Below are 72089 nucleotides of genomic sequence, written 5' to 3' on the forward strand. Positions count from 1 at the left end.
TCCATCTGGCAGGGAATGACACCAAAGAAGCTTCATGCAGTCTGCATTAGCTTCCTGTTGCAATTGTAGTGAATTACCATATATCTAGTGGCTTAAAACAATATATATTTACTATCTTACAGTTCTTTTTCAGAGATTTTTTGAAGGTCTTTACAGAGTGAAATCCAAACTCTAGATCCAGCTGCCGAGGAGACCCTGTTATGCTGTGGGTACTGGCTGTGGCTTGGCAGGTGGCTCTGGCTTCCCACCCTTCTGTTCCATGATGTGGGTGGTGGGCAGTACCTCAATTTGGGTTCCACATGCTCATATGATCAGGGAGGGGCTTCTTAGGGCCAATCTTACATCTTGAGTCCCAGGGAAGCATGATTTTCACTTTGACACCCAGCATACGAAGAGGCTGCCACAGTTAGAATCTGGCTGTGGTTGTACCGCTTTCACAATAGGATAGAGCGGAAGGAAGAGAATAGTAGGTTTCTCAATACTACCTCACAGTTCTGAAGATCAGAGGTCTTAAATGGGTTTTCTTGAGCTAAAATCAAGGTGTCAGCAGGCTCTGCTCCCTCTGGAGGCTCTAGAGGAGATTGCTCCCTTGCCTTTTCCAGTTTATGGAGGCTGACTGCATTTTTTGGCTCGTGGCCCCTTCCTCCTTCTTCAAAGCCAGGAGGGTAACATCTTTGAATTTCTCTCTGATGCTAACTTTTCAGACTTATAAGAACTCTTGTGATTATATTGGTTTGTACCCAGATCATCTAGGAAAATCTCCCTCTCTCAAGACTTTTAACATAATCATAACTTCAAAGTCCATTTTGCCTTGCAAGGTGATATATTTATGGTTTTCAAGGATTAGAAAACAGGCCTCTTTGAGAGGGCTTGTCCCACCACTCACAACTGAGCAAAGTGATCCTTAATCTGGGGGGACTAATGCCTTAGTTCTCTCTGTTCATATGATATAAATGGAAATCTGACTGTGAATTCATAAGAATCATGATCTTTGAGATAAACAGGATCTATGCATCAGTAGAAGAAACTCAGTCAAGTTGCCTATGCCGATATCATAGCTCATCATTCACATATGATTAACCTCAAAGCAGAAACAGTAAATTTAAATTTAAATTTAAATTTAAGATTAATTTATTAATATATTGGAGTCCTATTGTATGCCAGGAATGGGAGATAAATGGGGAGAAATATAAATATCAGGTCTCAGTATCATGTAAGTTATAGAAGAGGAAATTGATTTATTCATTTGCTCCTTTGACAAAAGTTCTCTGTGGCAAGGACTGCCATAGCCACTAATATTTAACAGTGAGCTAAACAGAAAAGCTCCTGCCTTCATAAGTTCACATTCTAGTATGAGGAGATAGACATGTATCTTAATATATAGGCATATATTATATATAATGTAGTAAATATATTTCTGTATTTGTATGGACACAAACTCTACTGTAGCAGGTGATGATCAGTGATGGGAAGGAAAATAGAGCAACATAAGAGGTGTTTTAAACATTAAGATATAATTACCTGTCCAATCTAGACAATTTTGAGAAGACTAGAAGATATTATTAATCATTATGCCATGACAAGGGGCATAATCTGAGACTAGCCCAGGCAAATTGGAAAATAGGATCATTGTAGATGTGTGTACATATGTATGTGTGTGTGTGTTTGTGTGTGTGTGTGTGTAGGAAGATAACAGAGTGTGTTATATACACAGAAGATCTTATTGACTCAGTCACTTAACTTCAGAGATTTGAAGAAAGAGTAAGGAAAACATAGGCTGTGGATAGTGCTATGCATGGTCTTAAAATAGAATTGTTTTGTTTTGTTTTGTTTTGTTTTAGAGAGAAAGAGTGTGCTACACGCACTCAGTGTAGAGCCCAATGCGGGGCTCGATCTCATGCCCTGAGAACGTGACCTGAGCTGAAATCAAGACTCGGTGCCTAACCAACTGAGCCACCCAAGTGCCCCCAAATAGGCTGCTTTTTTTATACAAAGAGGTTAAAAGCTACTTTAAATTACAGTCAGAGAAAAACCTTAAAGAGATGACATTTAGGCTGAATCTGAGCAACAAAAGGAAGCAGCCATACTTCCATCAAGGAAAAAAACTTCTATGAGTTTCTACTTCCAGTTTTGATCGATAAGCTTTTATTGGACTAAGTGTCCTAGAGATAACAACTAAAAGCTCTGGACAAAATACAGAAACAATTACCCAAAGATGCTGGAGAATAACTGCAACGTGGCAGAAATTAGTTGGGGATTGACGCTTGAAAGAAGGAAATGGGATTGAAAGTTTTCTAGTCATTGGTTCCAGACTGAGGACATGTACCATTCTGGGTCTCAAGTGGAAGCTGTGGGGGCAGCAGGGAGGGCTAACACTTCTATAGAAAACCCATAGTGATTCTGGTTTGAAGAACCAAATGATGAAGTTGGTGTGTTTTCTAAGATACACAGAATTCCAAGCGTAAATTAAACGTGCCGTGACTTAGAGTGACAGGTGGAAGGCAAAGAAAGAGAACTTGCTCTTAGCATTTGGGACGTGGTTGCTTCCTTCCCTCCTCCTTCTTGGGAATGGAAACTACAGGTCATCCAGATAAAGATCGCCATTCCAGATTCCCTGCAATCATACGTGGTCATGTAATTTATTTCTGATTAATGGGGTGTAAATAGCAGCAGTATGACAATGCCAAAAAGGGCCCTGAAAGGGTAAGAGCCATATATCTCTCCTAACACCTGTCCCATCTTGCTGGGTGAAAAGTGAGTAGGATAATCAGTTGGATTTGAACATGAACTGACCTATCTCTGGATTTTGTTTATATAAGAAATACATTTCCGTTTGTAATGACACTATTATCAGGGGTTCTCTACTACTCACACAACCTCCGATAACCTTCATTTTTTAAAGATTTTATTTATTTATTCATGAGAGACACAGAGAGAGAGACAGAGAGAGAGGCAGAGACACAGGCAGAGGGAGAAACAGGCTCCATGCAGGGAGCCTGACGTGGGGCTCGATCCCGGGTCTCAAGGATCACACCCTGGGCTGAAGGCAGGTGCTAAACCACTGAGCAACCCGGGCTGCCCCGATAACCTTCATTCTTAAATTTTTCCCACGTGTGCTTTTATTAAATCAATTCTAAATGCCAAGGACAAAATTATTATTCATATTATGGTAACTATTAATATTTTTCTCCAATGACCATTGTGGTTTTGAAAATGCTGGGTTCCAGAGAACCTTCCGGTTCTACACAAGTTGTTGTAGTGATTCTGCACACATGGCATTCCGCATTTTTGATATGCATGATTTATATGCTTTCTTTGACACCGTTACAAACACAATATTTATCTGCAAAGTGTTTGCATTTTAGGAACATGTTCCTTTGTGCTGTAAATTGAACAGATCATGGTGAAAATTTCACAATGAGATATCGCTATTATGATACTTTTCCTGAAACTTGAGGGTAGAGCTTTAAATCGGTCACCATGTATTATTTGGTTTAACAAATCAAGGTTTTCTGAGTATTGTGCAACCAAATAAAAATACAGGAGCAAATAGTAATTGAAATGTAAGTAAAATTGCCATTAACACTTCGAAGCTATTATTTCAAGGATGTCCGTGTTGAACAAGGTGATCTTGTGGTTTCTGTACAATGCCTCAGCCATCATTGGAAGTTAATCATTTAATAAACATTAAATTTATAAAATAAATATAGTAATAAGATAATTATTTACCTGTTTTCACATATTAGGATTTCAAGTAAGATTACATGGAAAATCTGCTTACTTATGAAGAATTTGAAAATCATGGAGCTAGCATAGATAGAAAAATAAATATCTTTAAATATTTAATGGTTGCTTGCTTGCTAAAAAAAATTCTAATGTGGAATGACTCTAACAGATTACTTTTTAAAATAAAATGTTTTTTTCTCTAATGCGCAGTACTCACGTGTTTATATATTAAACTTCAAAATTTAGCTTCCTTGAAACCCACTCGAAATGAATAGAAAAGTTGAGTATACATGTGAATGTAAGTATATTAAATCATGTTGATTATGCCAAATCTATAAAATATAGAGTAGTTATATTACATTACTTGTAACACGAATAAAAAGAGTAATTTGGATGATTTAGTTAACCTACTAAACATACAATATCTGTCTGCAAATTTTTCTAAAAAGTTGCCAAAACCTAGTTATGTCATTTATGGAATCCTATAATTATCTTCCAGATTCCCTTTCAAATAGCCTCTGGCTACATGCTTCACAATGACTGTTTCTATTTTGCACAGATGCTTATTAATAGTAGCCAAATCATCTTTTTTTCTCTACACATCAAAATCTCAAAGAAATCAGGGTTATCAACAGTGAGTCATCATCTCATTGGAATTGAGGGGCTTGTCTTGATGGTAACAAAGTCCCTTTTAAATTGTTGGCAGCTAGCAACATTTTTAGTAAAGGGGAGTTAAAGCCATTACCCTAAATTACTTCCTCTTGGAAATGCTACAGTGTTATATTTTATATCATTTAAATCATACTATGCAGCTGTAAGCATATTATATTTAACAATTTGAAGTCATAGCTAGGCTATGCACTTGATTTTCTCATTAATTCTCTATCTGAGCTTTTGGTTGAGAAGGGGGTGACAGTGCTTCCATGTAAATTCACTCCAGGCCAATCCAGTTTCTCGAGTTGTACTATTTGCTTCCTTCTGGCCTAACCAATGCTGACCTTTTCTAATCAAATATTCCCTAAGCTAGAAAGAATGGTACAAAAGAATGAATTAAACTCCGATTTCACAAAAAGTTCTTATTAAAATTGTGATCAGACTGTGATGATCTAAGATTTGATCTCCTGATTCTGTCCATTGGAAAAAGTGATCAGTTTCTGTTCATTTTAAGGTTCGTGCCTGCCTGGTCATTCTTTAGTTTTTTAATTTTTTTTAAATATTTTATTTATTTATCCATGAGAGACACACACACACAGAGAGAGAGAGAGGCACAGACACAGGCAGAGGGGGAAGCAGGCTCCATGCAGGGAGCCCGACATGGGACTTGATCCTGGGTCCTCAGTATCACACCCTAGGCCAAAGGCGGCGCTAAACAGATGAGCCACCCAGGCTGCCCTGGTCATTGTCTTAAAATGTAAGAAAGCTATAGAGTAAGCAGAGTACAAAACTGACAATTGGATGAAAAGTGTGACATTTAGAAAGTATAAGATTTTGGTGGGTCCTACTAGGCCCCACTTGTAATGAAATTAAAATAAAAAATTTGAATGGCAAATGTTCATTTTTGAGATTCCAGTCACATCTCAATTTTCGTCCTTCTGATGATTCATAACAAGATGTGGAAAATGGAGCAAAATCAAGTATTGTACTAACATGGGTGTGTGTTCTTTGTTTACCAAAGAGCCCCTCGTTAAAACTTAAGGTCAACACAATGCTTGGTTTTACATGACAATCAATAGCAAGCATCCAGATCTGTTTACTCAGATGTATTCGAATATCAGTTTACTTGACTTTTGGCACTTTACAAAAAAGAAAAATACTATTTTTTGTTTGCTTAATTGAAGTCAGAGATATTAAAATCCAAAATGGTTTTCATTTTTCAGATCCTCAGGTGTTTTAGGCTAAAACGTGAATCGGTCTGCAATGTCGAATGGGTTAATACAATGTTTTTCTGAAATGTAGATACTTTGATTACTTATAGGGCATGCACACAAAATTCAAATCTAATAAAACATTCTTATATAATCTTAGTGCACATCAGCCAAATATCTTACCATCACGTTATTTGCTCTATGGGAAAAGCAATCTAAAATGAAAAGTGGTTGATGTTAATGCAATTGCATTACATTACATTTAGCAATACAATACTATGTTAAATTTGGGTGAGAAATGGAAAATCTTTGAAGGTGAAAGAACCTGATTATGACTCTTTATCTTATAAACACATTGTATTTATTAAATTCCCATGGTTCTTTTAAGCATAGCTAAAAGAGGATTATAAGGGTTTTCCCCCCCATGTAGCAAAGTAATTTATATTCTATACCAGAATGCGTTACTGTAGGTGATGATATTCATTTGTGAATAAAAGGGAGTTCATAGAGAGTTAGACCTGCCCAGAGGTCTGATAGAAGTAAATACGGTCTTATTAAAGAATCATCCTAGTTATAGTATAAATGTTTTAAGTAGGTAGTCTAGGTTCCAACGTTGCCAAAATATGCCTTTAATTTAAAAGAACTTATTTTCCTTCAGAATGAGAAAGTCTGCTTCCATTTATTTCAGGCGACCGAAAGACAACGGGGCAGAAGGAAAAGTTTAACACTGGCACTGCAGTGTCTTGGAGCTAATCGTTTTTCACCAAACACACACATGTAGCAGCAAAACATCCTTAAAATGTAAAACATCTTGCTTTTTTTAATAACCCCTCATGGTATGTTTTTGCTTTAGCAATAATTGTATTTTCTTTTTTGCACATTTTATTTAACAACATTGCAGTGCCAGATAATCGGTTCCATGTGTTCAGGGTACTAGCAAAGTGCCTAACGGAGAAACAATTAACTTTATTGGGCTCCTGTTATTGGCAGACACAGCCTGACACCCTTACTTTTTCATGGTGCTGAGCCACATATGAGCTGCAAAGAATTTGATGTCCTAAGTAATCACACAGCAACCTGAATTGAGAGCCAAGTTGTCGTTAAAAAACATCATGATCATGAACTAGAAACAGAAGTTAAAGTCCATGACAAGATCAGAAGATAAAGTTCACTTTGGTTACAAAAAGCACCATGATTAGCGTAGGGCGTGTAGCCAATGGTTGATGAGCAAGTCTGGACTTTTGCAGAAGAACGTACAGCATGGTTGGAAGCCAATCCGAGCTCTGTGATTGGAATGCAAGCCCAGCTCCTAGAGTTATAGGCATTGAAACAATGGTTAAATGCAGTTAAGTGCAAGGAGTAACATAGTTAGGTTTTATCAAACATTAACACTTGTGCTGGAGAGTCCATAAAATTCTAATTGCCCTCTTCTGCAGAAAGCAGCCCCAAGAGGTTCTTTATGTACAAAACAGCTCTGACTTACCCCAGGAGTACCATGAGAAATAAACCCTGCTAGCCTAGCAGCTATTGATTGGTCAAGGAAATGATGCCAAAGCTGCAGCCACGATAAATAAGTTAGGCGTGAGATGGAACAACCAGCCCTGCTGTGACCCAAACCAAAACTGCATTTCTTTGGACAAATGGAACAGAATGAATCCTCTCTTACAAAGCAGTGAGAAGGGGAGGTATACTCAGGGAGGGAATATCATCTGGTGGAGGATGATGTCCTAAAGAAACCTGAGCTATGGGTCTGCTTCCCCATGCAACACACGATACATCCCAGACTTAGAAGTGCTGGCACCCAGGGTACATGTTACCCTGCCACTCCCTGTGCTCCTGTAATAAACCCCCATCGTTGGACAGAAGCTAGACAGCTCTTTTGGATTAGGTCTACTCAACTCACACTATGTGTTCAACCCATCCATCTGGATCTTAGAAAATGGCTGTTAATGAATGAAACATAAGATGAGACTATGGAATCTGACAGGGAAAGTCTCATTGATAACATGTTGCTCTAGTGAATCCTTAGTGGAAGGAAGCAGCACAAAATTAAAAAAGCAACTCCAGGGAATTTGAACCACTGAAAGAAGATGAGCATGTGAGAGAGGAAGAAAGCGGTGGTGAGGACATATTTCTATTTATTTTTGTTCTAGATGGTTCCTCTTGAAGGGGCACAACCAGCAGGGCACCATTGGCACATCATATATGTATCAACTCTTAAATTCATGAATTTAATTTTTTTTAAATGACACACATAAGCTATCCCACTACTTATGAAAATATGGCCCCACTGAATTCTGAAATGCTTGGAGATGATCCAAGGATTATTGCTGCTAATGCTGAATTTAACATTATTTTCCTATGTTAAGAAAAACAAACAACTGAATAAAACTACTTCAATTTTAGATTTTTTTTTTCTTGAGTTAGCCTTGTATAGTTAGTACCTGTCTTATCTACGTTAGCATCCAATATGTTGGAATCACTCTTGTGATATGATTACACAGGTAATTTCTTTTCATGTTTACCATTTCGATATTTCACAAATGAGATTCCTAAATTGTGGCAACCAGGGGATATAGGGCTCAGATTGTGCCTCAGGAGAGAATCCATTGAGACAAATATGGATGGTGGATAGCCTCCAGCTGCCACCTTTTGGGAAGGCAGGCTACGCTCCTTCCAGCCTTATCCCAGATAATGCCTGAGCACAGCTGGGATATTAGAGCTCAGCGTCTCCTTCTGAATGAAGGATTCTTCTTACAAATGATCTTTCTTGCTCCCCATCAGCCTGGCTAAGATTTTGTCAGAGCAGTCCTACAGGGTGAGGCCCATCCTCCTTCATTTCCTTCCTTCCCTCTCTTCTTTCAAAGATGTCAGACCTCTATCTGCTGTCTTCAAGCCTCTTCCCCTTTTTAATCCTTCAAAGATGTTTCTTCAATTAATGTGCTTATATCTAATTCCATTTTTATGTCTGTTTCTTAGAGAACTCAGATTGATACTCTGAAATTCAGGTACTCTGTTTCATAATGTTAAAAATTATCTTTCTAGGGGCACCTGGGTGGTTCAGTGGATTAAGCATCCGATTCTTGATTTTGGCTCAGGTCGTGATCTCAGAGTTGTGAGACCAAGCTCTGCGTCAGGCTCTGTGCTGGTCGTGGAACCTGCTTAAGATTCTCTTCCTCTTTCTGCCCCTCCCACCACTTCCTCTCATTAAAAAAAAAAAAAAAAAAAAAAAGATTTATCCTTCTACAGGATACGTAAAAAGTGGATGATATTACCTATATGGCTGAATCAACTATCACTTGAAAAAAAACTAATGTCACAAATAAGCTCGGATGGACTAGTACAGACTAATTTACAACTTGTAAGGAACCTGTTTGGGAAGAAATGTAAAGGAATATATATATTTGTAATAGCAGGGCTTGAGTCACATTATGGAAAGATCTAGAGTGCACAGTTTAAGTATAATGTTTCCTATCATATACTAAAAAGAGACATAACTTTTATACCGCAGCAGTCTCTGAACAAGAAGTCTTCTTTATTTCTATGATATATTCTATTAATGAAATGAATAAAATGTTTTATATGCCATCCATGTTTTCAAACATTACCGTGGTTATAGTTACATAGAAATATAACCACGTCCTCAGGCATAGCATGGTGTATGAGCAATTAAATGCAGTTCAGTGTGTTTGCCACCCATCTCTGCTGGGCGACAGAGTCATCTAAGCAGTTACGTTACCATGTTCAAAAATCATTCTAAGTGGTTAAAGTTGGTGCTGGAACATAGTTTGGCATTCCCTTTCTTTAGCCACTGATACATTTTTTTTTCCCTGAAAGTCGATCTCATTAAGCATAACCTCTCTCTCAAACTACTTCACCCTATATCTGGAAAAACGATCTCACTCAGACTTCTGTGATCCCGAAACTAACTGATGAAACATGCCCTCAATCTGTCTCAAAATGAAGTGCCTAAACTAATTAAGCTAAAAATATTCTTAAACTCTCTGGGTCTTCTGTTCCAACCACCCAGAAGACATTTGGATTTTTAGCAGCCCCAGGAAAACAAGAATCTTTTTTTTTATTCTCAGGGTCGTGTGAGAAGGGAAATTGATTTCATATTATATTTTGCACTTCATTGCTTCTGCCTCCCCTGTTGAGAGACCCTGTTAGATCTAAACAAAAGACATCACTTTTATGAACTGCCTATAACTCTAGGTCTTTGTTGGGTTATGGAAAAGTCTGCCAGTGGAGAAAGCTCGAATTCAGAGTGCTCAGTGAGGCTTGCCCAATGGAGGCCAGCTCCGTAAATCATATCTGACAGCCTTTTGTTAAAGGACTTTCTCAACTCACGCTGTGGTGCTCTATATGGTCCGAGGATACAACCCCCACCCCTACCCCGCACCATACCCATCGCTATTGGAACCCACGATTTTTATATGTGAAGATTTTATGGTGCCTGCCAGCACCGACCAATCTAATTCTCGACTAGTCTAGTTACAGACTCTACTTTTTGAAAATAATTGAGAGAGCCTCAAAGGTCTTCTCTCTCTTTCTCTCTCTTTCTCTGTAGATGATGATACTATTGTAATTTACCTTTGCATCTTGCTGATAAGAGTTCAATAAATGGAGTTAAACTTCAAATGGCACTGTTTTGCAGGGACTATTTCTAACTTTTGATAGACAGAAAATGATGTCAAAAATAACGTATAACCTTTTAAAACCCAGGAAGCCACTTACTTGCACCTCGGCCCCTTTCGTGAATCTCAATAGTTGAGATTGTCAGGGGCTCAAGTGAAGGTACCACCACCATCGATTCTTAAATAGATCGAGAAGTGAACATCGCTTCCTTGAATGGCATCACTCTTTATAGCCAAGAAGAGAGTGACTCTGCCTCTTTATGAAATTTGTTTTTTTCTTTTTTTTTCTTCTTTTTTTTCTTTATAAAATTTGAAGGGAATACAGTCACTGTCAGATTTCTACCCTTACCTCAGCTCTCCCTCTCCCACTTGACATTACTTTGTACAGCAAAACAGATGCTTGCATCTGTCAGATTGTCTTTTCATTTTACACTTTGGCGATACCATCTTTGTTGTGTGAAGAGCTGTGCCTCCAACTGCTCATACTTCCCGCAGACAAGTCATTTTCACCTAACTTTATATTAATGAGGAGCTTTAATCTTAATATTTATGTTGTTTTAGCATCAGCAAAGCCTTCATAAATGGCTGACATTCTCAGATGTCATATATATGTACAACTGTGAAAAAGTTTAACTTGGTTTTCTCTAAAAGCACCATTTAAGAAAAAAAAAATTAAGAATGGAAATTGTAAACCCTGTGATCTCAGGCCAATGTGGTAAAGATATTCAGACAGTTTCTCCAAAACATTTTGCTCTTATTGGAGAAAAACCATCAATATAGATGAAAGTTAGAAGGTAATATTATAAGGTGACTCGTTCTTAGACAGACAAGAGAGCTACGGACATAATCCATGAGTGCAGTTTCTGCGCTGATGGCTCAATGTCTATATCAAAAATCCTAAAGCAGTGGTTTATCTCTTCTTTGAGCTTTTCATGTAATAAAAGTTGTAACAGTAAAATTGTACAGAAGCCAAAAGTGTACATAACAGCTCCTCCGAGTGGCAGTTGGCTCGGAGCAAATCATTTTAGAGTCTCTTTTTGAAATGATGGAGTCCTGCATAAAAGGCTATTTAAGGTGTTGTCTCCACAGGGAAGCCAAGGGGATCACTGAGGCAATTACCTTCATAACACAGGCAGAGAAATGCTGTTATTAAGGGGAAAATCAGTATTTGAGGCTGGTTTCTATTTTTCCTTAAATTATTCATTCTTGCTAACTTCATTAATCGAATAATGTAGAAAATATTTACTTTCTTTTTCACTTCCAACAGTAATTGTGCATCAAGAGCTGCATTCGGACCACTTCTACGCAAATCAAAAATTACCACCAAAAATCAAGTCCCCAAGTGGCTTGCTGCCCCAAATAAAAGTTTTGGTACCCAAACAGAAGGTTTAAAATCCCGATTCTACATGTAGCATTTCTGACCCTGGGTGAGTCATTTAACTTCTTTAAGCTTTATGGGGCTTAAGAATCATACCTGTTCTTTGTAACTCACAAGGTTGTTACCGGAATCCAATGAGATAAATTGCGTGGAGGTCATTTGTCGCACACCACGTAAATATCACCTGCTATATCTATATAAAATACATTTTGGATTGTTCGAGATCATAAATAACTGCCAAATTTTTATTTTTACTCTTTCCTCATCTCTGGTAACACTTTGTAATTTTAATAGTCAGAAAGGGAATAAGAACTTAAAATGGTGCGTACCGTGCTATAAATAAAATACGTTGAATGATGGCTTAAAGCAGCCCATGGACCAAATCCTCCTTGCTGCCTGTTTTTGTAAATACAGTTTTATCAGATTGGAGCTATGCCTGTTCATGAATGTATTGTCTCTGGCTGCTTTCACACTGTAAGGGCAGAGTTGACTAGTTGGGCCAGAGACCATATGGTTTATAAGCCAAAAATTCTATCTAGCCTTTCACTGAAAATTTTGGCCAGCCCTCGGCTTAAAGGGACAACATGGGAACAAAGCTGTTTCATAAGACATACCTTTTGTGTCTATCAAATATTTCGTAGCCCTTTACTTTACAAATCTCACTAAAGCTACTGGGATTTGGCGAGCAAGTGTATTATGTTACACACGCGCACACACAAGAATGTGTGTTTGCCTGAAAATGTGCACCTTGTCTGACTACAAATTTGGTTACATTCAATGGCTTAAATATTCTGACACCCAGCCAGAATGATTCCATGGTGATAGTGAAAGCAGTGCTTGCTTCACAAATGAAACCAATTGCAGCTGTCATCCACTGTCACTTCGACTTAATTATTAATATAAAGACAATTGGTTTGGAGCACACAGAACATTGGAGATTTGAAGATAATTGTTATGAAATAATTCTGCCTAGAAAACCAGTAACAGTACATGATTTTTATTGTGCGCCTGTCAGTGCAAAAATCTGACTGTCAAGCCCACTTTAAACATGGATACAAATATAATAGGAGGTTTGCCTATGCCTTTGGATTGGTAAACCGAAGCGAGAAACAAACACACACCTGCGGACTAGTGGGCAGACAAGCTTTAAGTGCAGATACAAAGAGATGCTACTTCTTTAAGCGAAAAATTCAGAGCAAAAAAGAGGGAGCTTTTACAGGGGGAGAACTCTGCACAGTTATTTCAATGTTGAAGAATATCACCCTTGGCTTTCTTTTCTCGGCACAGATGTTCATCTGCATCCCATCTGATCCGAATATTCGGCTCTCTTGGCACACATCTCTTTATCTCAACTGTGTGTTCTTCCTCTGGGCCAAACTCCAGTGTCACAGATGTGCAAAGAGAGAGAAAGGAAAGAGAATATAAGGGATGGAAAAGCCTGAGCTCAAATTTATCAACAGGTCCTTATGGGTGCTGTTTATTTCCCTAAACTCCCACCTGTGCTCGTGCAAGTCTGATAGACCAATCTGGCCACAAATCTCCTCTCTGTGAAAGAATTCTTTTTCAAGAACTAATGCCTTACGGAAATAAGTCTTAAAAAAAAAAAAAAAGTTGAACACAGGATAAACCAACCGCAAGTCCTTTATTTATTTACTTAGTTTGTGTAGAAAGGGGGAACATAATTCAAAATACCCTTTGCCTTGAAGTAAACTTAAAAACTGATAAAACCAACAGAATCTTACTTTTTATACCACATCTTGTCTCTAACTCTGGGCAGCATCAAAGAACCATTGGCTATTCTTCTGTCCTAGCGGATGCATAGACTCTGGGGAGAAGCCTTTTAGTTAAGGTTCATACATTTTTCACTTTTTCAATCTCTCAATTCCCCAGTGAAAATCTCCAAATAGCCTAATTTTTTTTAAACCCTGGGTTTCCTCAATGCATTAATTTGTGCTGTAGTATATTGTATTTTGTCCATGGACAAACATTTTATCATGGTTTCCACTTCTTATTCTCTATGATAAGACTTGGCAATTTTTTTCCCCTGTAAAGTGCCAGATACCATCTCTCACAATTCAGCTCTGCAATTGCAACACAAAAGCCACCATAGACAGTATGCAAATGAATAGGTGTGGCTCCGTTCCAATAAAACTACACAAACCGTTGGCAGGCCGGATTTGGCTCACAGGCCATAGTCTGATGATCCTTGCTGTACCCCATTGTGGGTTTCTCAGGAGAGTGTATTTCCCTTGTGACTGTTTCCACCAAATGACATTTTTCTTCAATCTGAAGAAATCCTTTTCACATCTGTAAAAAGTTGAAAGCAATTAATTCTCCTCTATTGTTTGGCTGGGATTCTCTTAATTTCATCATCATTTTTTGAAGGATATTTTCACTGAATACACAATTCCAGGTCAACATCTTCCCTCACCACTTGAAAGACACAATTTGATTGTTTTCTAGCATCTGTTGACATCAATGAGCAATCAGTTGATTTCATATAATAAAATCAAATTTCCCCAGCTGTAATCTTTCTTTTCCTTTGGCAGAGTTTAAATTTCTCCTTTTCTTAGCTTTGAGCAGTATGATTGTGATACACCAAGGTATGGTTTTTTTGGTATTTATTCTACTTGGTTTACCTTGAACTCCTTGGATATGTAACTTGATTTTTCCCCCTGAGAATAGGTAATGTCTTCAAAAAATATTTTCTTTTTCTTAAGATTTTTAAAAAATATATTTTTATTCATGAGAGACACATAGAGAGAGGCAGAGACATAGGCAGAGGGAGAAGCAGGCTCCCTGTAGGGAGCCTGATGTGGGACTTGATCCCAGGACCCCAGGATCATGCCCTGAGCTGAAGGCAGAACCTCAACCACTGAGCCACCCAGGTTCCCCTCCAAAAATATTTTCTGCCCTCCCTTTTTCCCCTTCCTATATTGGTCTCCAATCACCTATATTAAACCAGTTTCTATTTTTGCACAGGCCACTGAGTCTCTGTTCATTTTTTTTCAACCTTGGTTTTTTCAAATGTTTTTAAACTTTCCCTCTTTTTGTTTTTTGGAGGTTGTCTTTTTATTTTATTTTATTTTATTTTATTTTAAATTCAATTTGCCAACATGCAGTATAACACCCAGTGCTCATCCCATCAAGTGCCCTCTTCAGTGCCTGTCACCTAACTACCCCCTACCCCCACTCACCTCCCCTTCCACAACCCTTTATTTGTTTCCCAGAGTTAGGAGTCTCTCATGGTTTGTTTTCCTCCCTAATTTTTTCCCAAAAAGAAATAAAAGGCATTCAAATGCAAAGAAGAAGTCAAACTCTCCATCTTCGCAGATGACATGATACTGTATATAGAAAACCCAAAAGACTCCACCCCAAGATTGCTAGAACTCATACAGCAATTCAGCAATATGGCAGGATACAGAATCAATGCAAAGAAATCAGTGGCATTTCTATACACTAACAATGAGACTGAAGAAAGAGAAATTAAGGAATCAATTCCATTTACAATTACACCCAAAACCATAAGATACGTAGGAATAAACCTAATCAAAGAGGTAAAGGATCTGTACCCTAAAAACTACAGAACACTTCTGAAAGAAATTGAGGAAGATGTAAATATATGGGAAAACATTCCATGCTCACGTAATGGAAGAATAAATATTGTGAAAATGTCTATGCTACCCAGGGCAATTTACATGTTCAATGCAATCCCTATCAAAATACCATGGACTTTCCTCACAGAGTTGAAATAAATAATCTTAAGAGTTGTGTGGAATCAGAAAAGATCCCGAATAGCCAGAAGAATATTGAAAAAGAAAACCAGAGCTGGGGGCATCACAAGGCCAGATTTCAGGTTGTACTACAAAGCTGTGGTCATCAAGACAGTGTGGTACTGGCACAAGAAGGACACATGGATCAATGGAATAGAATAGAGAATCCAGAAAAGGGCCCTCAACTCTTTGGTCCACTTATACTTGACAAAGCAGGAAAGAATATCCAATATTTTTTTAAGATGTATTTATTTATTTGAAAGAGAGAGTGAGACAGCAAGCAGGAACAGGAGGGGCAGAGGGAGATGGAGAGAGAATCTCAAGCAGCCTCCAAGCTGAGCATGGAGCCCGACTTAGGGTTCGATATCACGATACTGAGATCATGACCTGAGCTGAAACCAAGAACCTGATGCTTCACCGCCTGTGCCACCCAGGTGCCCCACAGTTCTAGTAGTTTTTATTATAGTCTGCACATTATGGCGATATATTATAAAGCGTCTGTATTATGCCATCTTTCTTAAAATAATGGGGTGTTTTTTGGTTTTGTTTTTATTTTTGTTTTCAGTTTTGTTTTTTTCCTGACAGGCAGTTAAGCTACTGGCAGATCCTATTATTCCTGTGAGGCTTGATTGTTTTATTATTTCTGAGAACACCGAGATTTCAGTTTTCAATTGAGCCCTAGGGCATGGCCTTTATTCTAAAAGACAGTCTTTATCACTAAGCTGTGACTTTTCTGGGCTCTTACCTGAATGCTTGAGCTTCGCAGAGACATTTCTCCAGTTTTCCTGGGCCAAAATTCCATTTCCACTGTTGAAAAACCTTTGGTGTCACCGTTTCTCTCTCATCTCTGCAGGAAGCAATTTCTGCTGTACCTCACAGTTACTTGCCCTGCATCAGCACAAATTCTCTCAGTGGAGCTCCCTTGATAAATCCTCGTGTAGATCTGGACCTTCCTCTCGATGCAACTCCTTAATTTCCAGGATCTGTTCTGCAAATTCACATTGCTGCAGCAGCCTGAAACTCCCTGTCTTTATCTCATCAACTCAAAGACATTTCTCCTCTCCCTGGCCTCCACTTTGCTCTGCCATGAAGTCTGAACATATGTCCCCAGGCAAAACACCAGGGAATGTGTTTACCTTCTCTTGGGGTAGTTCCCTGAACTACCGATTGCCCAATGCTGGACCACATTGCGTTTCTTTAGAATACTTGTTTGCATCAGGAGGACAAATCACAGACAAACATGGATGGGAATTTAGTATCCAATTTTAAACTAATATTTATCATAGGACAGCTGCCACTATGCAAAATAAGTGCCCAGATATTTTAAAGAGCAAATATAAATTACAAAGCAGTTATGGTGAAGTGAGAAAGCTTACCAGTTGTTTAATCAATCAATCAATAAATCAATCTTTCCTAAGAGTTTGATGACTGTTCATGAGCAAGTTGAGTGATGAGAACTTGTAGTAAGTGCATTGTTTTCATGTCTGCAAAAGGAGCCTCATATCTACCTGCCCCATCTGCTAAGTATGTTTTTAGGACATGAGCTGGCATAGTTCAGATAGACATGAGTTTAATTCCGCATGTGATTGATCTCTTACAGTTGTGAGAACGTAAATGAGTTACTTATCCTCTGTGAATCTGAAATTGGGATGGTAGTAACTGCCTCATACCAGTTTTAAAGAATTGAATAAGATAATTTATATAAATTCCCTTAGCTTATTAATTGACATATGGTAAATACTCAAGAAAATTTTTTTTCAAGAATATGTTAACTAATAATTATATTGGTAATGGTTGTTAATAGTAACACATAGCAGTGTATAACCAGACAAAGTGAAAAATTGAAGGTTATTAACATTGCATTACATAATCATGAGACTAGTCTCTTGTGTTTGAAAAGATGGCTGGAGATAAATTTTTTAATGACCCTGCTTTGATTCAATTCTGGTTAACTGAATATATACAATTACACAATAAGCTATCCAAAAAAAAAAAAATGCTTTTTGGATACTATTTACACAGGCAAAATGCAGAGGGAAAAAGTCAATGAGTGGAATCACCATAAACAATCAATATGAACCAGCCAGGAAAAGAAAGATTTTATCAAAATATTCTATTTCAAAAATAGTTTTTCTTACGTTTTGTCATTTTTTAAGTTTGTTTGTTTATTTTATCTGCTCTAAAGAGGTAATGCTTCAGCTTAAACCATTCTCTTTAGCTTTCATGTGGAAACACAGAAATTGAAGAAAAAAATAAAAACATTTGGGATCCATTAATATGTCCTATCAGTCCATTTGAAATTTTTCCAGCTGTCATGTTGTTATTCTAATAACTTCCTGTGCTTAGTCTCTTTCTTTACAAATCTCAATTCTAATTAAAGCGGAACTTTATCACTGAGAATTCCTGAATTACAGGGGAATGCTGAATTTTATCATAAGAGGGAAACACTGAAGGTTGCATAAACAAGTAAAAAAATCACCATGTGGGATCCCTGGGTGGCGCAGCGGTTTGGCGCCTGCCTTTGGCCCAGGGCGCGATCCTAGAGACCCGGGATCGAATCCCACGTCGGGCCCCCGGTGCATGGAGCCTGCTTCTCCCTCTGCCTGTGTCTCTGCCTCTCTCTCTCTCTCTCTCTGTGACTATCATGAATAAATAAATAAAAATCTTTAAAAAAAAAAAAATCACCATGTAATGGAATATGTATGAGGCATTATGAATATATATGAATATATACTTTGGTGATCCCTTTTAAAATGTGATTTCTGTTTAGGTCTTATTGAGGACACATTTAGTGCTACATAATAGTTAACTGAGATATGTTCTACATTTTTGAGGATTAAATATTAAGAAAAAACCAATTAAGATTCACTGTGAAAATGCTAAGTTACATATTAAATAAGCAGAATAAATATTAAAACTCACAGGATTTGTACAAATTTCTCTAGAGAAGTACTCAGGTCACAAAATGGTCAGTCTGGAGATTTTGCCAACATCAAGCTAATACTGTACAAAAATGAAAGACTGTGAAAGTATGTCTTTCAAAGTATGTCTGGAAGTATATGGTAGTTCCTTGGGCTTCAGTAATCAATCTAAGTGTTAAGACTTTAAAATCAAATAATGCACTTTTTATTAATTTACTTTTTTAATGTCTCGGTGCTCTCTTTGTAGACAAACCATTTCTTTTTAAAATAATCTCATCAAGAATGCTGTTTTTGTTTTGTTTTGTTTTTGTTTTTGTTTTTTTCCCAAGCAATGTCCTTGTTTTTGTCAGAGATCCAATTCAGTAAAAAGCATTATCAAGGTTTCCGGAAAGTATGAATATATATCATGTATTAAGTCAGGATGGAATCTCATTGACAGCTTTTATTTACAAGTTTGCTGAGAGAAGAACGAGTTGAAGTTTTACATCATTAATAAGAACTGAAGATGCTTTATGCTGCATTCACTGAATTGTAAATGTATTGCCATGCTAAATTACGGCAACGGTATTACTATTTCTTATCATCTGACCTCATATTGTGAAAGCACTAATTTTGGAAATTCTCAAAATAGTTTTGTGGGGCAGACATTAAGTTCAATTTCCTCATTTGCAACATGCAGAATAAAAGAATTTATTCATGCCACTAGAGACAACATATGCAGCAAATCACTCTGTCTTTGGATTCCAGATCTTCGTTCTCCTCCTCTATGTTTGTGTTTAGCGTGGCCATTATTTCTTTTGTATGATACCCAGCACTTAGCAAAGGGCTAATTATACAGTAGATTCTTAGGAAATATGTGTTCCTTGATACACTTCTTTTGATACAAATAGAAAGGTTTTGAAACATAGATTTAATTAACTGAGAGTGAACACGTATTATTCATCAGGTTTCAATAACAAAAACAAATTGAATGTGGAGTTTTGTGTACAGGTGAAGAGATAAACACATAAGAAACGTACAATGTGTGAGAAATGTGCTTGGATAGACAAGCAAAGGGTACTTTGACACTGCAGAGTAGGGATGCTTAATTAGCAAAGCCTCCCATTATATATTATTAATGAGTTTTGTTTATATACACATAAATGAATTATACTTAGCAAAAGAGAGAGAGAGAGAGAGAGAGAGAGAGAGAGAAATACACAGTCATGTTTATAAAGACCATCAATGGACAGTGAGACTAGGAGTGATTTTTATTTTGTCAACATATCTGAGGGTCTCTATTTGTGAAAGTCTGTATAGACTGTTTAAAAACCCAGGAGCAGGTGAAGCAAAACAAGGTTAATCAGAAGAAAAAGATGTGATGATGAAGTTGCAGAACTAAAGTGATCAAAAATAGTAAAATAAAAAAAGAAAAGAAGACAGAAAACTGAAGGGATTCAGTACACACCACCCTCAAATATGCTGCATGAGTCCAACTACACGACATTTGGAAAAGGAGAAACGATGGAGATGGTAAAAAGATCAGTGGTTGTCGAGGCTTCAGATGGGGGAATAAATAGAGCACAAGGACTTTTAGGGCAGTGAAAATATTCTGTATGACATCATAGTGATGGATGCATGTCACTATGCATTTGTCCAAATCCACAAAATGTACAACAAGAGTGGACTGTAATGTAAGCTATGGACTCTGGGGGATGTTGATGGGTCACCATAGGTTCATCAACTGTAACAAATGTACTACTCTAGCAGGGGAGGTTGATAACAGGAGATGCTATTCACAGGTGGGGACAAGGGCTTCTGTCAGATTTCTGGGGAAATCTTCATACCTTCCCCTCAATCTGGCTGTGAACCTAAAGCTGCTCTAAAAATAAATAAATAAAATAAACATCAAACAAACGAAAACACACCATATAACATTTAGCATAAGAGTTTGTAAAGAAATATCTTCTCAAAAGAGCTTGCTTAGTCTTCCCAAAGGCTTTTCTCGTATTTCCTTTAAAAAGAGAAACATTTCCAATCGGACTCTGCTTTTGTAATGATTACGTCATTCAAGTTGTCTACGGAAATGGGAAGCCTTCCTAAAACTCTCAGACTACAAATGCCAAACTTGGCTTTCAAATTCATAAATCCTCAGGTGTTTGGGAAATCATCAAAGAACAAAACTAACCCTGGAGTTTCAGGATTAGACAAAGTAGTTAGTGAATAAATTGAATAATAAGAAAATTTTCTTATACCTCATAGAAATCCCTATTAAAAATTCCTCAGAGATACCTACTATTTAATCATGTCATATTCTTTAATGGATTTATGCAATCAGGTGACCAATAGAAGCCATGAAAACTTAATATCCATTTGCGTATTTATTCATTGATTCAACAAACATATACTAAGCTTATTTGTTTTTAAGGGAAAAGGAAAAACTGATGGAGAAAAGAGATAATATTAAAATAAAGAAAGGGATAAGCACTAGTAGAAAATTATTACAAAACTGAAGTGAACATATGTCTCTGGAAAAATTAGAATGGAATGAAACCAGAGGAGTTAACGAAGGATTTACACCAGAGAAATAGATCATTCTCTACTAAAATACAAAATCATTTTTGTTTAAAAATGAAAGAAAACAAGAAGGTAAATATGCATATTCGCATGTTTTTATCAGACTTATTGGTACTTCAAAAAATCCGTAACACAAAAGTCTACTATATAGAAACTTATTAAGAAGTAGAAGACCCAGGCGAACAAAGAGGCAGAACAGTATTTTGTCATAAGGTCAAAGGGGTGTTGAGAAGTCAGGTGTAATTTTATGATGATCAAATTACAGCATTTGAGGGGAAATGGGCACGTGAATCTTGTGGCCTAATTTAGAATCTAACTTAAAATGAGTTAACTGTTCAAAAAATGTTAATAAGGAACCTAGATGAATTTTTTTAAAAAGTCAATGAAAACAAAAACTTCAAGTAAGTCCCAAGGGAGGAGGCAAAGATCAAACAACATAACAGGTAAACCAGTGACCAGAAGAATGCAAAGAATGAAATCAAAAGAGTAAGACAAGAAGGAAGCCATTTTGTACAATAGAAAATATTAAAAGATGATAGATGTTCATTGGGTTATATGAGGAAGAGGCTGGTTAAGGTTGGAATATATTATCTTGAAATTATTGAAAATAATCTTCATAAATGTCAAAGCTGATATCAATAAATATCAAGGGATAATAATATATATATATATTTCTGTCAACTCCATTTTTGCCCAATCTTCACATCAGTCTTATATTGTAGACACTGACATTATTAAGGTTACCTGCATTTCAGAGATGAGGGGACCTGAGCACAGAGTGTTAATGGTTAATTGCTGAAATTTCTAAAGTTATTAAGTGACACAGCTAGGACTTTCAACTCCAAAACCTCCAAAACTTACGCTATCCTCTCAGCAAACACTTCCTACTCCATCTGTCCCAAGGAAAAATTCTATTATCTTCCATCCCAGTGACAATCACAACTAAAATTGTATGCACGCCCTTTCTCTCTTGTATTGTACATTACTTAATTACATTACATGCATCATATAAAGTGTCCTGCTTTGTAGGTATAGTTCCGTATTAGCAAGGTATTCCTAACATTTCCCGATATCAGTGTTCTTCATCAAAAGGGACCTCTATACTACTAATTGTAGAAAATGTATTGCAAGCAAGTATGTTACTGGCTAGGACAGGTTAATTTGATCGTAGAGAAATCTCCAAGAAATTATTTACCTCCGCGGAATTTAACTATTACATAGATGAAAAGCAGAAAGAAGCATTCAGCACTGAAATAGAAATGTCTAAGTCACAGTTAAATACATAAGAACTTTCATAGAACAAGTCAAATAGATGCTAGCTCCCATCCCTATGACAAATTTCTCAACTATTCCGTTGCCCTGGGTCCCATTATTGCTGTATCTCTCAGCATGATCAGTAGTAGAATGAGTTTAAACGGAATTGGGTAAACTGTATGCAATTATATTGGAAAATTACTTCCAAACCATTTGATGAAAACTCCCATTTTAGTAACAAACAAAATCATAGGTTAAAATTCCTAACTATAGAACATAGGAGGGCAATATGTTGTTTCCTGCTGTGTGCTGAAAAGAACCACTTTTTTGTACTAAAAAAAAAAAAAAAAAAAATAGAAGTAGCTAAGCTCTAGGTTCACACATGTGGGGATCCATCCTTACCAGGTCTATGATTTAAATTAGTAATAGCCCTGTAATAATAATAATAATTGTATCTGTCTAATGTTTATTTTGTGTACTGACTGTGAGTCAGGCCCTGAACTCCGCTCTCCAAACGCCCGGTCCCTTGGTATGCATGGTTTTCGATTTTCATAATAGTTGAAAGAAACACATATTATTTTCGTTTTTTTTAATTAATTAATTTATTTATTCATGAGAGACACAGGCAAAGACATAGAGGGAGAAGCAGGCTCCCTGTGGGGAGACTGATATGGGATTCTATCCCAGGACCCCAGGATCACGCCTTGAGCCGAAGGTAGATGCTCAACCACTGAGCCACCCAGGTGCCCCACTACTTTCAGTTTTAAAGCAAAGAAACACAAAAATAGAACCTACAAAATGAATCAGACTTAAATTGAGTAAGTTAGTTGCGCTGACTGTCAAATCCACCAAGACTTAAATTTTGGACTTTCATCATCCATTTTATTTTCTCCTCACCTATTATGGAGTTTAGAATACTGACATATTAGAAATAGCCCCTCCAAGAAATGTGGCCGGGGATGGTCCATCCACCTTGCCATCATTCTTCCAAATTCAATCTAGTCAAAAAATCTTAAAAGCCCTAGGGAGAAGCACTACATAAGAGGGGTCACGATTCAAATGAAAGAATACTGGTTTCATCCTGTGCTCAGCAGCTTGAGATTTGATAATTTGGTGTACAATAAGCCAGTTGCATATATCCTTGCAAAATTAATGGTGCATGCATGTCATATGTGGATGCATTTGTATGTGTGTGTGTCGAGCAGGGCAAGGGTCTTCTTTTTCTTCTTCCTCTTCTTTTCCTCCCCTCCTTTCTTTTCCTCTTTATTTTCTCCAGGCAGGAGTTTGATGCCAAGCCTATTTACAAAGTTCAACGTTGGGGTCATGAGAATTTTGCTGCACACAACTGAGAGTTTTATGTTCCTGAGACTCAACAGAGCTTTTATGCTCTTCCTTCTCTTTCTTTGCTGTCGTGTATCTTAACCTCTTCTTCTTGACCTGCCCCAACTGTTATTCAGAATCAGATAGTGAAGTGTGGACGCGGACAGCTAGACATTCAGCTTATTACCTGAGAGTTACTGCGGAAACGCATTTGACAATATTTTGGTGAGTTTTTGCCGCAATGGGATCTATCCAGCTGGTTAGACCACAGTCTTCCTTTGAGCAAGCTTGATCTCCAGAAAGAAATAAGATTAGGGATTTTGGAGTGGCATAGTTCATATATATACACCAGTAAGTTTGTGATTTCAATCGATGACCTTAAAAATAAATTTATAAAGAAAGCCCCCTGAAGGGAATGCTCTTTATAGGACCAGAATCTAGAAAAAGGCTTTCTTCACTGGAGATCAAAAATAGTCCATGTCACAATTTCTAGCTGTGGGTGCACTGTACCCTCAGGAATTAATGACTTCAGAGCCAACTTGCTTTCAGTTGTAAAAACAAGAAAAAAGAGCACCCGGGTGGTTCAGTCTAGTTAAGCTTCTGCCTTCTGCTCTGGTCATGATCCCAGGACACTGGGGTGGAGCCCTGCATTGGGTTCCCTGCTCCACAGGGAATGTGTTTCTCCCTCTCCCTTTGCTGCTCCTCCTGCTTGTGCTCTCTTGCTCTCTCTGTCAGATAAAATCTTAAAAACAAATAAATAAAAACATCAAAAAAGATTTCAAAAATATTTTTAAAAAGAAGAAAAAATATAAGCAATTTTCAATGTACAAAGAAGCTGTGTTGAATTTGTTTTTATGTCAGCTTTTTGGAAACTGAAACACATTTTTCTCCATGGAACCAATGATATATATTGTAGTTAGGTTCTTTAAAAAAAAAAAAAAAAGATTTTATTTATTTATTCATGAGAGACACACACACACAGAGAGAGAGAGAGAGAGAGAGAGGCAAAGACACAGGCAGAGGGAGAAGCAGGCTCCATGAAGGGAGCCTGATGCAGGACTCGATCCTGGGTCTCCAGGACCACACCCTGGGCTGAAGGGGGTGTTAAACTGTGGAGCCACTGGGGCTGCCCTGTGGTTAGGTTCTTAAGTTGGTCAACAAAAAGTCTATTTAAGTAATAATATATTTGAAATATAGTGTTAATGGCACTCACCTTAGGTCCAGGTGTTGGTGGCCAAGGGCCAGAGAGAACTGGATGGAGGAACATAGGAAAATAGATTCCCCCCTCCCTTTAAAGATCTGATATCAAATCATCTGTAGATATTGCAAAAAGGCATTTAGTGGTAGCTTTTTCTTTTAAAAACAGAACACGTTTGTGTGTTTTGGAGTTTTGAAAAAGAATAAAACTTAGCATCACCATAAAATCACACACAAGAAGTAACCACTACTAGGATGCATTGAATAAGTGCAGAGGCTGGTTGCAAACAAAATACATGGTATGAATTATTTGTCTGTCTACCTATGAAAATCTCTAAAAATACATAAATACGATTTTTATTTGTGCAGACTATTTTCTGCTAAAATAGTCATTCGGAATACCTAAATGCTTTTGTTGGGATAAATGCTTCAAATTGTTCTTGCTGGGCCAGAGTATCTGCAATGCAAGCCCTTGATGGGTATTGCCATTGACCCTTGAGAAAGGTGGCTCTATTTTATGTTTTCATCAGAAGTATGTGCAAGTAGCTGTGCTAAAATTTTGAAATAAGTTTTTGTCTTTGGCGTCATTTCATTTTCCTTCCTGTGCTCTTTCTAAACCCATCCCTGTTGGTTGCTCTTTCTGGGTTTCTTCCACACCAAAGACGGTGGTACCTTGTGCACTGTAAACTTCTCTAGAAACACAGAATTACTCATCCTATTGCATTATTACTTGGAAAGCGTTCTTATCCTATTGCATTATTACACAGAAAGTGCTCTTTATCCAAATTGCCACCAGGTCTCCAAAAATTGCATGGATGCATCTGTGAAAAGCTTCCCAGTGAGTGCATCTGCAGAACTGGAAAAGGTTGGTTTTAGGAATGAACGGCACATCCTAAGGAGCAAGTATTTTCTACGGCGTGCCATCATTCAAGGTATATGAAAAGCCCAGTGTCAAAAGAAACACTAAAATACTGGATTTCTGAATACATGGAGGCTGGAGATGATGAATTACACTTATTAAATCATTAACAAGAGCCTAAGAAATAGCTACATATTTTGACTTAGATGAGCCCATTTCTAAGATGTAATCAAAGGGCTGATGATAGATTTAAGTAAAAGGAGTTCATCTAGGGTTGTTTAAATACAGAAAAATAGGGACACCTGGGTGGCTCAGTTGGGTAAGTGTTTACCTTTGGCTCAGGTCATGATCCCTGGGTCCCTGGATCTAGCTGTGCTGGGCTCCCTGCTCAGTGGGGAGTGTGCTTCTCTCTCTCTCCCTCTGCCCCTCCTCCTGCTTGTGCTCTCTCTCACTATCTCTCTTTCTCTCTCTCAAACAAATAAAATCTTTTTTTAAAAAAATAAAATAAACAGAAAAATATTAGATACAAATGTCAATCATAACACATTCATGTGAAGGAATGAATAAACACTCTTAACATACCACATGTGAGAGATGTTAATGGTATACAGGATGATGGTAATACAGTTAGATTATAAAAGTTAAAATCCTGGGGTGCCTGGGGGGCTCAGTTGGTGGAGCATCTGCCTTCAGCTCAGGTCAGGATCTCAGGGTCCTGGGATCCCGTGTCTAGCCTGCTTCTCCTTCTCCCTCTGCCCCTATCCCTGTGCGTTCTTGAGCTCTCTCTCTCTCTCTCTCAATCAAATAAAAAAATAAAATCTTTTCAAAAAAGTTTGAATCCTCATAAATTTGTTAAAATTGGATTCCTGGGTCGATCAATCAATCAAGCTGCAGATACTAGTCATTTTGATATTGATCATAAATGGCAATTTCAACTTTCTTTTCCATACCTTGCTGCAGGATGAATTTGCACAGCTCTCAGAGCCTGAGTTGGGAAGTTTGTTTTAATAATGAGCTCTTACAGTCAAAAGTCAATAATAAACTCTCTGAGCCTGTATTTATGAATTTTTGTCAGTGGCAAACAAGCTGCGGAAAAACACACATGCAAATTAGAGTCCCCAGATCCTTAAAGAAACAACGGCCCTATTTTTGCCCCTGCCACTTCTCATCTTCAATAGTACAGGTGCTGGGTTCTTTTTCCCATCTCTATGGCCCAGAATAAAAAATAAATAAATAAAGACACACAGTCTCCTTGTCATTGCCATGCTCAGCAACAAGCATTTCAACTGGGGTTTATGAGGCAATAAATTATTGTTCCCTGTCCTGGCAAGTAGCTTTTCTGAAAGGCCACATCCGGTCTTTGGGGCACTAGCTTTTATTATGCATTTCATATTGAAACAAAGGTCAAATTAATTGACCTTATCTATGTGAAAAACCAGCTGGTTGCCTAGAGAAATAAAATCTTTTACAGAGACTTTGGGAACAAGTAAACAACAGGAAAACCCAATCCAATGGCAGCTGGAATCTGCAATTAGAAATAGAATAAATTTGGAGGAATTTAATTTTTAAACGATCAGTTAAGAATCAACAATTACATTTTCTCCAAGGAACAATAGAGCCAATGAGACTCCAAATGTTATCTGCACCTACACAAAATGTTTCCCAAATTTCTTCACGAATATTCACGTTGAGGGAGGGACACAGAAAAGTTGCAAGCCTTCCATTCTGTGGACAAATGTTGCAACCCTTTCTACATGGTTAACTAAATCATTCAACATTCCAAAGAAATCACTTTTCCATCTGAAAGAATCAAAGTCGGAATATAGTTTTATTTTCCCAAAAGAAATACAAAATAGATACTTTATGCCCTCTGAATCTCCCGTAATTATATGTACCCACCCAAAGACTGAAAATTTTAATGCAGAGACCAAATAGAATAGAAGAGGAGGCTGAGTTATTTTTCTAAAGCATCTGTTCTTCCATTTTTTCATCTGGTAAATGGGATGATAATTCTTCCATCTCATCACGTTAGGGAAAAATCAAAACAGAAAATGTAAATAAATATCTCAGCACTTAGTGTCTGGCAATGCACAATAAACATGTTAACCTTCAGTGTTGCTTTTAAAAAAGTCCAATAATGATTCAGAACCACAAAATGCAATTGTCCCCACTTGTAATACACACACACAAAAAATATGCTTAGGTCTCCAATTTCTTAGTTTATTGCTTTTCTCCTTTCTTTCTTAGTTTAGATATGCAAACACAGCCCTTGACACGGTTTTGTGTGAAAAATGATTTAGAGTGCTGTGCTAGTGGACAGGCATTATGAGACCATAGATAGTTGTGACTCTCCTATGTGAATTTGACTCACATGTGAATTTAACAAGTGTGCAAAGAAATAAGGGATTGGTGAGACCTGAGAGACGTACGTTCCCCATGTCTCCAATTTTAATTGCCAGCAAACTTATGACTCTTTGCCATGCAAAATAAGTATTTTGAATTTATCATATGCAAACAAAATGGGGACATTGGATTTGATGGATGAGATTTTCCTGCTGTCACAAAGCCCACATCGGGTGGAGGCCTGCTGTATCATCCAGTATGGAAAAGATTAAGCCAGAGAAGGCACATCTGCATGGTGGGACGCTGAAAAAGTTAATGGCTGTGAAAAAGGGTTTGAACTTCTAGCTGAGGTCAGAAGCAGGGTGATTTAGTGACTTTAGTAAACAGACTCGCAATGAGGTAAAATGAAATTTGGTTTCATTTTGGTCAGTACCTAGAGAAAGAACATCAATAAAGTTTTCAGTGCTCAAAGGTAAGTTCAAGGCCTGCTTGGAAAGGGAATGACTTGCAAAAATCAGTTCATTGTTCTAGTCGATCGTAATTGTATCTTTTTTATTTCACCCAACTCAGGATGTAATTTTAGAAATGAGACACAGAGATAATGTGAATCAGTCAAATTACAAAGAATTCCAAAAAAAAAAAAAAAAGAAAGAAAGAAAGAACAAAAGAAACAAAAGAAAAAAAGAAAAAGAAAGAAGAAAGGAGAGATAAGTGACCCTGGACATTTGAACATAAAGGTTGGACTGAATCTTCCGGAACCAGAAGAACTGACTCTTACCTCTTCCTTAAATTCATAGGTAAGGCAAATGCTAATCAATATGCGAGGCTGATTTAACATAACAACACCATGTTCCTGAATATGCTTTTTAAAATTCCTGGTGTTTGCTTGTGAGGTGATATCTGAGGTTAGAGGGAAATAAATTCAAAATGAAAGAACAGGTCAGAAGTCAGTAGAACAAAGCTACTGATTTTGGAGCTGGGTGTGGAGAAAAGAGGGACAGAGACAATGAGATGCCTCTGCAAAGAATTTTCTTTCCATTTCTCTAAAGATGTAATAACCAAAAATGATCTCTACTTAGTAGAAAGGACTGATGGCACGTCTCCAGAAATCCGTGTACAGACAAGGGCATGGACACAACCTCACAGGAAATATATTACTGGATCTTGGGCCATCAGGTAGATCCATTGGCTTATCAGATTTTTGGAGGGATGTGAGATTCAGACACAGTTGCTGGTATTTCACAGGCATTCATAGGAGTCTTGGAGGAGTGATCCTATGTCCTTTGCTGCATAAGAAGGCCAGTTTGGGGACGGAAGGCTGATCAGATTCCTGTAGCCTCCACGTCTCCAAGCTTCCTGGTGGAAAGCAAGAACCTGCGTGAGCTGCTTTGACTCCAAGTACCCCAGGAACCGCCAGTGAACCTGAAAGCCCCCACATCTGGCTACAGCTTGCCCTTGTTTGCTTTACATTCTGCACACAGACGACCACCCTGGCTGTGAATTCAGGGATGGCCCAGCCTTCTTGACGCATGGCCAGGGGAGGTGGGGAATCTGTAAACTCACCTGGTCCGAGGGTGAGGCCCACCACATTTTTTTTTAACCCGCCTTTGTTTTTGTTAGTGTTAGTCCTTTGGAAAAGGGTTTCTGCAGCAGCGAGCACACATTCATCATCCTTTCTCCTTTGCTTATTCCTTCTCCATCAGGTATAAACTGTGTCCTGGCCAAGAACTGGTCAGTGCATTACAGGGACGTTCCCAAACACATAACCCTACAGAACAGAAACTTCTGGGTAAGATGCCTCCAGTAACAACCCACTTTCTGCAGATTTTGTTTAGCTGTGTGGCCGTTCAGATGGTTTCTTTTCCAAAATTATCTTCTATCTAGAAGAAAAAATTAAATACAAGAGCAAACTCTCAAGGAGCATAGACGTGATGAAGTCCAACGTGTTGCACTTAAAAATCAATGTTTGGGAATAAGACAAGCAGAGATTATATAAGAGAACGGCAACCTGAATGCTCTGGGAGTTAATAGACAACAGAACAAGCTGCTCTTTTGTATTTTCAGAAATTCATTAGTTTTTTTTTTTTAATGGTGTATATACAAAACTGAAAAGGAATCAGTCAAGAAACAGTTCTTAAAAAAAATCAAACAATGCAATCTTTAACCTTTGTTTCTTTTCTTTCAAAACAAAAATAGGACTGTTTTTGTGGGAATTCAGATTCCAGGGACACAGCATCAGGGAAAGTAGTTGAACAGTGAAAAATTATATTGAAACATTTGTCTGTCCCCACACTGGACATATTTCTGGGCACAAATGACAGGATGAAATGCTATTTTCTCATTTATTTGTTTGTTATAGGTGCCTTTAAGTATATCGTCAAGTAACTAAAATTTTCTGCTATATTAAGAAAACCCAAACAAAAACAGTACAACAAAAACAATCTAGATTCACACTTTTTTCCTTTTATATGTTAAATATGTAAAATATAATGTGTGCAGGAAAAATCTAGATTATGTCTAGGAATCACACACCACTGCATCTGTTGCCACCCTCCTGGCCTCTCATTCATTCTTCTCCTCGCTGAAGGGTCAGTAGGATTGTCTCCTCTCCCTTGTTGGGGAGGTTGCCCCATAGAAGCCCATTGATCTGCCTCCTACCCACAGAGTAAGGCTTCGCAGAATTTTTCCAGAGCATATATTACATCTTATCTTTCTCAATCATAAGTGTCCAGAAGTCATTGTCTAGGTTTTTTATTTTTTTTTTTAAGATTTTATTATTCATTCATAAGAGACCCAGAGAGAGAGGCAGAGACACAGGCAGAGGGAGAAGCAGGCTCTGTGCAGGGAGCCTGATGCAGGACTCGATCTCAGGACCCCAGGATCACAACCTGAGCCGAAGACAGATGCTCAACCACTGAGCCACCCAGGTGTCCTTATCCAAGTGTTTTTCTTTTCTTTTCTTTTCTTTTCTTTTCTTTTCTTTTCTTTTCTTTTCTTTTCTTTTTTCTTTTCTTTTCTTTCTTTTTCTTTTCTTTTTTTTCTTTTCTTTCTTTTTTCTTTCTTTTTTTTTTTTTTTTTTTTTTACCAAAAATGCTGTCTTATAATTGTCTAACGGTTGGGAGAACTTGATTCACAGAGTTGTCTACATTTCTGAGGAACAGCTTTCTAACTACACACTTAAGTCTGCAGATATTATAGGACTGGCTCTATTAAGCCTAATCCCTGAAAATTCCACTTATGGGAACTGCTGCTCCAAATAACCTGGATAAAGATTAAATAGATGGATATGGACATAAAGCAAAGGAGAGTATAATGGGGAATGTGGTGGTTGGACATCACTAACAAGGAAACGAAATGCATCTTTTTGAAATGCGCACCATTGCCATGGCTGTGGTTGGCAGTGTATGTGGGAAGTGTTGCTCAGACATTGTCTAAATTTCAACTGCAGAAAATATATGTGCAAATAAAGAAAAGTAATTAGACCCTATTGCTAGAGACAAATAGTGTTGTATGTTTAGCACTAAATGTTCAATGTTTCAACTGTGGATGGTAGATTTTCTCTATTTAAAAGAGGCAAATTGGGATCCCTGGGTGGCGCAGCGGTTTGGCGCCTGCCTTTGGCCCAGGGCGCGATCCTGGAGACCCGGGATCGAATCCCACGTCAGGCTCCCGGTGCATGGAGCCTGCTTCTCCCTCTGCCTGTGTCTCTGCCTCTCTCTCACTGTGTGCCTATCATAAATAAATAAAAAATTAAAAAAAATAAAAAATAAAAGAGGCAAATTGAACACCAATAAAAAATAAATTTATTATTGAAAAAAAAAAAAGAGCCAGTAGAGGGCACCTGGGTGGCTCAGTGGTTGAGCTTCTGGCTTCGGCTCAGGTCGTGATTCCGGGGTCCTGGGATCGAGTCCTGCATCAGGTTCTCCTGCAGGGAGCCTGCTTCTCCCTCTGCCTATGTCTCTGCCTTTCTCTCTGTGTCTCTCATGAATGAATAAATAAAATCCTTAAAAGAAAAATAAAAGAGCCAGTATCGATATGGATTTTCCTGACAACTGGGACAGGAATAAATTCTCAGATTTCTAGCATCTTTTAATTTGAAAAGCAGGTAAAGATGTATTTTACACACGACACATATCTAAAGAGCTTTATAACTTTTGTGATAACTCCAGAAAATGGACAGCTCATTATTTGTGTATTTCAGTACCATCAGCATCTAACATAATGTGGTCCGTGGCAGTGAGTCCATAAATATTAATTTGTCAAATTATGGCTGAATCACTAGGTTTCCCTTTGTGCCGACTTATGTCTCATATAATCTTTCTGAAAACAGTCCTGGTTGCCTCTCCTACCTGTATCAATCTTTAGGGAGAAAGTTTACACAGAGAACAGAGAATTTGATTGGCCCAGTATCCAAGTCATAACAAATATCTGATTGCTCAAACTAACAAATGAAATTAATGAATTGGAAACCTCAAAGTCAGCTTTTTTTTTTTCCTCTTGGAGATAGGAATCTATTCTTAATTCCTCTTTTTGGGTTTTAGAGATCGCCTTCCTAGTGACACCTTGCATTGGCCAATAGCAGAAAGTGCTTTTATTTCCTGAACGATTCAAGGTGTAAAAAGAAAGTGGCAGGAAGAATGCAGATTGGTCCTGTAAATGGTAGCATCCAGTCTAAATGGTTTGTCTGTACTTAAACACATCACCCATACTGAGGCACTGAAGCATCGTGCTGATGGTTTTAGACTTCCGTGCCTTGGTAGGTTCAGACATTGCATGCTACACTTATGTCTGGGGAAAGATAGATGTCTGTTAATTCTCCAGATGTGCTATCGGTCCAACTACACTTAGATTCACGTCTGGAAATGTTTAAAATAAATGGCTGGATTTTTTTTTTTCCACTTTATTTCTGGATATCTTAGTATCCTGGATTCCTGTCCACAGCCAGTTTGTATCTTTCTTGATCTTCATCACCATACTAGGAATTCTCCCTCCGACTATCTTTTTTTTTTTTTTTAATTTTTATTTATTTATGATAGTCACAGAGAGAGAGAGAGAGGCAGAGACACAGGCAGAGGGAGAAGCAGGCTCCATGCACCGGGAGCCCGATGTGGGATTCGATCCCGGGTCTCCAGGATCGTGCCCTGGGCCAAAGGCAGGCGCCAAACCGCTGCGCCACCCAGGGATCCCCTCCCTCCGACTATCTATATAATAATGACATATCATAGCATTTTTCAAAGGTCGTTTGTTTTCAAAGGGTTGGGTTGGATTTTTTTTTTTTTTTTAACTTCGGATGGAAGAGTGGATTTTTACTGATGTGCTGATACTTCCACCTAGTGGCCACAGTGGAGGGTACAACTGTCTTCTGTTGGACAACTACAAATACATTCCTGGATCTTCAATAATTCAGTTGGGAAATATTTCTGGAGTTCTTTCCACTCGCTACACGCAACAAACAGAACATGATGAATAAAACTGTCTCGCTTTAGAAGTAAAGATAAGATAATGAATTTAAAAATACTCCAATATGCTTACTGAAATGCATGGTTACCTATTGAATTTTTAATAAGCATATTTTAGAACGATTGTATATTTACAGCACAGCTGCAAAGATAATACAAGGGTTCCTGTATCCACTTCATTCAGCTCCTCCTTATGCTAACATCTTACTTTTTTCATGGTGCCTCTGTCAAAACCAAGAAATTGACTTTGGTACCTTATTATTAACGATTAGTAGTGTCTTCAGACCTCATTTGGATTCCACCCGGTTTTCTACTTATGTTCCTTTTCTGTTCCAGAGTCCAATTCAGGATACTACATCACATTTCATTTTATGTCTCCTTGATCTCTTCTGGTTGGTTCTTTTTAATATATCAAATTATTGTACTCTACTGCAATTATTTGGGTAGCAATAAAAAGAACAAAAAGAGAGTACAATATGTGTATCTGTGAGTGAATTAACTATTATATTCCAAAGAGATTATCTTCAAGGTTTGAAAGATGTTAAGAATTGGGGAAATGACAATGTTTGGAAGAACAGAATGAGAATGTGCTGACTCCTTTTCAAAATAAGAATCTGGGAACAACATTTTCTTTGTTCGTTTCTGGTTGGCCTTTGAGCTCTTCTCACAAGGGACCAGTGCTACCCTGAGCTGGTAGGTGACCAAGCTGCTACTTAATGGAAAAAAAAAAAACAATAATTGGAAGAAGCAGCAACAAATACCACATTTAAGAAGATCAGAAGAGGGAGCTTCATGGTTAAAAAAAATATCAATATCCTTTCAGAACCCAGATGTACATCTGTATCTAGCGAGTGTAGACTGCCTTAGCCCACAGTGACTTACAACTCTCCAGGTCATCACAGTCTACACCACTTGATTGGCAAATAATAACTTCTAATCTGAAGTTATACTGATGCTATAGTATAACTTTTATATTTAACTCACAAATACTATTTGTGGGACTCTCCACCCAACCACTTTGTAATCACTCATAATAAAGAATAATGTATTTTACTTTGATCCTGTTATGTGTTTCACATAAATATAAACTGGAAGACAAAAATCATCTACTCACCCATTCACTCATTCATTCGTCCCACAAATATTCAATGTCTATCACAGGCAAGTCATCCCTCTAGTTGCTAGGTAGGCAGTGAAAAATAACAACATCCCTGATTTTATGAAACATCACAGACTCTGAGTTGGAAATAAAAATTTCCTGATTGGCCATGAGAGTAAGCATCTCTCTACTTTTCTCTTCTGCATTGCTTTTTCTCTTTTGCAATCCACTTGTTCTGTTGCTACTTTCTACGACCAAGCTCAAGAGTCTTATAAAAGGCTGCTACAGGATCAAATGGAAGAGCCAAAAGCATGCAGCTATAAGATAAATAAGCTGAGTGCCTCTGGTTGTATCAGAGCTCAATTTCTAAATTATGTGAGACTTTTTAAGAAAGACTCCAGTGGTAAGGGGATGGCAGTTTGGTAGCAAATGAGCACCTGCTTTTCCAGAAAAAAAAAAAAAACTTATTTTAAATGCAAAGAAAACCATTATTAAGTGCTTCAGGTAGAGTCAAGAATATATAAAAATTTAGTTTATGATAAAGATAGCTAAATAAGTAGGGAAAGAAAGAAAAATTTAGTTTATGATAAAGATAGTTAAATAAGTAGGGAAAGAAAGACTCGTTCACAAACATTGAGGAAGAAATTTTCTTTCTTTGAGGAAAGAAAAAACAGATTTCTCCTAAATCACAAAACATACTGAAAAAAATTAGATAAATTAAATGGTGTGGAAGGAAGAGGACGCCCTTCAACATTTGAAAAAAAAAAAAACTGAATTCACTCCTTACATTGTAAGATTTTTTTAAAGTAATTTCTACACCCAACATGGGGCTTGAACTCAAGCCCTGAGATCAAGAGTTGAATGTCCCACTGACTGAGCCAGCCAGGCTCCCTGAATTTGTTATTTACTTAAGGAGGCAAAGCTGTGCTTTTTTTAGGCATGGTTTCCCTGATTGCAAGGCAGGAAGCTTATCTTAATAGGGATTTGGAAAGGGTAGAGTTCAAGGCTTTTATAGTCAGGAGGGGATCTATGTCAGCTATGGAAGTATGGGAATGTGCTTCTCCAGGTGGGCTTATCGTTGATTGACTGACTAACTTTCAGAAATGGTTGTGGTGGCCGTAATGCACCATCTGAGCTTCAAAAACGTGTGGCTTTACCAACTGTCTGGCTTTCAGAAGCATAACCATGGACTAGAATTGTCACCGGTCTTTAAACAGACTCTGCAGATAACATAATGAAGAATGGGCAAAAGATTTGATCAGGCATAATATATATATATATATATATATATATATATATATATATATAGTAAATATATATAGTAAATATATATAGTAAATATATATAGTAAATATATATAGTAAATACATATATATAGTAAATATAGTGTGTGTGTGTGTGTGTGTATATATATATATATATATATATATATATAATAACGAATAAGCATAGGTAAAAAAGAAAGATGTTTGGTACCATTAGTCCTTAGAGATATGCAGTCTAAAACCACAATGAGAAACCATTACTTGAATTAGGCTACAGTGAAAAAGATTGATCATAGTAAGTGCCGGAAGGCACTGGAATCCTCATATACTCTTGGTGGGAACGTAACATGGTACCATCTGTTTGGGAAAAAAAATTGATGGTTTATTTAGGAAGTTAAATATACATCTGCCATACATTCATGCCATTCTAGTTCTACATTTTTGACAGAGAGAAATGAAAGCATGCGTCCGTACAAAGACTCATACACAAATGGTCATCGCAGCTTTATTCGTAATAGTCAAAAAATGGAAACAACACACACAATGTTTACCAAGAGAGGATGGATTAAAAAAAATAAGCTATCTCCATATGATTAAATACTAGTCAATGAAAACGAATGAGCTATTGATACACCTAGCAACGTGGATGAATCTTAATAACTTAGGCATGCTGAGTGGAAGACATCAGAAAGGTATATACTTCAACCTTCTATTTTTATCAATTTCTAGAAATACAAACTAATTTTTAGTGACAGAAAGTGGTTGATGTTTACCACATGAGTGAGGGTGGTGGTGGTGGTAGAAATTACCAAAGGGTCTGTCTAGGAATGAGATTCGTGAGTAATATGGTAAATCCATGTTTAACTTTATAATAAGCTGACAAACATTTTGTATTCCCACCAACAATGAATGAAAATATGCCTTAAAATTTTATATAATATATCCTTGTTGGATTTCAGTATTTTCATTTTTCTTTTTTTTTCTTTCTTAACTGTAGCCATTCTAATAATTGTATAGCAGTATTTGTTGTGGTTTAAATTTACATTTATTTTAAGGCTAATAATGTTGAGCATCTTCTCATATGGTCATTTGCCATCTGTATATTTCCTTTCCTGAGGTGTCTGACTATATTGCTCTCTCTTTTTAACTTAAATTATTTTTATATTGTTATTTTGTAAGAGACCTTTATATATTTTGGACACAAGTGTTTTATCAGACATGTATAACAGAAAAATATTTCTTCCCATTTTATGGCTCGTTTTCCCATTCCCTTAGCAATTTTCTTTCACAGAGCAAATATTAATGGAGTCTTTAATTTGAATGGAGTCTCATTTACTTTTATAGATTGTGATTTTGGTTTTATATCTTAAGATCTCTTTGCCTAACCAAATGCCACAAACATTTTCTCCAGTGTTTTGTTTGAATTTTTCTATATTTTTGTGTATTAATTAGGTGCATGATCTGTTTTGAATTAATTTTGTATAGGGTATGAAGTATATAGTATATCTCTTAGTCTCTCTCTCTCTCTCTCTCTCTCTCTCTCTCTCATAGAGGTCTAAACATTACCATCACTATTTCAACGTGCTGACTAGGATTGGTGGTGGTGGACTGTGTTGCCATATTTGTGATCTGGGGATAAAAATAACCATTAAGTCTATGCCAGTTGTAGTTTCTTATTATTGTCAATGCTTTCCAGGAACTTAAAGAAACTTCTAGTGAACTAGACGTTGTTATGATAAATAAATGTTGAATTTTGAGTGTCATCTGTTGATTAATTAGGTTGTTTTGGTTGTCACATCTCCTATATACTTGCTGACTTTCTGTCTACTCCTATCATTTGATGGGAGAAGAATGTTAAAGTCTCTGAGGAAATTGATAAGCTTGTCTGGTTTTCTTTTCAGTTCTATTATTTTCCTTTATGCATTCTTGAATACTTTTGTTGGGTAAACATTTAGGATTCCCATGTTTTATTGATGAATTGACCATTTAATCATTATGAAATGTTCTTTTTTTTTCCCTCTGTCATTTTGTTTCTGAATTTGTTTCATATTAATATAGCCACTGCATCTTTATTTTGATTAGCATTTACATGTTATATTGTTGCCATTGTGTTTTGCTCTTAATCCATCCATGTCATTATATTTCAAGTGTGTTTGACAACTCATTGGAAATAATGGTAATGTTTCTCAAATAATGGGGAACAATCCCAAAAATTGGGTTTTGTTAATGTTATTCGGTCTGACAATTTCTGACTTTGAGTCCTTGTCTTTAGGCCATTGGTATTTAATGGGACATTGATATGATTAGACTGGGTCTCACACTTTAAAAAAGTTTCTGTTTATATGTTCTTTTTGTTCTTCTGTATACCCTTTTATTATAGACTATTTAAATATGTTTAGTATTCTATTTTAATCAGTCTATGTATTGGTTTAGGCTCTCTCTACTTGTATTATTAGAAGTAACTCTAGGGGTGATAATACACACATCTATCTAATTTTTCAGTCTGACATTATTATTTTACCAAATCAATTGAAGTTTGGAAATATTACAATCATAGAATGACTTTTACTTTATACAACCCTTATGTCATAGTTGTCATACATATATTACATTTGCAAAACATTGAACATTGTCAAAATTTTTGCTTTCAGTACTCTTCATACTTTGAAAAATATAGGAAGAAAAAAACATAGTGTTTCCTTACTCAGATATTTTTCCTTTCCATGGCTTTTCCTTTATTCTTTTTTTTCTTTTTTTAATTTTTTTTTTTACGTTTTTATTTATTTATGATAGTCACAGAGAGAGAGAGAGAGAGGCAGAGACACAGGCAGAGGGAGAAGCAGGCTCCATGTACCGGGAGCCCGACGTGGGACTCGATCCCGGATCTCCAGGATCGCGCCCTGGGCCAAAGGCAGGCGCCAAACCGCTGCGCCACCCAGGGATCCCGGCTTTTCCTTTATTCTTAAATCTCCAACTCTCTCTATGGTATAGTTTTCTTCTAGACTAAATAATAATATTAGCATTTCTTTTGGAGCAACTAATTCTATTATAACTCCTACAACTCAGAATGTTTTAATTCTCCTTCATTCCTGAAGGATATTTTCATTAGATATAAAGTTCTGAGTTGATAGCTACTTTTGCTATTACATTGAAGATGTTTTCTACTGTCACCTGGACTCCACGTCTTCTGCTGAGTCATCTCTAGTCTTTAAATCATGGCCCCCAAATATATATGACACTTTCACATTTTTCTCATCTTTGGTTTTAGATGGTTTGTCATAATATGCCAAGCATGGTTTTCTTTGACTTTTGGTTTCATTTTATTTTTCTGTTGTTATCCAATACCAAGGTTTCTTTGAAGCAAGTTCAAGTAACATGAAGACAGAAAAACAAAGCAAGAAAGCAATGTAGTTTACCCAGAATTTTCTTTCAATTTTTCCCTACCAACTATAATCATTTCATCCCTTCCACTCATTCCATAACTGACTCAAATTATGATTCTTCTCTTCTACTCCATAAATAATACTTTTGCCAATATCTCACATAGTATCTATTTCAATAAATGTAATGGAAACATTTTGGTCCTTATGTTTATGGATCTCTCTGCTGCAGCTTGTAACACATTTGACCACTCCATGCTTCAAGAGAATTATAGGCTTATGGAGCACTACACATTTGATTTCCGGTGCCCCTTCCCCTTTTCTAAACCAGTTTCTCTTCATCTTTTAGTTCCATAAATGCTGCGAGGCCTCATAGTTCTCTCTCAGTCCTTATTTTAATACCATTCACAAGCAATGTAATCAATGTCATGGTTCATCTTTATCCCATAAATGCAACTCACAAATATACATATGTCCAACATGTATTTTTTGCTGAACAACAAACCAGTCTAACCCAACCATCTATTGGCCTTCTCTACTTGGATAGCTCTCAAATATCTTGAAGTCAGCATTGCCAAATTTGAATTTGCATTTCCCACCAAGTATGCTCTTCTGCCATTATTTAAAGCACTTTCCAATAAATAATAATATACTGTGCCCAATCAGAAACCAGAAATCTTAGCATGGGTATAAATCTTCGTCTTAACGTGCTCATCTATCGGGTAGCACACCTTGTCAATTCTCCCGCCTAGATACCTCTTAGGTGAGTGGATATGACTCTTTTCTCACAGCTGCCATGTGCTCTAATCCAAATCACCATTGCATATTAGTGCAATGCAATAGTCCCTCTCACATGTTTCCTTGTGTCCACTATTGCTCCCACTCACCAATTCTCAGTGAGGCCAGTTGGCGTGATCTTTGAATATGCCAACTGGACGATGTCATCTTCTTTCCTGAAATAGACAATAGCTCCCTGTTGGCCACAAAAAATAAAATCCAAAACACAGCCTAGAGAGCTGCCCTAATCTCCCCACTGACAACACATCTAATGTGTTAATTTTCTGTTGCTGCCTAAGCAAATTCTCACAAGCTCAGGGACCTACAACAGCCAAAATGTATTCTGCGCATTCTCATATACTTCTTTAAGTCAGAAATCCAACACAGATCTCACTGAGCTAAAATCAAAAAGTGGAGCTGGGTGTGTTCCTGTCTATAGGCTCTACAGGAGAAGCCATTTCCTTGCGTTTTCTAGCTGCTTGATGCCACCCAAATTCCTTGGCTCATGGCCTCCTTCATCCATCATCAGAGGCAACAGTGATGCGTCAATTCCTCATAATTTCTTAGACTTTTCCTCCTTCTTTTATCTCGTCTGTCTACCTTACTCTTTTCCTCCCTCCCCTACATTTAAGAGCTCACATAATTAGATTGGGATCATTTCTGTATTTGAAGGTCAGTGGATTAACGATCTTAATTCCATCTGCAACCTTAATTAGCTTTCACCAGATAAGTGTTCACAAGTTCCAGGATTAGTATATAAATCTCTTGGAGAGTGGACATTATTCTGCCCATCACATCATTACATTACTGTTGCATTTCCTGGTCTACTCACGTCCAATTTCCTTCTGTTTCTTGGGGAAAAGGCTAATTAATGGTGAACGTACGTAGTTCCAAGGTTCACATTGTCCCCAGTGCCTAGTTCATCCTCTTACCCATCCTTCCCCTGCTCCCTTGTGTCCCTGATTAACTGTCTTTTTTACTTCATTCTTTAAATTAAATTTTAGTTTGTCATCTTGGTCTTCTCTGACCTTCAAAATCAGAGCAAATCCCTTTGTTTCAGGACAATCTACTCCCCCTTTTTTCTCACTCATCTCCCATATGTGACCTCCCTTATAAGATACTATTTGCATGTGTGCCTTGTCTCCTCTGACACCCTGGCACCTGGTGGGATACCTGGCAAATCAATCATAAAGACATTAGAAATCTGACTAAAATTTTTACTCCTCCTCTCTACCCATGATATTCCCTCTGCTTTGATTCCACTTCTTCCCGTACCTTATTTCTTCCCAGTTTTCCTCTGGTTGGGGGGTTTCTAGACAGATTAATCTAGGCGAATCTAGATTATTTTCTAATTGTCAATATTCAGTTCTCATGTTTTCTTTTTTTCAAGACCCTCCCTACCCCCACCCCACCCCCTCCATGGTGCCCACCCCCGAGGGCACCATTCTGAGCCCGGTGGCTGACCTTGGAATTTCTGTAAATCGTTTGATCATCACCCTTACATTGTAACAATATTTACCTTCAGTTAGATCTTGAGCTGTTTGAGGACAGGCACATATTCTTGTTAAACCACGTATCTCAGGTCTAGCACAGTGCCTAATATATAGAAAGCACTTAATCAATGATGTTAAAGAATCAATAAACGGGTTTAATCTTAAGAAAAAAATTACATTCATCCTTTTCCAAAAAAGAAAAGCATCAAAGTTGCTAAATAAGTATACACCAAATGATGTGTATGCTGATAAAAACCCTTCTGTTTTTCTTTCTATTATCTATCTATCTATCTATCTATCTATCTATCTATCTATCTATCATCTATCATCATCTACCTCTTTTGCTTTCCTTATTTTGGGGAAAGGTGCCCTGGAGCCATGGCATTAAGATAAAACCCACTACATCAGGGGAAATAATATGGCTGTTAAATGTCACGCTACCACAAGATGGCAGGATCGTATTATGCTTACCACTTACTTATAAGTATTTTATACATTTATAAATACTTTATATGGTATATATATATACCATATATATACATACATATACATACATATATGTGTATATATATATACACCAATATATAAAATAATTTGTGTTTTTTCTGAATAATTAACATATTATTATAGAATAAGTAAATAATAAGTTGATCCTGTTCAAAATAAATTATACAGAGGCAAATTCTGCCTAAACTTTCATTCTTATTCCTTCAGCTAAAATCCATGATCCAGCCACTAGCCTCATAATTTCATTTTCCTTCCTAGCACTAGTAGCTATAATTTGACACATGGCTGTATGAGCAAGTGGTCAGTCTATAGGTGCATAACATCTCTATTTTTATAAGGAGAAACTGAAGCGAGGAAATGTTGACTACCTCATGTAAAAATATCTGGTACAATTGTGAGCTAAAATGTAAACTCAGGCCTTTAGACCTTTTAAATTCAAAATTACCAAATTTTCTACTAGACTCTTCCACCTCCATAGCTTTGTGTGCATGCATGTGCGTCTAAGTCTGTGTGTATGTGTGTATGCATGTGTTTTCTCCCATGTGGGCCTCTATTCCTAATACTGCTTGGTTTTGAAAGATAGGATTATAGCCTAATCAATAGATTCTTCTCCAAACAAAACGTTAAATTAGACGTCCCCCTCTGTGCATTCCTGATGCTCCTAGGTTCCCTAGCCATTCTGGGGTAGGCTGAGCCAGGGGTCTCCCTATGGTTCCTCTGAGATGATCATAGTACTTGAACTGATCAGATAAGAACCTTGAAGTCAAAGAGTTTGTAATTAGCAAAGACAAAACAAAATTATCACTTTGAAAAGCAATTCTACTTAAACATGTTGAAATTGGGAAAAGGTCTCTAATAAACAGATATAATTAATACATTTGGTACCCAGGCATTCCCTGCAATAGTTATAGGATTTTTTAAAAAATTTTAAAGATTTTATTTCATTTATTCATGAGAGACACACAGAGAGAGAGACAGAGAGACAGGCAGAGGGAGAAGCAGGCTGCACACGGGACGCCTGACATGGGACTCGATCCCGAGACTCCAGGATAATGCCCTGGGTCAAAGACAGGCACCAAGCCGCTGAGCCACACAGGGATCCCGTTATAGGATTTTTAAAGTAAGAGTTGGGTGAATGGTACATTGGAACCATGCAAGTTTGGGACATATTCAGTTAAGTCTGCTTTAGAAACTCAAGGGCACCATTTAACAGAGATGCTGAATGCTGCCTCCTTACTTTTTAATTTTTATTTATTTTTAAAGATTTATTTATTTATTTTAGAGGAGGAGGAGAGAGAGAGATTGAGTGTGCAAGTTAGGAGAGGGGCAAAGGGAGAGAAAGCATTTTAAGCAGACCTCATGCCCAGCACAGAGCCCAATGTGGGGCTTGATCTGAGCCGAAATCAAGAGTTGAACACTTCACCAACTGAGCCACCCAGGTGTCCCATCTACCTTATTTTTAGTATACTTGACTCAAAGTCTCTAGGATTTGAATAACTGGAAGAAATAATTCATATATTAGGCAGTGTCAATAAGCCTGAGAGCTGCAGTTTTGTGATTCTAGATAAAAAGATTGAACATGTGAATAGCAGGTGGCTGTAAAAGAAACCCCAGGCTGGTGCAAGTACAGCAATATCCTTAAAACAAGGGCAAAAGATGTCAGTAATGCTGCACCATGTATAAGAAGCAGTCAGAAGGGTCCTTGCTCCAAAGGTTAAGTCAGATACATTGACACAACCAGATGAAGCCCTAGTTTACTCATCTTCCTATAACTGGTTGAAGTTATCGTCAGGGCGTTCTAACCAACTCTGATGACAGACACACAAGTAAATCCATGGTTGATTAGAGAGTAATAATTTCAGTAATGTGTTATCGACTAATAACAATTAAATGAATGTATAATGTTGCTTCATCAGTAGGGAGGAGAAAGAAAAAAACCTCCTCACTAAGAAATTTACTTACTGAATAATGGAAACTTGCATTTAAAAATTTTAAAGAGTATCTAATAACATTTCTTTAATTTAAATATGTAAATCATGGATCTAATAATGTGTGGTGACCAAGACAATAATTATAATTAAAATAGAATGTTGAGGGCAGCCCCGGTGGCGCAGCGGTTTAGCACCGCCCGCAGCCCAGGGTGTGATCCTGGAGTTCTGGGATCAAGGCCCACGTCAGGCTCCTTGCGTGGAGCCTGCTTCTCCCTCTGCCTGTGTCTCTGCCTCTCTCTCTCTCTCTGTGTATGTCTCTCATGAATAAATAAATAAAATCTTTAAAAAAATAAAATAAAAAATAAAATAGAATGTTGAGTATTCTAGAAGTTGTGTGTTTTTTCCCAAGGAAAATAATCATAATAGACCAAATTTTAATCTCAAAAAAAGTTTAATTGGCCCTCAAATCCCCCAAACCCTACAATGATCTAATAAATTTTCCAAGTGGCAAATGAAGCTATATTCATTTCTCCTTAAAGAGGGAAGAAAGCAGGTGGTTTCACAAGCAGCTAACTTTCTATAATATGGAATTCTCCGTTGCATGCTCAATGATAGCCTGGTGGATGAATTTGAACCTCCAGCTGTCCAACATTGGGCCAGAATCATTCAAGGTGTGTTGTGGAGATGGGGCAGGTGCGAGGTGGGCCACCATGCTCCATCACCTCTTCAAAAAATGATGACACAGACCATATGTTTCTAGTAGTCTAGCTTTTTCACTTTCTTGACAGCTGTGCAACCGGCATGCAGGCTGACTGAAGCTTTATCACTCTCCCCTTAGCAGGAGACACATTAGCAGAACCTCAAGGGAAATGGCTCAAAGGAATTGAAATTGTCTTTGTGGAAGCCGGAAGTTCCCTGAGCACCCTCCAGTATCAGAAAAAGTTTCTGGCTGACACAGTGCAACTTGAGATAACTCAGTGAAGGGAGTATCCAAAGAAACCTGGCACAACTTTTAAAATTTAAATTCATCACTTAAAAAAAAAAAAAAAGTACAGCTAGAAATGGGATGCTAATAATTTTCAGAAGCAAGACTCCTCTGCATTGGTTATTAATTTTAATGACTTCTGTTTAGTGCCACTAGCTAATGGGCCTCTTCCAAAACACGAGGACCTCTGCTGCAGTGATTACTTAAATAATATCATACTGTTGAAGGAGGAAAATAATGAAACACCGTTTTTTTCCCCAGATCATTAGCATTGGAGGGAATAAACAAAACAAGGCAAGACAAAATCCTAAATATCCTCTGATGATGTCTCTTTATCTTTTGTCTGAGATTAATAAAACTAGCTACTTATTAATAGTAATGAAAACATTGCTCCTGGGAAAACACATCTGATTTGTAGCCATTTTAGACACAAAGGTGAATGCGATCACTGGTGAAAAGAATCACTTTGGGACTTCCTCATTGTGATTACAATAAATAAGTAATGATAAGTAATTTTGATAGCTTTCTAGTGAAAGAACAACTTAGATTGACCCAGAAATATTTCAGGCAAAACTTGCCACTAATGACTTTGAGTTGTCATATTAGTGATCATATTAAAATGATCCAGAAGGAGTTAACTTTGGGACACAGCCATGTTTTCTGGTCAACTCCGTTACATACGCACACTACAGTTTGTTGATGAGCTTGCCCAGTTGCACTGTTGCTCAGAACTGCATGTTCTAAACTGTACCTGAGTCTTTTTGCAGTAAAAATACTACCATTTAGCATTATCCCTACTTGTGCTTAAAACTGTTAGCCTTAGGAAGTCATGTTTCCAGCGGTGAAAATAATTCACAGAATGACTGTACAAATGGGCCCCCCTCCCAGGCTAGAATATTGGTCCTGATTTTCTCCTCCTTTCCTACTTTCCATTTATTTCTAACTCATCCGTACTGAGATCAGTATGCTTTTGTACTTTGAATTTTTTAGTTTCTGAGAATTTCTTTTCCCCTAATCCAGAGCAATAACTGTTAAAGTCTTAGTAGGTACTTTTAAAAAATTCAACCCTCAAATTTTTCTTTTTTTTTTTAATTTTTTTAAATTTTTATTTATTTATGATAGTCACACACACAGAGAGAGAGAGAGAGAGGCAGAGACACAGGCAGAGGGAGAAGCAGGCTCCATGCACGGGGAGCCCGATGTGGGATTCGATCCCGGGTCTCCAGGATCGCGCCCTGGGCCAAAGGCAGGCGCCAAACCGCTGCGCCACCCAGGGATCCCAAATTTTTCTTTTTTTAAAGATTTATTTATTTATTTAAGAGAGAGAGAGAACATGAGCAGGAGGGGAAGAGGGAGACTGAATCTCAAGCAGACTCTGCAATGAACACAGAGCCTGATGTGGGGCTTGATCTCATGACCCTGAAATCACAATCTGAGCCAAAAGTAAGAGTCAGATGCTTAACTGTACCACCTAAGTGCCCCAACCCTCAAAATTTTTTAGTCAGGGTAAAACCAGAAAACTACTGGATTTATTTCAAATTCTTTTTTTTCAGATAAGAAATACAATACATTAGTAAATTGAACACCAATAAAAAAATAAATTAAAAAAAATAAATAAAATAAAATAAAAGAAGAAAAAAAAAAAGAAATACAATACATTATGCACAATTTTATATAGTTTTGTTAGAGGCCACAGTAAGGATAAAAACAAAACCCTCCACTCTAAATTGTATTGTATATTACTAAAATTAATGGAAGTGTTTCCTACTTAAGAATTAGAATTAAAGAGTATTCTTTACATACCTTACAATGTATGGAGATTTTCTGGCGCTAATTATTCTCTGAAACCAGCCAGGGTTGGACTGCCTTCAGGGCGTGTGAGAAAACTAATTCTCAGTCTGAGAGGACAGAAAGATAGGCAACCAACAGTAAGACTGGCCAACGTACAGTGGGGAATGGGAGTTCATACCACTGTGGTTATTTCCAACTGCAATGCCAATTGAAAACGGGTTCATGTGATTGTGACACAGACCACTCTGGAGGAACTGCCAAAGTAGGTATGAGAGTCTATTCCATTCCTATTATACCTCTAACCCCCTTTCTAGGTATAAAATGTGGGGATTTGTCAGAATTCTTTGGAGAGAACTAATGTCATGACTGTGAGGGACTGCTCATTTGTCCCCAGCCTAGGGAGGATTAGGCTTCAACAAGACTACTTGGAAAGTCTAATATATGTCTTGGCTTTTGAAGACATGGTAGTCTGGGGTCTAACTTCCACCCAAGGAAATGTGAAGGGCATGAAGAAAGTTTGGGAAGGTGATTTGGCTGGTAAAATGGGAAAACTGCTTCTTGGTGTCAGAAGTAACTACACTTCCATTCCATAGCAGGCCAAAGAATACACGACTAAGACCAGATATGGGCTTGGGTAGGATAGAGAGCTGGCCTAGGGGCTGCTTAAGTCCTACCCAGGGGGCAAAGGAGATCCAACCTTTGAGAGAGGAGACGAGGTATAAAGTAAACCTCCCAAAGATAGGGTCTTAAGGGGGGGGGGGGGAGCACCTGATGAAGAGGCAACCTTGCACACATCCAGAGTTTGAAATGGGGAGGGAAAATTAAATTTCCCCCAAAGAACCTGGGAAAGTACCTATACTGGGCACTCCAGTGTATCATAACAGATGCATTCAATCTCATTGTTCTCTGATTTTTGGCCACCACTTCAGTGATGAGTTTTGCACAGGCTCTAAATAGCTTCCTGCAGGTGCATCCTGGCACCACCTCACTTTAAGCCCATGCTGCATTCCTCTTACCTGCCCCTGGGCCTTTTTGTGACATGGTAGCAGAAGCTCACTTGGCACTCATGCATGTTCACCCTTGAACTTTAGGAGAGATAATGTCCTATGAAATTGACCTTTAAACAAAAGTGGATAGAAGCCAATGAATAAAAGCTTCTCCTCCCTCTGCTGAATGATTGTTTCAAAGGCTTATGCCATACAGCTTCTCAGAAGGTCCCACTGGATCGAACAACCAGTTATCCTGGCTGACCTGACAAAAAAAACATCTTTATTTTGGTTCTCTCTCCTGCCTTGTTTCATTATCCCTGTCCATCACTTTTGCTCTAAGGTCATAGTCCCTAATAAATTGTGCAGGTTCAACTTTCTGAGGAACCACGGTTAAAAAAAAAGAAAAAAAAATCCTTGAGATAAAGAGAATTCTAAGCCAACACAGAACTCATTTAAATACATTTCCCATTCTTGTTTACCTTTCATACACTCTCTCATGCTCCACTTTCCAGCTCTTACCTAATAACCATTCCCATTCCAGCTAATAACTGGAAGAAAAGGTGAGCAAGAAAGGAAATGTACCATGGCCCTCCCTTCTTCCAGGGCTGTGGCCAATTCCTACAGCTCAGCTGTAGGAGGGGAGAAAATGGAACATTAGATCCATTCAGGCACATGAATATTACATAAACCTGAATATTTCAGCTTTCAAGTTAAAACTGAGTTTGCAATCTATACTGAGTGAAAAACTCCCTGATATCAAGGCCTCCTCAGGTTTTCATCCAGAGTTATGGAAAGGCTACACAACAGAACAAGTTGTAAAGGGACAGTATGGAACAAAAATAAAGTCCTATATGTTCATATCTCATTGATATTTCTGACTCAACATATAGGTTATGTATCTTTGATTCACTTGGTTAATATCTCTAGGTTTTTTATTATCCATACTTCAGAATGAGTTAAATACACCCTATCTTATTAGAATAAGGATAAATGAGATCATGTAAGTAAAAGTACCTAGTGAAATACCATGCAAATGGCAGGCACTCAGTCACTGTTGGCATCTTTCCTTCTCCAAACATTTGTGTCCTGTCATTCTTTGATCTAAGAGTAACATTGAAGAATCATTAGATAGGTCAGTTTATTAAGTAAAGGAAGAGTGGATAGAAATCAATGCTTAGAAATCAGCTGTGGTTGGAAGGCATTACTGTTTGATTATTAGGCAAACCATTTAACATCATTCTGGGCCATGGTCGTGGCTGGATTCATGGGTGTGAAACCTGTGCAGTGACACACAGCCTCACTCTCTGAAGGGCTCTAGTGCTTGGTTTAATGCTGTACTTTCACCTGAAATTTTTAATAATGCAATCTTCGAACTGGTGTTTTGTGAGTGAAGTCCAAGGGGACGACAAATCCTATGTGTAAATGAAGGAGATCTGCATAATGTCTATGTCCACCGTGTCTTCTTACTGCACTCTTTACCTGCAGCATCTGCAATGCTCCATGACACAAAATTCTAGAGGACCCTCAAGGCATGGAAATTCAAGTGTTGGGGAGTGTTACCAAAAAGACACGACCACCAATTGGCCAATGAGCTACACCTCTACATTCACAGGTTCCTCTTCCCTTCCACTGTCTTTAGAATGTGAGTTCCACTTGGCTTTCCCACTCCCAGAGGCTGCTCCAAGGACATGGCCTTGAGATAGTAACGTGGTGCAGAACACACCTGCATGGCATATGTTACTGCACCTAGTGAGGGCCCTATAAGCTTTTCAGATTTGGTGGGCAGGTGTGGGGATCCATTCATCTCGCTGCCATCCAAGATAAGCCTCTTGTGCAAGTTGCCCTTGCTTATTAAAACTGCCACCTACCAGCTTGGAGTGGCCTGTCTTTTTTTTTTTTTTTTTTTTTTCAGTCTTTCTGTGTACTCTGAGGACAGGGGTCAGTTTCAGATTATACCAGGGAAGTTCCTGAGAAAGGTGTAAAGAAACATTGGGATTACAAAGTGAGCGTGTTTCATCTCCAAGTGAGTAAGGAAAGGCTCTGATATACTGAGTGGCCACGTTTTCTATTCAAATCGGAAGTTGCTTTCCAATGCAGAAAGAAGGTAGTGACATTCTTGGAAACATAAATGACCAAGGAACCTATCATGTCTTGTGTTACTTCTTGCTTGTGTTATTTCTCGGTACCAGCCAAACATTTATGCTGAAAAGGTGTCCACCAAGGTGAAAAGATAGTAGCATCCACAGTTCCCTTCCTTTCACCCCATCTTTACTCATTAGTAAGCCACAGTGTTGACAAAACGTGTGTCAAGAAGTGACAAAACAAGGGCTCCTGGGTGGCTCTGTTGGTTAAACATCTACCTTCGGTTCTGGTCATGATCCTGGAGTCCCGGGATCTAGCCCTGCATTGGGCTCCCTACCCAGCAGGGAATCTGCTTCTCCTTCTGCCTCTCACCCTGCTCAAGCTCTCCCTTGCTCTCTCTCTCAAATAAATAAATAAAATCTATCTTTTTTAAAAGAAGTGACAAAACAGCGGAAGTAGTTTTCTATGACATTTCCACTGTTGTGAAGGAAACACATATGCATATATGACCTACAGAACACAAATTGTATAATTTAGGTGAGTCTGCATACCAGTGAAATGCTCTTCTACTTGTATTTAAAACTGGCATTGGAGAATATAAAGATGAAGTAGAAATTCATGCTAATAAACACATTTTAAAATTTTCTTGCTGAGGACAGCAATCAAGAAATGACACCAAGCAAATTAAAAATACTATGACAAGTTGAGAGAGCTCTCAAAATAAAGTAATTTTAGTACTTTTAACAGTACCCTTTTCTGTTTTCTGAACCAGGGGTTCCCATTTTCATTCTGTACATGGCTGCGCAAATTGTGTAGCTGTCCCTGGTATTCATTTATTCCCTTGTTTATAAAATCAGTATTTCTACAAGAAGACCTTCTAGGGCCCCTGGGTTCTAACATTCTATCTGGAGTTTCTGATAGAAAAATGGGCTCTCCCTCTGGCTGACCACAAGTCCACCAAATAAAGTAGCCCCCCTATGGGTTTGGCCAACAGATGGCGCCTTTGTGTTGACAAGCAGTGGCTTGGGTCCTGGGTGCTCAGGATATAGCAGCTTGAGAAGAATTTAAAGCTTTTATTTGCCCCCCTGGCTGGGTGCCTTTATGCAGAACAAACTACACGGCAGTCTTGATTTCATCTGCTCAAATGTTTTCCTCTTCCCACTTGCAAATTTGAGTTTGCCTTCTCTTCTTCTAGCCCATAGTTAATGAATCGTGGTTCAAAGAAATGCTGCTACTAATAGGGAACTTGTTTCTGCGCTAAAAGCAGAATAGACCGGTTTGGAATGAAGCTTCTCGCATTGTTATCTGGGTTTTGGCAATTCTAAGCAAGTGGTGGTTGAGCGAAACGTTATGAACTTTTGGAAAAAATAGTAGGAATTGTACAAAAACATAACCCAGCTGACTTTTATTCTTTGCTGTTGGTGTTCTTTTGTCATCTTGTTTTGACATAAAAGTCATCAAATTAAAAAAAAAAATTGCTCCTTTGGTAGTATGTTCAAAACAGAAGGACTCTTTAAACGATAGCATTTAAATGTGTATCATTGCCTTTCAAGAAGAAGATGAAACCAAAGACCTGTTATGGTGATTTCATTAAAAATTCAGTCAGTGCCTTCCCCTTTGGAGTAGATCCGTTGACTAATTAGATGTCCTCGATTCTCAATGATTGTCTTTTGCCCGGGTCCCTTACCCTCCCCAGGGCAGTTTAATTTAAGTGCATTGCTCTTCCCTGTTTTCCTCCCACACTGTTGTGAAGTGTTGCTATGAGGCAGCTGAACAGCTGCTCCGCCTTTCCCCAGAAGTGGCTGCGTTCCAACAGTGGGCAAAGCAAGTTATGTAAAGATCATCCTTTTCAGGGTTTCCTAGGAAACTAGTGATACTGGTCCAGTTCTGATTTGACATGGAAACAAGAAACTAAAGTCTAACTTTGAGGGGCCTGGGGGCTGGCAGGGGGGCAGGAAACTCTAGAGACTACTTCCATACTAGTCTGCTTCCTTTTTCACTTTGAAAGTCTATAAATTCAGCTTAAAGGGGCTTCAATAGTCCCAATAATAAAAATAGCAACACAGGCTTGCAGTTCATGGCCTTGTCCACACATCCACAGTGACCTAAATTGACTTCATCCATTAAAAATGGGGAAGAAATAAAATCCAGAATGTTTCCCCTTCTGAACTAATAAAAGCTGAACCGAGTAGAGGTTCCAACGACCATCTGATTATTTCGATATATGAAATGCCAAACTGGGACAGTTCAGCCCTAACTTTCCTGTAATGTATTCATTACATTTAACTGGTATATAGAGAGAATTTACTTTGCACTCAGTGCTGTGTTAGACCTTGAGAAAACAGAAGGATTGAAGATCAGAGTCCTTGGGAAATCTGGGTGACTTGGTCAGTTAAGTGTTGGACTCTTGGTTTCAGCTCAGGTGATGATCTCAGAGTCCTGGGTTTGAGCCCTGAGTTGGACTCCACACTCTCTCCCTCTGCCCCTCACCCCTGCACATATTCTCTCTTAATCTTTCTCAAATAAATAAATAAATAAATAAATAAATAAATAAACTGTTTAAAATCAGAGCCCTTGAAGCACCTGGGTGGCTCAGTCAGTTAAATGTCTGCCTTCAGCTCATGTCATGATCTCGGGGTCCTGGGATCCTCTGCTCCTTGCTCGACAGGGCGCCTGCTTCCCCCTCTCCTACCTCAATCCCCTGATGGTGCTCTCTCTCTATCTCTCTCAAATAAACAAAATCTTTCAACTCCAAATAATGGCTGCATTTCCTTAACTAAAACAAAACAAAACAAAAAACCCAAAAAACAACTACAAAAATTAAAATCAGAGCTAATAGGAAAGGGAATAAGAGATGCTGAAATCCTACTGTAATGTAATAAACACCTCAGGAGCATATGAGGACCAATGACTGTATAATAAAGGCTTGCTGATTCTCCCTGGATATTTCTGGAATGCCTATTATAGCATGATTCTTGCTAAATATTTGAGAAAAGTTATTTAGAGTTGGTTCTAAAAATGACGACCCACATGATACCAAACAAAAAAATGTCAAACAGCTAGTTGCTTTGCTACATTATGCCAAATAACTCATTGTCCAAAATATATTTCACTGAAGCAACTGACCTCAGATAGGCTAGACTAGATGTCTTGGAAGTGTACACAACTTATAAGGCAGTTTTGATTCTTTGAGAAACTCTCATCTAAAGAAATGGACCTTACCTACAAACACTGACTTTAAAAAAAAAAAAAAAAGGAAATTCAAAAGATTATAGAAATGCACAAAAATTGAATTTTTATAAAGCTGTGATACTTTATAAATTTCTTGTTATGGGATATTATTGTTATGATATTTCAACTCTTTTAACAGTGTTTAAAGATTTTATTTTGATGTGTGTTTTCAGTGACCACAAATTTGCTTTTATATACAACTTCTGTTTTCTTTAATAATTTCCATCATTAAAAAATTAACTTTTTATATTTTTGGTAGATTGGATTTGTTATTTCTTGCCTAAAACAAAAAGAATTAGACATTTACAAAAAATCAATCTTGAGGGATGCCTAGGTAGCTCAGTCAGTTAAGCAACTGACTCTTGATTTCAGTTCAAGTCATGATCTCAGGGTTCAGGGATGGAGCCTTATATCAAGCTCTGCACTCTGTGTAGGGTCTGCTTGAATATTTTCTCTCTCCCTCTGCCCTTCACCCTGCTCATGCTCTCTGTTTCTCTAAAAATAAATACATGAGTCCTTAAAAATAAGTCTTTTAATAAGAAGAATTAGAGTTTAAAGGTCTTGACTGAGGAAGGCCTGAGTTGCTCAGTGGTTAGGTGCCTGCCTTCAGCCCAGGGTGTGATCCTGGAGTCCCAGGATTGAGTCCCATATCGGGCTCCCTGCATGGAGCCTGCTTCTCTCTCTACCAGTGTCTTTACCTCTCTCTCTGTCTCTCATGAATAAATAAATAAAATCTTAAAAAAAAAATAAAGGTCTTGACTGATAGATTTTGTAAACATATTGATTTTTTTTCTATGATCCTATGTTTTAGTTTTTAATAAAAAAAAAGGTTACCATTCAAATCTATCACATGATATTGTGGGGTGAGTCATATCTCCTTTGTCATTTCTAAGAATTGGTCAAGACCATTTGTTTTTCTCCTCTTTCTTTTTTCCTCTTCCTGCTTGTGGACCTCACAACAATCCTGTAGGTATTGTCTTCATCCTCACAAATAATTTAGCCAGAGAGTTGAGTAACTTTGTGAGGATGTTATGGCTCTCCTAACAAGGGCCCACAGAGTTCTCTCCCCTATTATATATTTCTTTTGGCCAACACCCATGGCCTAAATCCAAGGGCTGTAGCCATTGCACTTGGGAGATCATATTCTCATAAATTATACCGTTTCAAAGCAGGCCAGGCGATGTGTGGCTTCTGGTTTGTAAATACGCACTGTCAGTTCTCCTTGTCTTGAAAATGTGAATTTGTTCCAATGTGATTGGTACTTTAAGGCCCAGTTTGAGGAGAACACACATTTTGTATGTGCTGATGTGCTTTTCATGAATGGGGTGCACTGGGTAAACACCGAAAACTTCACTCTTACGAACAGAGCCATCTAGGAATATACAAAGCACACAAACACACAGACCTCACCAGACCGCGAGCCACACCCATCCACATCTGGTGTGATGACTTTCTGGTGTTCCTTCTACCACTTCACAATAACTCCCAGCTGCTGAACCATCCCCACTTCCACCAGCAAACTTCCCCACGTGCCATATTTATGATAGTAGTTCAGTAGTTCTTAGCCATTTAGCAAGTGCTACCATTTTTATGAGGTTCTTATCAGGTTTTTTTAAGTATTACTGGTTAAGTTTCTGGATTCTGTACCCCCTAACTCAATGTATCCCAAACTCTGTGGTTTTTATTGTGTGATTTTTTTGCATGAAGCAGTGATTTTGAGGAACGTGTGTGTCGTACTGTAGCAGAAATGATCATACGTGCAAGCTGAATGGTGAAGAGTAGGGAGGGTATGTGTAATAAACAGTTGGAAAGATTGTCATTAAGTCACTCACCTACATGTGCCATTAGTTATGCCAGTATTGATCATAGACAGTAAGAACACTGTGCTAACCCTTTCACTTCCATGACCAAGTCAATCCTCATGGCAAACCTATTAAATGGGCATTTGCTAAGTAGGGAGAGTATCTTTTGTTCACTCTTGATACTACCATCCACATGAAGGAAATGATAGGAGTGGGAAAATTCTAGTTGATCACCACACAGGGTATTAATGCTTGTACTCTTCTTCAGCCCTGAGGAGTTCGCCTCCAGCTTTTCCCCCACCCATCTTTCCCTTTTTGTCATCCCCATTGGGTGTGCTCTATTGGACTAGACAGTTCTCATCAGCTCTCCCATGTACCCGTATCAGGTCCATGAGAAGTAGTGATGCTTTATTGTTCTTGGAAATAACTGGAAGAGCAGGGCAATCACCATGGAGCAGCATCTCCTGTGTCTCCTAATATGCAGACTATTTGGAAGATTGCTCATGCTCTAGGTTTCTCAGGTGCGAGGCAGATCCCGACCCACTCTGCCCCTGACCTGCTGGAATCATAGAATAAACTGTCCAGATAGCCTCTTGGAAGCCCTTTGGAAGTCTAGAATAGAGATAGATGGCCAGACCTCTCATAATTGGGATAGAATGGGATGAAATCCATGCACTATTTTCTCAAAATGCATTTTCATGAAATTTCTTCCTCCCTACTCTCTTGGTCCTTTTTTATTCTCAAAGTAGGCAAACAGAATCAATTGTCCTGGAGCATGTTTGACATTTCTATTGAAAATTTGCACACAGTGATTTGGGACTTCCTGATGTCCCCTGTGTATATGAAGAATATGGAAGAACTATAGAAGCTAGATATATCCACTAATTGGGTTTTGTTCTGGCTAAGATATATGTTTTGGGGCTGTGAGCACAGTGTATGTGAAGAACATTCTTATCTCAGTGGCTAATAAAGGCTTATGTTAACCCAGGCAAATTTTTACCCTCATGTATTTGGCTCTTTGCTGCTGTGGAAAGGCCATTTAGCTTTTAATTGGCTGTGCTAAGTGCCTGGTGCTGTGTGTGCTGCCTTAGTCCATAGCAAACTATTTCCATAGATTCATGGACACACATACAGGTAGCTTCAAGTGAAAGTTGCTTGGGCTCTATCTGCCTCAGTCAAAGGGGTATAACCTTCAGCTGAGGTCCTGGTTTTGGGCCATGGAGCAAGAAGGCTTCCAAGGATGTTCAGGTCACTCAGACCTCAGGCAGGGTATACGGGCTATCAAATAGCTTCAGTAAAATCATGGCAGCCACACAACGTGGTCTCCAAAGACAATGGCCATCCAGTGGTCACCCCCAACAAAGATGCAGGTTGTGCGAGGGCCTCATCTAAGCCACCAACTTGCAGTTAACAGGTGTAGAAAGCCTCAGCATCAACTCCTATAGCTTATCTCAGAAGTATACCTTCTCCTTAGCAAAAATCAGACATAGGAAAAGAATCATTCTGTGCACAAGTCTTTTAGGTATTAGGGGATCAAACCACATTTCTGGTACTAGACTGAGTTGTGTGTACATTGGTTAAGATTCAGTCTTTAGCATAAATGTTAGGTCTAGATCAGCCAAAAGAAAGAAGAAAGAAAGAAAGAAAGAAAGAAAGAAAGAAAGAAAGAAAGAAAAGAAAAGAAAAGAAAAGAAAAGAAAAAAGAAAAGGAAAGGAAAGAAAAGGTGAAAGGATAAATCTTGCATCATGTGTCCACTGACTCCATCACCTCCTCATGTTGGGGTTTAAGTTGGGTCTTAATTGGGGAAGAAATTTTCCCTAGAAGGCAGGTGTCTTGGACTTCAGCAACTCAACAACAGAAGTGGGTCAGGTCACTTTGATACAGAATAGAAAATGCAATGCCTCCACTCAGAAGTATGGGTGCAGAAGTGGACTCAATTTAGAACAAGGGTGGCAGAAACATGAGTCTCAAGGGACAGATGGAAATTAATAGTTTTCGAATATGTAGATATGAAGAGAAAAAGAACACCAAAAGAGCTGAAGGTTCAGACTGTGCCATTGCAAAATTTTCATTTGGCAAGAAAGCAGTGATGTCTAAGAGAGTAACCAGTAAATTTTTCCTCCCAGGTGGAATAAGTGAGTAGTGCCAAAAGTAACCATCTGCAAGAAGCTTACTCTCCACCAAGCAAGTTTACAGATTGTAGATTCTAGATAACTGGCACGGACTGAGAGATATTCCAATAAAGACAAAACTAAGGTGTTCATCTTTTGTTCAGATAACATTGTTTTCTTCTCTAGCTTTTGGCAATACCAAGTGCTAGGTTCTGAGACCATGCTCTTTCCTAGGAAAAAGCTCTCATAGCGGATGACGATCTCATTTTCTAAATTTGTTGGCGATAATTCTGTGGGTTTATTTCTATTGGAATCTGTAAAGAAAGAACATGGGCATCAGAGTCTCAGTGCTAAGCCAATTTAACTTCCAAAATCCTGAAGGAACTACCCAGATTCTTGAGAGAAACAGCCCAGGCTACAGCTACTGAATAAAAAGTAACTCTATGTTGACATCAAGTGCCCCTTAGCTAAATCTAAGCAGAACAAGAAGCAGGGTTGGCTGCATCTTACTGTGTGTGTGTGTGTATAATATAAATTAAATAAATATAAAATAAATAATAATGAAAAGAATAATGTAAATAAAATATTGAAATAATATAAATAATATAAATAAATGACAAAATATTAAATATATATGCATATCTTTGATTTGAAAAGGGAAGAGAATTTAGGTGAGGGTTAGTTCTTTTGGACACTGATATATTATACTTAAGATACAATCTTTGACTTACATGGGGAGATACTGCTTGAATTCATTCCCTCTTGGAATCTCTAGTTTGAAGGAATTTTATTACTGAATATAAGACTGTCATTTAATCTTTTTACAGTGTCCTGATATGCTCCAGTGGATTATATGGCTGGACACAGTTCAAGACAGAAATAAAGAAATGGGCAGGGTGTGAATTTTCAGCCTTGGGTAAAAATATAGCCTAAGAGTCCATTTATTTTACATTCTATTCTGATCCATTTCAGAGCCTCCTGGGAGCAAAACGTGGACCCCCTCCTTCCACTTGTGGGTCTAGCAGGAGATCCCAAAGAAGTGTAGCTGGTATTGCAGGAGCCCATGAAACTGAACATAAGACCATCCTGAAAATCACTGCTCTCCTCTCCTGAGGTGGTGGCTGCTTCTCTGATTGATGCTTGGCATCTGAGCACAATGGGTTAAGACTACAGAAACCTGGAGGGATAATGTGAGGGAATGGTTCTTTCCAGCTTCAGAAGTTTTCCTCAATATGGACACTTCTGACCCTTTGTCACCCTTAATCACTATTCCAGCAGAAGAAATGAAATGATTTATTGGACCAATAACTTTGAGAATAAATTAGTCATACTGACTTCAGCTCTTCTTCTTCTCATGCATTCTTTCTCTTCCCTCCCTCCCAGGATGTGAAGCCCCTCCATGCTCAAGGTGTGACCCTGGTGGTCTTGGCACATACAGGGTGGTTATCTGTTTCATTCTGAGATTCACATTGGCTCGGATATGAACTTTATCATTAGGCCGGGTGATAATTTGGACTCTATCTGTCACTTCTTTATAACATTTTCTCAATTTTCTCAGAACTTGGGTAAGGAAGAGGGGTGCTATGTATGAAGCCTGTCAAATCTTCAGACAACTAGCATGGATCCCAATATGCAGATGAGAAGACTGAATCTTTGTAAGAGGAACAGACTAACCAAGTTCATATCATTAACAAGGGAACATGCCAGTATTCTGTAGTCTCAGCTTTCACCCCTTGCTGAGTTTTTGTTGTTTGTTCCTGGCTTGAATGCATACTTTATTTTCTGTGCAAAAAGACATCAGTCTCTTTCAACTAATTAAACAATTATTTAGTAACAAGCAGAATGAGTAGAAGTCTCAGACTCCTTTGTCCTTTTGAAGTAGTGTTAACCCAAAGAAGAGAATGTAGAGGGAAAGGAGGAGAAAAAGAGGAGAGCAGAAGAAAAGGTGGTGGGGAGAGAGAACATCTGGAAGAGAGTGGTCTTACTGCAAATGTCTTTCCGTGCTCCTGACTCTCCATGGCAAGAAAAGGATCACGAGAAACGACAAGAATTTGTTCCCAAATAATTTTCATGGTGAGGTGGGGAAAATAAGGTACTTGGTTAAGTATTTACATATGTTAGTAATTATTATTTTTATATATTTATAAGAAATGATGTATAATACATGATATTTCTGGCATGGATATACATTTTAAAGAGGATTCCTTTATGGTATATGTTCACCTTCATGCATTGAATGAACTGGGCAAAAGTGTTCAAACTCAATACAAGATTGACCTAAATCCAACAAAAGGAGACACATTTTCAGCCTCATGGAGCTGCTGGTGCCAGATACCTCATTAGAAGTCGATTAACTAGAAACCACCAAGAATTTAGAGTAAGAATTTTTCTTTACTCTCGACACAGAAGAATGATTTAAGTAGTTGGAGAGAAGAGCCAATAACCATTTTTTTCCCCAGTAAAATCTGTATAGTTGCTAAGTTTTTTTGCTGCTTGAGCATTGGCAGGGAAGCCAGGATTATAATCCCCTTTCAGTGAGGGCTTGTAGAACCTCCTTAGAAAGGAGGCTTCAAGAAAAGAGAAACAGTATAATGGGATTGCCCTGAAAATACCTGGTTCATCCTACATGTGCTTATTTTCTAAGGCTCTAGATCTCTCTAGTTTAATTAGATGGAGGTTGGGTTTCTAAGGAACATTTATTTTTTTTTAAGTTTTTTTTTTTAATTTTTATTTATTTATGATAGTTACAGAGAGAGAGAGAGAGAGAGAGAGAGAGAGAGGGAGAGGCAGAGACATAGGCAGAGGGAGAAGCAGGCTCCATGCACCGGGAGCCTGACATGGGATTCGATCCCGGGTCTCCAGGATTGCGCCCTGGGCCAAAGGCAGGCACCAAACCGCTGCGCCACCCAGGGATCCCTCTAAGGAACATTTAGAGAGAGGACAAGAAAGATTCAGTGATGGTCTATTTTAAAATTTCTCAAGAGTTTTTGAATGTCCACAGCCAATGAGTTTTGAAGCAGTCCAAAGAAGTATATAATAAGAAGAATCCAAACAAGTAACAATATCCATCCATTACTTTTGCCTACAATACATTGATTGAAAAAAAATAAAATGTAACCAAAAGCCCCTCCGAGTTGTCTTGGTTAATACATCATAACCATATATCTACTTGATGTACAGATATATAAAAGTAAATATGTACTTATATAAATATAGATAGATATACTAAAAAACAATACACCAAGAGTAAATAAAATCCTTGATATATCTATAGATATATAGAATAATCATTGATAGATATATCAAGATACGTATACATCTATCAAGGATTTTTTTAAAGATGTTATTTATTTATTCATAAGAGACACACACACAGAAGCAGAGACATAGGCAGAGGGAAAAGCAGGCTCCCTGCAGGGAGCCCGATGTGGGACTCAATTCCAGAACTCTGGCATCACGCCCTCAGCCAAAGTAGATAGATTCTCAACCACTGAAACATCCAGGTCTCGCTCTACAAGGATTTTATTTATTTTAGTGTCTTTGTCTCAGTTCTTAGGAAATGACCCATTTTCATATATAGCAGATCTCTTTTATACTAGAGAGTTATTCTAGCACTAATTGTCATTTGAATTATTTGAGCTTCTCATAGGGAAAATGTGACAAAATATATTTCAATTGTGTCCACAGGTGCCTACTAGAAGAGCACAATGTTTAAATTGTAAGATGTTGCTGGCCCTGATTCCAGGAAAGGGAACTCTGACAGCAAGAAAATTCTTGCACTGTCGTCTTGTTTCTTCTTGTTTTTACAAGGACATTCCACCAACATTTGAAGAACGAAGTTACCTTGATAAACATAGTCCTACAGTCCCTTCCTTCTAGCTTAATCCTGTTTAGAAAGAAAAGATTCTTGCCTAATTACACCAATACTTTTGTAAAAGAAAAGGAGTCTTTCAGGTAACTGGATTTGGCCAAAAGAGAGCAAGTAGCAGCATTGGAAATAACAAACACATCTTAATTGCTAAATGTGTGGGTTCTAATACCAGTTACTAATTTCTAATCCCACACTTATCCCTACCTCAGCCAAGGGATCCTGGATAAGTCATTTTAACCTGTCCATGTTTTGTTTTTCCATTTAAAAATATCTTAATAGCAATAATACTTACTCATATGGTTGATATGAGAATTACATGAGAATTATGTAAGATGCATTCAAAAAGTGCCCCAATGAAACATGTGCTCAGTGTTACCTGTTTTTGCTAAGAAAATAAGTATTCATTTGCCAATATACACAATGAAGAAAATAAATATAAGATTTTTTTTCAATATAATATGGACTTTAAAATTCAACATTTGAATGTTTGGAGAAATTTTGTTTCGTTGGATATTTTCAAAGAAGTAGAAAATGATTTGTTTTAAGTCAATTTTTATATTCATCATTTATGCTGAGTAATATGTAATAGTTCCAAACTCTGTTCTTAGGCAAGCCTGGTTCTTGCCCTGGCACCTAGTGCTAATCAACCAGCTGATTGAAGCACAAATAAAATCCCAGGCACAGAGATAAAATAGATTTTGAAACAGTATCCCATTGAGGAGCACATTATCATTCATCTATTCATTACAAAACAGAGTGCTTTATATTCCTTTCTTAACAAAAAAGACAAAGTACAATACAGTATTGTTCTCAGTTGTTGGTTTTTTTTTAATGAATCGAGAAATATTTGTCAGGCTATCCTCGCAAAAGAGTAAACAGCTAAATTTATCATAATATTTTGCAGGCTCAGGAAGACTGAAATATAAAATGGGATCACAATAAGAAATGCATAAACATGCTGACTGGAGAAGTTAAGGAAACAAAAAGTCTGAGGGGATTTTTATTTTATATTTTTTTCATGTTTGCATTGTTATTGCAGATCCAGTTAGGCTACCAAGTGCATTAATTAACTCATTTCAAGTGCCTTGCACCATCTTCTTAGTTGTCATTTTTAATGGTTTTGGCCCTATTTTCTTGTCAAGCATCCTGCTATGTTCAGTTTAATTTTCATAAGTGACCATGAACAATAAGAACTCAGGCTGAGTCTCTCAGCCTCTTTTCCTTATGGTACTAGTGGCTCCAATAATGACAATGAGTTTCTTCAAAAGATAGCATGAGGCTTTCATAGTGTGAGTCAAAGGACTTCCAGGTGCTGATAGAAAGATCAAGTTACAGTGACTAACCAGGCTCCAAAGGAGCTGACTCCTAAGAAAGGGTATTATATGGGAAATGGTGGGGTGGGGGTGGGATAGTGGGGGGAGCTCAGGAAACTGGAGAGGCAATCTTATATTCCATGGGACCTCATTTTTCTTCTCTGTGAAAGAACAGAGACTATTTCAAGTATTCTTTGAAGAATTGCAATCCCGGAGATCTTAAAGTGTGCTTTAAAAGAATAAGAAATTTGCACACTTTAAAGCATGGGATAGGGTGAAAAATATACAGTGTTTTAAACAAGACAAGTTTGAGTTCACTCACGTCCAAGCCTACTATTTATTGGCTCAGTGACCTGTCCTAGGTTTTTTGCTCATCTGCAAAATGGAGACATTTTCAGGTTTGTCCCAGGACTTAAAAGGTACATGAAGTACCTAAAAGAGTGCTAATACAAATTAGCTACTTAATAAATACTAGTCTCCATCTTCTTCTGCCATTATCATGTAAGGGAAACAAACAAACAAAAACCTTTACAAATAAAAGATGTGCTTAGTCATACACCCTTCTTATTGCTAGAGCCCTCAGAAATATCTTGCACATTTTCCCTGACCTCAGAAAAAGAGGTGAGGAAGAGAAGTCTAAGGCTCAGAAAAAACTCTTGAGTAAGTATTTTAGAGAAATGAAAGAAATATTGTGTGACTGTAGTTAATAAAGAAGCAATTTTAAAAGCTTCTATCTGTAAAGCATCTTCCAATTCATGCTCGCTGACTGGCATGGAGGAAGGTTACTCAGACTCAGGGTTATGCAGAGTTTGTAAATGCTTCTGCAAGTAGATAGAAAGATTTTTAATTAGGATATTAAGTACTCACAAAAGAACTAAAAAAATATGGCATTCACTGAGCTGCTGTCGCCTCCATGATTTTAATTTGCTTTACATATTCTTTTTTTTTCACAGATATTACAAAAGTTAGTTTCACCAGACTCCTTTAGCATGTTGAACTATTCAGAATTTAGCATTATTATACTTTTTTTTTTTTGAGGTACAAAAAAATATATTTTGCTTTATAAGGTTTCAAATTAAATAATTTTTCACAGATAGATTTTTCTCAAGTATTATTTGTATAGTTATACATTTTAATAGTTTGATCATTTTTCTAAGATTATCATAAACTGCTTTATTAAAATGCTATTTTAGCTGTTATATAGTATTCTACTATTTGTCCATTTCACTAGCTAGATTACTCCCACGTTTCCTTTTTCTTTTTTTTTTTAATTTATTTTTTATTGGTGTTCAATTTACTAACATACAGAATAACACCCAGTGCCCGTCACCCATTCACTCCCACCCCCCGCCCTCCTCCCCTTCTACCACCCCTAGTTCGTTTCCCAGAGTTAGCAGTCTTTACGTTCTGTCTCCCTTTCTGATATTTCCCACACATTTCTTCTCCCTTCCCTTATATTCCCTTTCACTATTATTTATATTCCCCAAATGAATGAGAACATATAATGTTTGTCCTTCTCCGACTGACTTACTTCACTCAGCATAATACCCTCCAGTTCCATCCACATTGAAGCAAATGGTGGGTATTTGTCATTTCTAATAGCTGAGTAATATTCCATTGTATACATAAACCACATCTTCTTTATCCATTCATCTTTCGTTGGACACCGAGGCTCCTTCCACAGTTTGGCTATCGTGGCCATTGCTGCTAGAAACATCGGGGTGCAGGTGTCCCGGCGTTTCATTGCATTTGTATCTTTGGGGTAAATCCCCAACAGTGCAATTGCTGGGTCGTAGGGCAGGTATATTTTTAACTGTTTGAGGAACCTCCACACAGTTTTCCAGAGTGGCTGCACCAGTTCACATTCCCACCAACAGTGTAAGAGGGTTCCCTTTTCTCCGCATCCTCTCCAACATTTGTTGTTTCCTGCCTTGTTAATTTTCCCCATTCTCACTGGTGTGAGGTGGTATCTCATTGTAGTTTTGATTTGTATTTCCCTGATGGCAAGTGATGCAGAACATTTTCTCATATGCATGTTGGCCATGTCTATGTCTTCCTCTGTGAGATTTCTGTTCATGTCTTTTGCCCATTTCATGATTGGATTGTTTGTTTCTTTGGTGTTGAGTTTAATAAGTTCTTTATAGATCTTGGAAACTAGCCCTTTATCTGATATGTCATTTGCAAATATCTTCTCCCATTCTGTAGGTTGTCTTTGAGTTTTGTTGACTGTATCCTTTGCTGTGCAAAAGCTTCTTATCTTGATGAAGTCCCAATAGTTCATTTTTGCTTTTGTTTCTTTTGCCTTCGTGGATGTATCTTGCAAGAAGTTACTATGGCCGAGTTCAAAAAGGGTGTTGCCTGTGTTCTTCTCTAGGATTTTGATGGAATCTTGTCTCACATTTAGATCTTTCATCCATTTTGAGTTTATCTTTGTGTATGGTGAAAGAGAGTGGTCTAGTTTCATTCTTCTGCATGTGGATGTCCAATTTTCCCAGCACCATTTATTGAAGAGACTGTCTTTCTTCCAATGGATAGTCTTTCCTCCTTTATCGAATATTAGTTGCCCATAAAGTTCAGGGTCCACTTCTGGATTCTCTATTCTGTTCCACTGATCTATGTGTCTGTTTTTGTGCCAGTACCACACTGTCTTGATGACCACAGCTTTGTAGTACAACCTGAAGTCTGGCATTTTGATGCCCCCAGATATGGTTTTCTTTTTTAAAATTCCCCTGGCTATTCGGGGTATTTTCTGATTTCACACAAATCTTAAAATAATTTGTTCTAACTCTCTGAAGAAAGTCCATGGTATTTTGATAGGGATTGCATTAAACGTGTCTATTGCCCTGGGTAACATTGACATTTTCACAATATTAATTCTGCCAATCCATGAGCATGGAATATTTTTCCATCTCTTTGTGTCTTCCTCAATTTCTTTCAGAAGTGTTCTATAGTTTTGAGGGTATAGATCCTTTACATCTTTGGTTAGGTTTATTCCTAGGTATCTTATGCTTTTGGGTGCAATTGTAAATGGGATTGACTCCTTAATTTCTCTTTCTTCAGTCTCATTGTTAGTGTATAGAAATGCCACTGACTTCTGGGCATTGATTTTGTATCCTGCCACGCTACCGAAATGCTGTATGAGTTCTAGCAATCTTGGGGTGGAGACTTTTGGGTTTTCTATGTAGAGTATCATGTCATCGGCGAAGACGGAGAGTTTGACTTCTTCTTTGCCAATTTGAATGCCTTTAATGTCTTTTTGTTGTCTGATTGCTGAGGCTAGGACTTCCAGTACTATGTTGAACAGCAGTGGTGAGAGTGGACATCCCTGTCTTGTTCCTGATCTTAGGGGAAAAGCTCCTAGTGCTTCCCCATTGAGAATGATATTTGCTGTGGGCTTTTCATAGATGGCTTTTAAGATGTCGAGGAATGTTCCCTCTATCCCTACACTCTGAAGAGTTTTGATCAGGAATGGATGCTGTATTTTGTCAAATGCTTTCTCTGCAACCAATGAGAGGATCATATGGTTCTTGGTTTTTCTCTTGCTGATATGATGAATCACATTGATTGTTTTACGGGTGTTGAACCAGCCTTGTGTCCCAGGGATAAATCCTACTTGGTCATGGTGAATAATTTTCTTAATGTATTGTTGGATCCTATTGGCCAGTATCTTGTTGAGAATTTTTGCATCCATGTTCATCAGGGATATTGGTCTGTAATTCTCCTTTTTGGTGGGGTCTTTGTCTGGCTTTGGAATTAAGGTGATGCTGGCCTCATAGAACGAATTTGGAAGTACTCCATCTCTTTCTATCTTTCCAAACAGCTTTAGGAGAATAGGTATGATTTCTTCTTTAAACGTTTGATAAAATTCCCCTGGGAAGCCATCTGGCCCTGGACTCTTGTGTCTTGGGAGGTTTTTGATGACTGCTTCAATTTCCTCCCTGGTGATTGGCCTGTTCAGGTTTTCTATTTCTTCCTGTTCCAGTTTTGGTAGTTTGTGGCTTTCCAGGAATGCGTCCATTTCTTCTAGATTGCCTAATTTATTGGCGTATAGCTGTTCATAATATGTTTTTAAAATCGTTTGTATTTCCTTGGTGTTGGTAGTGATCTCTCCTTTCTCATTCATGATTTTATTAATTTGAGTCTTCTCTCTCTTCTTTTTAATAAGGCTGGCTAATGGTTTATCTATCTTGTTAATTCTTTCAAAGAACCAACTCCTGGTTCTGTTGATCTGTTCCACAGTTCTTCTGGTCTCGATTTCGTTGAGTTCTGCTCGAATCTTTATTAACTCCCTTCTTCTCTTGGGTGTAGGATCTATTTGCTGTTTTTTCTCTAGCTCCTTTATGTGTAAGGTTAGCTTTTGTATTTGAGTTCTTTCCAGTTTTTGAATGGATGCTTGTATTGCGATGTATTTCCCCCTTAGGACTGCTTTTGCTGCATCCCAAAGATTTTGAACGGTTGTATCTTCATTCTCATTAGTTTCCATGAATCTTTTTAATTCTTCCTTAATTTCCTGGTTGACCCTTTTATCTTTTAGCAGGATGGTCCTTAACCTCCACGTGTTTGAGGTCCTTCCAAACTTCTTGTTGTGATTTAGTTCTAATTTCAAGGCATTATGGTCCGAGAATATGCAGGGGACAATCCCAATCTTTTGGTATCGGTTCAGACCCGATTTGTGTCCCTATATGTGGTCTATTCTGGAGAAAGTTCCATGTGCGCTTGAGAAGAATGTGTATTCAGTTGAGTTTGGATGTAAAGTTCTGTAGATATCTGTGAAATCCATCTGGTCCAGTGTATCATTTAAAGCTCTCGTTTCTTTGGAGATGTTGTGCTTAGAAGACCTATCGAGTATAGAAAGAGCTAGATTGAAGTCACCAAGTATAAGTGTATTATTATCTAAGTATTTCTTCACTTTGGTTAATAATTGATTGATATATTTGGCAGCTCCCACATTCGGAGCATATATATTGAGGATTGTTAAGTCCTCTTGTTGAATAGATCCTTTAAGTATGATATAGTGTCCCTCTTCATCTCTCACTACAGTCTTTGGGGTAAATTTTAGTTTATCTGATATAAGGATGGCTACCCCTGCTTTCTTTTGAGGACCATTCGAATGGTAAATGGTTCTCCAACCTTTTATTTTCAGGCTGTAGGTGTCCTTCTGTCTAAAATGAGTCTCTTGTAGACAGCAAATAGATGGGTCCTGCTTTTTTATCCAGTCTGAAACCCTGAGCCTTTTGATGGGGTCATTAAGCCCGTTCACATTCAGAGTTACTATTGAGAGATATGAGTTTAGTGTCATCATGATATCTATTCAGTCTTTGTTTTTGTGGACTGTTCCACTGAATTTCTTCTTAAAGGGGAATTTTAAGAGTCCCCCTTAAAATTTCTTGCAGAGCTGGTTTGGAGGTCACATACTCTTTTAGTTGCTGCTTGTCTTGGAAGCTCTTTATCTCTCCTTCCATTTTGAATGAGAGCCTTGCTGGATAAAGTATTCTTGGTTGCATGTTCTTCTCATTTAGGACCCTGAATATATCCTGCCAGCCCTTTCTGGCCTGCCAGGTCTCTGTGGAGAGGTCTGCTGTTACCCTAATACTCCTCCCCATAAAAGTCAGGGATTTCTTGTCTCTTGCTGCTTTAAGGATCTTCTCTTTATCTTTGGAATTTGCAAGCTTCACAATTAAATGTCGAGGTTTGAACGGTTTTTATTGATTTTAGGGGGGGATCTCTCTATTTCCTGGATCTGAATGCCTGTTTCCCTTCCCAGATTAGGAAAGTTTTCAGCTAGAATTTGTTCAAATACATATTCTGGCCCTCTGTCCCTTTCGGCGCCCTCGGGAACCCCAATTAAACGTAGGTTTTTCTTCCTCAGGCTGTCGTTTATTTCCCTTAATCTATCTTCATGGTCTTTTAATTGTTTGTCTCTTTTTTCCTCAGTTTCCCTCTTTGCTATCAACTTGTCTTCTAGGTCACTCACTCGTTCTTCCATCTCGTTAACCCTCGTCGTTAGGACTTCTAGTTTGGATTGCATCTCATTCAATTGATTTTTAATTTCTGCCTGATTAGCTCTAAATTCTGCAGTCATGAAGTCTCTTGAGTCCTTTATACTTTTTTCTAGAGCCACCAGTAGCTGTATAATAGTGCTTCTGAATTGGCTTTCTGACATTGAATTGTAATCCAGATTTTGTAACTCTGTGGGAGAGAGGACTGTTTCTGATTCTTTCTTTTGAGATGAGGTTTTCCTTCTAGTCATTTTCCTCAGTGCAGAGTGGCCAAAAGCAAGTTGTATTGGGAAAAAGAGAAAAAGAGAGGAGAGAAAGAAGGAAAGAAAAGAGAAAGAGAAAAAAAAAGGGAAGAGAAAAAAAAACGAAAGAAAAAAAAGAAGAAAAAGAGAAAAAGAAAGGAGAAAAAAAGGGGGGGTGGGGGAAGGAAACAAATCAAAAAGCAAAAAAAAAAAAAAACAAAAAACAAACAAACAAAACAAAAAAAAAAAAAAAAAAAAAAGGAACCACAGGGGAGTATCTTCTGATTCTGTGTTCTTTAAGTCCCTTGGCTTCTCCTGGAAGTTGTCAGTCTAGCTGGTCTTCTGGGGGAGGGGCCTGTTGTGCTGATTTTCAGGTGTTAGCAGTTGGGGGAGCTGCTGTGCCCCTGCCTGGTGCAGGGCTCAGTGGGGGTTGTTCACCCCGTGAGGCCGCAGGAGGAACAGCCCCAGTGGCGGGGCAGCTCTGGAAACCTGGATTCAGCTCCGGCAGGAACTCCGTCTGCAGGGCCTGGAGGCTCCGGGGCGGGGCCGCTGATCTGCTCAGCTGGGGCAGGAGCGTCCTCGCTGTCCTGGGCCCTCCCGGCCTCTGCCTGTCCCGGGGGAGGCGGGATCCTGGGCTGTGTCCCGGCGCCCTGTGCTCCGGAGCCTGCGCTGGTGGATTCGCGCTCCCGGGCCGCAGCCCCCTCCGCGGAGCCGCCCCCGAGCCCCCCCGAGCTGCTCCGGGTCCCCCGTGCGCGCTGCAGCCCTTAGGGAGCTCGGCGCACTCTCCTGGGCGCGCAGTTGCTGTTACTGTCCCGGGGAGCCCGAGGGCATCCCCGCCCTCCTGGGTCCTGCTCCAACTCCCCGCGAGCCCCTTTCCCCCGGGAAGGTCGGTGCAGCTCCTGCTCCTCCGGGACGGGGCTCTCCTGTCCTGGGGACACTCGCCCCGGCCTCAGCCCGGCTCCTCCCGGCCCCTCCCCCTCGGAGGCCTTTGTTTCTTTACTTCTTTTTCCCCGTCTTCCTACCTTGATAGAAGCGCGAACTCTTCTCACTGTAGCATTCCAGCTGGTCTCTCTTTAATTCTCAGGCCGAATTCATAGATTTTCAGGATAATTTGAAGGTTTTCTAGGTAGTTTGGTGGAGACAGGTGATTTGGAGACCCTGCTCTTCCGCCGTCTTGCTCCTCCCCCCGCATTATTATACTTCAAGTAAATGAAGTTTTGGTATATTGCATTTATTATCAAGGTTTTTTTTTTTGCACATATCAAAATTGGCAATTGCAAATTTAAAACTTTACTTTTATGTCATGACTTGTCTCTGTATCTTACTTTAATTTAACTTACACTGAAAAAGTCAGAAATAAAACATTTGTTCCTGAAAAAAAAAATATATATGACAGTGTGTTTACTTTTAAGTTTAATTATTATTTATATGAATAGTTGATCATGTCTTTTCATCTCACAGATATAGTTTTACATTATTCATTAGGATAAGAAATAATATTTTCATATAAAGTGTAAAAAACTTGTGTTCAGTAAATCTTTATTGTCACAAACTAATAAGCTCTTAATTTGATAAACATTTCTAAAACTGCTCATTTATAAAAGGCAAGAATTTTCCTAAGTGTGTTAATGGTTTCCTAAGCTGTTAATGAATGTTTGGTAAGGAAGAGTTTCTGTGGTCTGATAAATTTGGGAAATACTTGACTTAAGAAGATGAATAAATGTATTTTGGGGATTTATATGAATCTTTAGTCTGCTAACATATATTGTGATAGAAAGTCAGTTACAGTATGTGATGTTTCCCAACTTCTTTGATGATGGAAGTACTTTTGAGCATTCTGTAGAGTTAGTGGTCTTTAGAACACACTTTGAAAATACTGCTCTGGACAGTATTCTAAAAAAATCATTCAAAATAGGGGCACCTGGGTGGTGTAGACTCTTGATTTCAGCTCAGGTTGTAATCCCAGGTCATGGGACAGAGCCCCCAGTTGGGCTCTGTGCTCAGCGTGGAGTCTGCTTTAGTTTCTCTCTCCATCTCCCTCCACTCCTCCCCCAAGCTTGCTCTCTTCTCTCTCAAATGAATTAAAATATCTTTAAAAAAAATCATTCAAAATAGTAACATCAGATAATAATAGTCATTTGCATTGGGCATTTCTCTAAGAAAAAAGTCATGCGTCATTTGATCAGAACCATCTGTGGACTTAGAAATTAATCAATGAGGGGGGATCCCTGGGTGGCTCAGTGGTTTAGCGCCTGCCTTTGGCCCAGAGCGCGACCCTGGAGTCCCGGGATCAAGTCCCACGTCAGACTCCGGGCATGGAGCCTGCTTCTCCCTCTGCCTGTGTCTCTGCCTCAGTCTCTCTCTCTCTCCCTGTGTCTATCATGAATAAATAAATAAATAAATCTTAAAAAAAAAAGAAATTAATCAATGTAATTTTCCATGCTAAAATGTAAAGAAAAATGTTTAAACATAGGAATAGATGCAGAAAATTTATTTGGTAAATTCAACACTGACTCACATAAAAATCTCAGCAATCAGGAAAATATGAAATCATTATACTATAAAATATATTCGTATCTATAATTTATATGTACAAATACATTTTTAAAAACCATCATGAAGGCTAAGATTACCTGGTGAAAGTTTTAAGAGAACGAAGATATAGGTATAGTCTCAAGGTATTTCTCCCAAGGTGTTATTTACAACAAAGAGAAAAATAATAACTTGACTGTGGAGAAATACATCAAGTACCATCTTAACCAAGCAATCCCGTAATGCCACATTGACATCATGTGCCCTGAGAGAAGCACAATGCCCTTTCTGTGGTAGTCTTGTCAAAAATTTATGACCTCAATCCAAACATTAAAAAAAAAAAAGTATTGGGCAAACCCAAACTGGGTTTTACATAAATTTTAAAATTTTTAAATTTTACAAAATAACTGACTGGTACTCGTCAACCATGTCGAGATTGTGAAAAAACAAGGAAGCTTGAGGATCTAGCTGTCACAGATTGCAGAAGACCAAGGAGCCATGGTCTAGATGGGATTCTGGAGGGGATCCTCGAAGAGAAACAGGATATCTGTGGAAAACCAATAAAGCTTAAATAAGGTCTGTAGTTCAGTTAATGGTATTGTGTCAAAGTTAACTTCCCGGTGTTGATCACAGTAGTATTTAAGTTATCAAAATTAGGGGAACTTGGATGAAGGGTTCTGTACCATTTTTGCGAATAGAGAGTTTTTAAAATAAATGAGACTTTTAAAGCATTATTTGGATGATTTCCTGATTTCCTCCTGTGCTTTTACATAGATAAACTCAACCTTGATCTGGATATATTAATATGAGATTTTGGACATAATTCAAGACAGCAATGAGTTCAGTTCCATGGCTTGGGTTTATTTTGTATTTTAATGTTTATAAAACATATTTTATTTACAAGCTCATAAAAGTATAAAAATTCAGGTCATTTATCCAAAAAGTTATCTCTCCTACCTTACATTTACTTGAAAGTGTTTGTACATTAGCATAAGTTTTGCTTTGACTATTTTTTATTTGTTTTTGTTGTTTTGTTTTCTGTTGACTTGGATAGTTTTCTAGGAAAAACCTAGAGTATTCGTGGGGAAACTTTTAACAGAAGAGTTATTTCCAGTCATTTTTAACACTGAGTCCTTTTTTTCCAAGTACAATGTCAGACACAACTACAAGGTACAACTCAGAGGCTAAGCTACTTTGTTTCTAGGAGGGCCATGGAGCTAGAGCCCTACTCACTTGGCTTACCTCTTAGTGTCTGCAGGGAGTGAGCTTTAAGAAGCTTCTGCAAGTTGCAAGGTTATGGCTCACAAGGTTTGAAAACCATTTGTGCAGAGAAAGTTTTAGAACATGAAAATGGGCGGAGGGAGCTCAGGAGAGAATTGCTTGGCTCAGAGAGTCTTCAT

General features: G+C 38.1%; 1 long non-coding RNA gene across 1 annotated transcript; it reads right to left on the bottom strand.

Annotated features, from left to right (window-relative positions):
• Positions 1-12587: 12587 nt before the first annotated feature.
• LOC144285367 (uncharacterized) lies at positions 12588-39902 on the bottom strand. The gene is made up of 3 exons (XR_013353643.1): positions 39789-39902; positions 13768-13913; positions 12588-12983 (listed from the first exon to the last, which is right to left on the bottom strand). It is a non-coding gene; the product is annotated as an uncharacterized LOC144285367 (long non-coding RNA).
• Positions 39903-72089: the final 32187 nt, after the last annotated feature.

This window comes from Canis aureus, chromosome 16 (genome assembly GCF_053574225.1).
Source record: "Canis aureus isolate CA01 chromosome 16, VMU_Caureus_v.1.0, whole genome shotgun sequence".
NCBI lineage: Eukaryota > Metazoa > Chordata > Mammalia > Carnivora > Canidae > Canis > Canis aureus.